The sequence below is a fragment of the Molossus molossus genome, unplaced genomic scaffold, assembly GCF_014108415.1.
Source record: "Molossus molossus isolate mMolMol1 unplaced genomic scaffold, mMolMol1.p scaffold_m16_p_5, whole genome shotgun sequence".
Classification (NCBI taxonomy): Eukaryota; Metazoa; Chordata; class Mammalia; order Chiroptera; family Molossidae; genus Molossus; species Molossus molossus.
In genome coordinates this window covers 962,972-1,033,923 of record NW_023425388.1, presented here as the reverse complement: position 1 = coordinate 1,033,923, position 70,952 = coordinate 962,972, and the positions used below count along the sequence as shown (strand labels likewise).

General features: G+C 51.7%; 4 protein-coding genes across 4 annotated transcripts; 1 reads left to right on the top strand and 3 right to left on the bottom strand.

Annotated features, from left to right (window-relative positions):
- Positions 1-27,919: 27,919 nt before the first annotated feature.
- LOC118617602 (keratin-associated protein 6-1-like) lies at positions 27,920-28,192 on the bottom strand. Its single transcript, XM_036243574.1, has one exon. The coding sequence runs from the start codon at positions 28,190-28,192 to the stop codon at positions 27,920-27,922; it is 273 nt and encodes a 90-aa protein (XP_036099467.1).
- A 5,631-nt stretch (positions 28,193-33,823) lies between these two features.
- LOC118617601 (keratin-associated protein 6-1-like) lies at positions 33,824-34,096 on the top strand. Its single transcript, XM_036243573.1, has one exon. The coding sequence runs from the start codon at positions 33,824-33,826 to the stop codon at positions 34,094-34,096; it is 273 nt and encodes a 90-aa protein (XP_036099466.1).
- A 12,501-nt stretch (positions 34,097-46,597) lies between these two features.
- Positions 46,598-46,879, bottom strand: LOC118617600 (keratin-associated protein 6-2-like). The gene has a single exon (XM_036243572.1). It carries the CDS (start codon positions 46,877-46,879, stop codon positions 46,598-46,600), a length of 282 nt encoding a protein of 93 aa, XP_036099465.1.
- A 10,240-nt stretch (positions 46,880-57,119) lies between these two features.
- On the bottom strand, positions 57,120-62,426 carry LOC118617598 (keratin-associated protein 6-2-like). The gene is made up of 2 exons (XM_036243571.1): positions 62,221-62,426; positions 57,120-57,303 (listed from the first exon to the last, which is right to left on the bottom strand). Exons 1-2 carry the CDS (start codon positions 62,424-62,426, stop codon positions 57,120-57,122), a joined length of 390 nt encoding a protein of 129 aa, XP_036099464.1.
- Positions 62,427-70,952: the final 8,526 nt, after the last annotated feature.

Genomic DNA, 70,952 nt, shown 5'->3' with positions numbered 1-70,952 from the left:
TCTACATGTTCCATGTGCACAAAGCTAATAGGGAGAAATGTGAATAAAAATGAAATGATGTTGTCAATGAGAACTTATGAAGAAAATGAAGTTAAACTTTTTTGCACATGGGATACATTGAATTAAACCTTACACAAGAGTAAAATGGTAGCACAACATTAAAAGGAAATGTTTCTTATTAACTAGAAGGTTTTCTGTGTGATTTTTGTCAATAAAGAAGACAAGGTTGTATCTGCATTTTTCTAATCTCATACTCAGGAAATTGAGGCCGATTGTCCATTTTGGGAAAGAGGATAGACTTACTGGAAGCAGACTTAAGGAAGTCAGGATTCATCCAATGGGCTGACTTGCTCTGGGAGTTCATTCATAGAGTCGAGGGACCAGGATATACCACAACAAAATGTGGCAGCAGTGTCCCTACCAACCATAGCCACAGCTCGGGCACCACAGTCATGTGTGTGGCACACAGTGTTAAGGCTGAACTGGGACTCCATTTCCACAGACTGTCACCGTAGGTCCCGACCACTCTGTAGTGGAAAACCACAGGCGCTGATGGCCTAATGTGAATGAGGGTTTTTGACCTTCTTGGTTCATGATGTAAAGAAAGATTAACTCGCTACCACACCAGCATTGCCAGAAATGCATCGTGCATGTTTCCAAAGCAATTTCTCTCCTAGTTTCAAAACTTTTCAAGTTCTGTATGTGGCAATAAACACGTCCAGGTTAGAAGAGAGAACATAAATCATAAAAGCCATCTTCCAGATGTGTGTTTTTGCTCACAAAAACTTCATTTTAAGTTAGACCTACACTCTGACAGTTCAGATTGTACATAATGAGTTTGTGGGTACATGAAAGGAGAAGTTATTTGACCTCACACGCCCGATAAATTCGCCGATCCTTTTCCTTAGAGAAAACAGGGCTCTGAGTTTCAGCTTTCGGGGGGTTACAATGACCTAACAAAGTGCTTTTTTACTTTTAAAGTAAACTTGTACTGAAATTCAAAATACAAACAGAAAAGACCATAAACCATCACATAGAAATAGATCAATAGTCACAAAATAACCATACAATGTAATCGGCATTCAGACCAAGACCGACTCGTGTCTTCCCTTGGCCACGTGCTCCCCCAGGCTTTGCTCTCCCTGTTTGAAGTGATACATCTGCTGCACCACCTTTGCCCTTCATGTGAGTGAATTCAGAGCGTATGCTCTCCTTTTACCTGGTTTCATTTCCTCAGCGTTGTGATTTTAGATTCACGCATTTCGTCTGTGTATAAGCTGTTTATTTTCATTGCTGAATTGTGTTCTCTTGCATAATAAGCCTCAATTGATTGATGCATTTCTTGTTGGTGGAGAGTCGGGCTGTTTCCAGTTTTGACCATAATGGATATAACTTCGGGAATATTTCTGTACACATCTCTTGGTAAATTCATGCATGTCTCGGACAGATAGCGCCACAGTAACACTGCATATGAAATGGATCTACAGCACGGTTTTATGCAAGCGTCAACATTACTGGCCCTCGCGGGTCTGCCGGTTGTCTGTGGTTTGGCGGATGCTGGGTTTGAACCCGGCAGGGCTTGATGCTGAGCCTCTGGGCTGATCAGACAGGGAAGGGACCAAGGAGCACAAGGAAGCTCACATTCTACATGGACTGACGTCAAGCTTTTGTCATCCTGGCATCGCTGTCTCCTCAGGATGCGCCCAAGACAAGGCTTTCCTCCTCTTGCTTATTCTTCCCCACCTGTGTTAGTCAGAGTTCTCCAGAGAAACGAGGCCAGCAGGAGACGGACAGATGCAGGTGCCTCTGCTGTGCCTCATGGAGATTTAGTACAGGAGGGGTGCACGTCACTGTGGAGGCAGGGGGGCCCGCCATCGGCCATCGGCAAGATCAGGACCCGGGAGAGCCACGCGTACGCTTCTGTCTGAGTCCAAAGACCTACGGACCAGGAGTGCGGACGTCCAAGGGCAGGAGAAGATAGACAAGCAAAGATAATAAAATGGCCCTGTCTCTTGCTTTTTGTTCCATTCAGGCCTCCATGGATGGATAATGCCCACCTACATAGGCGAGGGCCCTGTTCTGTACTCGGATTACCGATTCAAATGCAAATCTCTTCACAGACACACCCAGAAGTAATGTTGTAGCAGCTCTCTGAGAGTCCCTCAGCCCAGTCAAGCTGACATGAAATGAACCATCAGCCCTGGCCGGCTTAGCTCAGCGGTTAGAGCGTTGGCCTGCGGTCCTGAGAGACCCGAGTTCGGTTCCCGCTGAGGGCATGTACCTCGGTTGCAGTTTGTCCCCGGCCCTGGTTGGTTGTGCGGGTGGCAGCCACTCGATGTGTCCCTTTCACATCGATGTTTCTCTCTCTCTCTCTGTTCCTCTCTCCCCCCCACCACTCTACCTGAACAAAAAATGGAAAAATGTCCTTGGGTGAGGATAAAAAAAAAAAAGAAATGAACCATCATGCCACCCCACTTGCCAGCATAGCAACACACACACACACACACACACATGCACACATGCACACACTCACCCACACATGCACACATACACACACATGCACATTTGCATTCACACGTGCACTCTCATATGCACACATACTCACATGCACACATGCACACACTCACCCACAATGCACACACACATGCACACTCACACGCACACACATGCACACATTCATACACACACGCACACACACAAAGAAAATTCATTTAAATGCAATAAATCAATATCTAACGAGACATTTATTCAAACTAACAAACTTTTCTCAATGAAAGTTATTGATCAAAAATGTAAGAATTTTAAAGTGAATAAAATATCAAAGGAAAAGGTTTTTAAAACGTTGTGAGACATTCAGACGATCTAGTGACTCCAGCTGAAGCCCAGAGTCTGACAGATTTCTCAGAGACGTTAGGATGGTGTTGACCTTTTCAAAGAGAACGTCGAAGTGTCCGTGGGGAGAAGCTGTGGCGGCGGATCCTAGAAGCCTGGGTTGGGTTTCTCTGGAAGTTTTTCAGTAGGACCCATACAAACAGTATGTTCTGCAGTAAGATGGGCGGTTACCACCGTATCCATAGACGCCACAGCCCCAGCCAGAGCCCCAGCCCAGGCCACTGCAGCCCAGGCCTCCACAGCCAGAGCCATAGGCACAGCCCAGCCCGTTGTAGCCGCAGCCAGAGCCCCAGCCCAGGCCGCTGTAGCCGCAGCCAGAGCCCCAGCCCAGGCCGCTGTAGCCGCAGCCAGAGCCCCAGCCCAGGCCGCTGTAGCCGCAGCCAGAGCCCCAGCCCAGGCCGCTGTAGCCGCAGCCCAGGCCGCCGCAGTAGCTGCCGTAGTAGCCCATGGTGTCCGGAGTGAGGGTTGGGTTCAGGAGTAGGGAGTCAGTGTCCTTACTTGGAGCCTCACCCCCGGTCTCTTTATATGCACCTCCGTGTGGGTGGGGCAGGTCACAGGACTGTCAATGACACATTTTCTACTAATTCACATTCGCACACTTCCTGAAGCTTTGTTTTATTGGACAACGCGAGGCCCTCGTAAGAGAGGTGACTTGGCCCTTAAGCCGGCGTTTCTACCACCAGACCAGGTGCCTCTAATGTGTTTGCATGACCCTTCCTCACCCTTCAGCCACCTACCTGGAAATAGTTGACTACGTTTTTTATCGAGTTTAGTCACTGACTAGCTTCCAAGATGCTGAGTTATAAACTCTGTCCTGACATCTGCACGGGTTATGTGAGGATCTCCTACAAAGGGAACCATTATCCCCAGGGCTAATTCAGGGGTCACCTAAGCTGCCCTGCACTTGTGTTTCCTTAATCAGCAAATTCCACGCAGGAGGAACCTACATAGACCTGCTTCACAAGCATGTCTGCAGAAGGTAATAACCGTCAGTTTTCCACATTAGTTCATTTTCTCCCCGTATGCTTTTTATCTTATTGTTATTTTTGCTGAATATTTAGAAACAAATCCAAAGCAAGGTTAAGGTTCTCACTGTGTACCTCTATGTCAAAGTGAGTTTATTTATTTATTTATTTTTGGTATGTGCCCCTAGCAGGAACCGAACCTGGGACTCTCTGGTCCGTAGGCCAATGCTCCAACGGCTGAGCCAAACCGGCCAGGGCAAAGTGAGTGAAAATACAATACCATGATCACACAGAAATTAAGAAAAAGTGTCTTAGAATCCTCTAATAAGTTCATTCGCAGGTATCCTTGATTGGTTCACAAATATATTTTTATAGTTAGTTTTTTTCACATTGGAACTCATACTCCATTTGCGCACAAGGTCAGTTAATTCTTTCTAAAGATCCAATAGTTTTTTTTCAATCCTTTCTTATATGCATTTTATTTTCTTTATTTATTTTTAATATGTTTTTATTGATGTTTTAGAGAGAGGTAGAAACATTGAAGTGAGAAACATCAACCGGCTACCTCCTGCACACCCCTCACTGGGGTCTGAGCCCAAACCCAGGCATGTGCCCTGACTGGGAATCGAACCGGAGACCTCTGGGTGCAGGGATGATGATCAACCCACTGAGCCACACTGGCCAGGCTCATGCATTATATTTTTTGAGGAAACCCTATTATTGTCCTGTAGTATTCTTATCTTTTATATATGGCTCAGGTCTCCCTTGATTTTTTTTATTTCTGTACGTTCCCCTAGGGATCACACCATCAGTGACTCCACAGCAAAGTGTTGAGGGTTGCTGTGACTCTGGCCATTCTTCTTAGTTTTTAGCAAGGAAAATACTTTATAGGTGCTCTGTGTACTTTCTTTTTAAATTTGCATTTATTAATTTTATGATTAAAAATTACTGAATTTATTGGGTTGACATTGGTTAACAGCATTGTATAAGTTTTCAGGTGTACAATTCTGTATATTGTATTGTGTGTTAACCACCCCAAGTCCCAGCTTTTTCCATCACCATGTATCCCCCCTTTACCCTCGCTACCCCCTTCCCCTCTGTGTTGTCTGTGTCTGTGATTTGTCTTTTCGATTTTTTGCTTCAGCCCTTCACTTTTTCCTCCCCGCCCCCCTCGAACCCCCCCCCCCCAGCTGCCCGTCTGTTCTCTGTGTACTTTCTTGTCTATGTGGAGACACAGGTGTCTGGGGTCCCAGACGTCACACCCAGCAGTCTTGGGATTGGTAATGGGGTCCATGTTACACATCTCCCCATCCTTTTGTATCTACTACTTTCTGCACTTGATTAATAGTTCCCTAGCCCCACGACTGCTAGAAGTTTTAAGACGTTGATTTAAAATTTGATCCTCCCCTCCCAGAGCACGTGGCCACAGCCCAGGCCACAGGGTAGCTGCAGCGACACGCCCTGTTAGGGAGGTGCCACTTGGCAGCAGGAACTGTCCCGAGTCTGAATGTCACCATCTTCAAAGGACCTTTCCCACCAAGTTAATAGCAGGTGGACAAACCACAGTGTTGACTTCATGTTTCAGACTCGTGTGCGAAAGAGCTGCTCGTGAATCTCCTTCTCTTTTGATGTGAAGTCAGTTCCTCAGGCCGAGACCACTCAGCTCTGATGCCTGGGTTCTCACGGTGGCTCCATGTCGCAGTGTAAACAGCTCCACAGAACAGACTCACTGTCCGTGCGAGTCCCCGAGCAAGTCCACGGGCACACAGAGCCTCGGGTCTCTTCCCTTTTCCACGGGAAGAGATTCACGTGCACCGTACAGGCAGCGGTGGGTGGGGGGCAAGGACAGTCACGTGAAGCCACGTCTATAAGCTCAATGAATTGTTTTCATTACAGAAGATTTTCATCTTGAGATAATGTGCCTCACTGATGAATGGTGCTGATTAATTGACTAGCTGCAAATCCATGTCTATCCTGCTACAAAGAGGCCTGTTCTTTCGTTATGATGTTACATTCATTTTTTGAACTTAATTTTTATTGTTGACGCTATTACCGATGTCCCCATTTCTCCCCCTCCCCCACTTTGCCCACCTCCACCCAGCCCATAGCCCCCTTTCCTGCTGACTATGCATATAGGTTATGCATATACATTCTTCACCTTCTTTCATCCAGTCCCCCTGCCCCCCACTCCCCTCTGACAGCTGTTAGTCTGTTCCATGTACCTATGCCTCTATTTTGTTTGACAGCTTATTTTATTCTTCAGATTCCACATATAAGTGAGATCATTGGGTATTTGTCTTTCTCTGACTGGCTTATTTCACTTAGCATCATAATCTTCAGGTCCATTTATGCTGTTGCAAATGGGTGAGAGTTTCTTCTTTTATACAGCTGCATAGTATTCCACTGTGTAAATGTACCACCGCTTTTTTATTCCCTCATCTTCTGATGGGCATTTGGGCTGCTCCCAGATCTTGGCTATCGTAAATAAGGCTGCAATGAACATACGGGTGCGTAGATTCTTTCCGTTGGGTGTTTCTGGAATCTTAGGATATATTCCCAGAAGTGGGATTGCTGAGTCATGAGGCAGCTCCATTTTTAATTTTTTGAAGTAACTTCTTACTGCTCCCCGCAGTGGCTGCACCAGTCTGCATTCCCACTAGCAGTGCATGAGGGTTCCCTTCTCTCCACATCCTGGCCGACTCTTGTTATCTGTTGATTGATGATGGTGGCCATTCTGCAAGGTGTGGGGTGCTATCTCATTGCAGTTCTAATCTGCATCTCTCTGATGATTCGTGATGCTGAGCATCTTTTCATATGTCTATTGGCCATCTGTATGTCCTCTTTGGAGAGGTGTCTAGTCAGGTCCTTGGCCACTTTTTAATTACTTTTTTATTTTTGTGTTTGATTACGTTTTTACCCATGCAACTTAACGTTTATTTTATATTCCTTTCCATTCGTGTATGATGGTGCCACGTTCAGAGGGTTTGTTACCTGTTTCCTGGTAGGAAATGTTGGCCTTTTATGCATTCACCTGCCACGGTGAGGTCAGGTCCCACCGGCCTCAGTGTGGGTGGCGAGGAAGGCGTGCTGGTGGTGAGCTCTCTCCCTTCCTCTGTCCTCACCACTCTGGGTTCCCGGGGTTTATTTGGCGGATATGCTGGGCGTTTCTAGGGACGCACTCACGGCTGAAGAGCAGCAGGTGGGCGCCCATGTCGCAGAGCATGTTTTCATGCCCGGGAGTCAGCAGGGTGCAGTTCTAATGTGTATAGACACAAATTCCCCGTCTACAGGAGAATGTGCTCTGGGTTTTAAATGTTCAATTAACATTAAATTTTCATAACTAAGTTGTATTTTTAGAGCTGACACTGGCTGGGTCCAACCATGAGCCGCCAAGGGGTAGCACATGTCTCCAACTGGCCGGCAATACGCAGAAGGGCATGTTCACAGTGGCATGTTTCTGAAGATGTTTCTCCAACTATGTATAAAAAGTAATTTGTCCTGTTTTATTAGACAATGTAAACACACGATTGTTCAGTTCTCCCTGGAGTCCTCTGAGGGCTCAATACTGTGGACTTGCCTCCCGGGGATTTGTGGCCACAGGTGTGTAGGACCGGGGAGGATGAGTACTAACCCTCTGCTCCACCGCTGCCAAACCAAGGTCCCCGACTATGGCCAGGCACTGTCCAAGGTGCTGGAGCCATGTGCATTTTATCGGTGGTACTGGGTTCTTAGTATTGGCTGATTTCTCTGTCCTAACCTAGGCTGTGATTTCTTTAGAGGGCCACTTGAAAAACATCCCATTGCACCATAGGGCTGCATAGATAAAAATACTTTACACCCTGAGAAAGCACGATATTACTTCTAATACTTTACGACAGACCATACACGACCTTCTCTAGTCTCATGTTCCTGGTAGGCTCCTGGAGCTGGGTGTTGGATGAGTGAATGAAGGAAAGAATGAATGAGCAGTGAATAAATGTATGCAATGGTCAAGCAGCCCAGCCGGTGTGGCTCCATGATTGGGCGTTGACCCACGCACCCAGAGGTTGCTGGTTTGATTCCCGGTCAGGGCACATGCCCAGGTGGTGGGCTAAATTCCCAGTGGGGGGCATGCAGGAGGCGGCCAGTCGATTTTCTCTCTCATTGATGTTTCTCTCTCTCTCCCTCTCCCTTCCCCTCTCTCTCAAATCAATAAAGAAAAAATATTTTTTAAAAAAGGTCAATCACAAAGAGGATTACTGAAGGGACAGCAAGCCTCTGAGAGTGGGCACGACATCCCCTCTGCCCCCTTTTAGCCTGGACAGGAGTCTGTATCAGTGACATCAGGCAAAGCTTCCAGAGAGGTCAGAGGGCTGACACCTGCAACTCTACAGGAATGTGACTTGAAATGGGGGTGCAGTCCCCTGTGTTCTGGGGAAACAAGGCGGACAGTCAGCCCTGTGTAGCCACCAGGCTTCAGCTGTGTTCTGAGCTGTTTTGTTTGTGAATTAAAGAGAAAGCCAAATTCAGGTGAAGAGGAACCAGTCGACTGTGTCACGTGGAAGCTTAGCTTTAAAGGGTGTGAGAAATATGTAGGGGACAAAAGAGAAGTAAAAGGGTGGATAAAAGTGGTGTCCACCCCTTGAGGCAGTAACAGGTGCCGGTCTCATCTTATGAGCATCCCAGGCAGAGGACCGTGAAAATGAATAAACGTGAAATGAATACACGCGAAAGCATGCTGTCTGCAGAGAGGCCGCATCACTGAAAGGACACGCGGAGATCAGGGGAAAGCCACCCACTCTGAGCAGAGGGAGGTAACCCAGAGCTTCTTCCATGACAGCCTAGATGGCGATTTTTGTCATTTAGAAGAGACAGGACGGGATGAGCAAGGCCAGCAGCAGACTCTGCCTTTCACAGGGGACACATATGGGGGGTTCAGTGGCTGTAGAATATTTCAGTAGGATCCGTATGACCCTTATCTTCCACAGCAAGATGGGTGACAGCAGCCATATCTGTAGCCAGAACCAGGCCAGAGCCACGGCCAGAACCACAGCCAGAACCAGGCCGGAACCAGGCCAGAACCACAGCCAGAACCAGGCCAGAACCACAGCCAGAACCATGGCCAGAACCACAGCCAGAACCAGGCTGGAACCAGGCCAGAACCACAGCCAGAACCAGGCCAGAACAAGGCCAGAACCACAGCCAGAACCAAGCCAGAACGACAGCCAGAACCACAGCCAGAACCAAGCCAGAGTCACAGCCAGAACCAAAGCCAGAACCAGGCCAGAACCAGGCCAGAACCACAGCCAGAACCAAGCCAGAGTCACAGCCAGAACCAAAGCCAGAACCAGGCCGGAACCAGGCCAGAACCACAGCCAGAACCAGGCCAGAACCAGGCCAGAACCACAGCCAGAACCAGGCCAGAACAAGGCCAGAACCACAGCCAGAACCAAGCCAGAACGACAGCCAGAACCACAGCCAGAACCAAGGCAGAGTCACAGCCAGAACCACAGCCAGAACCAAGCCAGAACGACAGCCAGAACCACAGCCAGAACCAAGCCAGAGTCACAGCCAGAACCAAAGCCAGAACCAGGCCGGAACCAGGCCAGAACCACAGCCAGAACCAGGCCAGAACAAGGCCAGAACCACAGCCAGAACCAGGCCAGAACAAGGCCAGAACCACAGCCAGAACCAAGCCAGAGTCACAGCCAGAACCAAAGCCAGAACCAGGCCAGAACCAGGCCAGAGCCACAGCCAGAACCAGGCCAGAACCACAGCCAGAACCAAGCCAGAGCCACAGCCAGAACCACAGCCAGAACCAAGCCAGAGTCACAGCCAGAACCAAAGCCAGAACCAGGCCAGAACCAGGCCAGAACCACAGCCAGAACCAAGCCAGAGCCACGACCAGAACCACAGCCAGAACCAGGCCGGAACCAGGCCAGAACCACAGCCAGAACCAGGCCAGAACCGCAGCCAGATCCACAGCCGGAACCACGGCCAGAACCAGGCTAGAGCCACAGCCAGAACCAAGCCAGAACCAGGCTAGAACCACAGCCAGAACCAGGCCAGAACCACAGCCAGAACCAGGCCAGAACCACGGCCAGAACCACAGCCAGAACCAAGCCAGAGCCACAGCCAGAGCCACAGCCAGAACCAGGCCAGAGCCACAGCCAGAACCACAGCCACAACCAGGCCGGAACCAGGCCAGAACCACAGCCAGAACCAGGCCAGAACCACAGCCAGAACCAAGCCAGAGCCACAGCCAGAACCACAGCCAGAACCAAGCCAGAGTCACAGCCAGAACCAAAGCCAGAACCAGGCCAGAACCAGGCCAGAACCACAGCCAGAACCAAGCCAGAGCCACGACCAGAACCACAGCCAGAACCAGGCCAGAACCACGGCCAGAACCACAGCCAGAACCAGGCCGGAACCACAGCCGGAACCACGGCCAGAACCAGGCTAGAGCCACAGCCAGAACCAAGCCAGAACCAGGCTAGAACCACAGCCAGAACCAGGCCAGAACCAGGCCAGAACCACAGCCAGAACCAGGCCAGAACCACGGCCAGAACCACAGCCAGAACCAAGCCAGAGCCACAGCCAGAACCAGGCCAGAGCCACAGCCAGAACCACAACCACAACCAGGCCGGAACCAGGCCAGAACCACAGCCAGAACCAGGGCAGAACCGCAGCCAGAACCACGGCCAGAGCCACAGCCAGATGCACAGTCGGAACCATGGCCAGAACCATGGCCAGAACCATGGCCAGAATCAGGCCAGAACCACAGCCAGAACCAGGCCAGAACCACAGCCAGAGCCAGGTCAGAACCACAGCCAGAACCATGGCCAGAACCAGGCCAAAATCAGGCCAGAACCACAGCCAAACCAGGCCAGAGCCACAACCAGATCTATAGCCAGAACCATGGCCAGAACCAGGCCAGAACCACAGCCAGAACCAGGCCAGAGCCACAACCAGATCCACAGCCAGAACCACAGCCAGAACAAGGCCAGAACCAGGCCAGAACCACAGCCAGAACCAAGCCAGAACAACAGCCAGAACCAGGCTAGAGCCACAGCCAGAACCAAGCCAGAACCACAGCCAGAACCAAGCCAGAACCACAGCCAGAACCAGGCTAGAGCCACAGCCAGAACCAGGCCAGAGCCACAGCCAGAACCAAGCCAGAACCAGGCCAGAGCCACAGCCAGAACCAGGCCAGAACGACAGCCAGAACCAGGCCAGAGCCACAGCCAGAACCAGGCCAGAACCACAGCCAGAACCAGGCCAGAACCAGGCCAGAACCACAGCCAGAACCAAGCCAGAGCCACGACCAGAACCACAGCCAGAACCAGGCCAGAACCAAGCCAGAGCCACAGCCAGAACCACAGCCAGAGCCACAGCCAGAACCAGGCCAGAGTCACAGCCAGAACCAAAGCCAGAACCAGGCCAGAACCAGGCCAGAACCACAGCCAGAACCAAGCCAGAGCCACGACCAGAACCACAGCCAGAACCAGGCCAGAACCAGACCAGAGCCACAGCCAGAACCACAGCCAGAACCAGGCTAGAGCCACAGCCAGAACCAGGCCAGAACCAAGCCAGAGCCACAGCCAGAACCACAGCCAGAGCCACAGCCAGAACCACAGCCAGAACCAGGCCAGAACCAGGCCAGAACCACAGCCAGAACCAGGCTAGAGCCACAGCCAGAACCAGGCCAGAGCCACAGCCAGAACCAAGCCAGAACGACAGCCAGAACCAGGCCAGAGCCACAGCCAGAACCAGGCCAGAGCCACAGCCAGAACCAGGCCAGAACCACAGCCAGAACCAAGCCAGAGCCACAGCCAGAACCACAGCCAGAACCAAGCCAGAGTCACAGCCAGAACCAGGCCAGAACCACAGCCAGAACCAGGCCAGAACCAGGCCAGAACCACAGCCAGAACCAAGCCAGAGCCACGACCAGAACCACAGCCAGAACCAGGCCAGAACCAGGCCAGAACCACAGCCAGAACCAGGCCAGAACCACGGCCAGAACCACAGCCAGAACCAGGCCAGAACCACAGCCAGAACCAGGCCAGAACCAGGCCAGAACCACAGCCAGAACCAAGCCAGAGCCACGACCAGAACCACAGCCAGAACCAGGCCAGAACCACGGCCAGAATCACAGCCAGAACCAAGCCAGAGCCACAGCCAGAACCACAGCCAGAACCAGGCCAGAACCAGGCCAGAGCCACAGCCAGAACCACAGCCAGAACCAGGCTAGAGCCACAGCCAGAACCAGGCCAGAACCAGGCTAGGACCACAGCCAGAACCAGGCCAGAACCAGGCCAGAACCACAGCCAGAACCAGGCCAGAACCACGGCCAGAACCACAGCCAGAACCAAGCCAGAGCCACAGCCAGAGCCACAGCCAGAGCCACAGCCAGAACCACAGCCAGAACCAGGCCAGAACCACGGCCAGAACCAAGCCAGAGCCACAGCCAGAACCACAGCCAGAACCAGGCCAGAACCAGGCCAGGACCACAGCCAGAACCAAGCCAGAGCCACAGCCAGAACCACAGCCAGAGCCACAGCCAGAACCACAGCCAGAACCAGGCCAGAACCAGGCCAGAACCACAGCCAGAACCAAGCCAGAGCCACAGCCAGAGCCAAAGCCAGAACCACAGCCAGAACCAGGCCAGAACCACGGCCAGAACCAAGCCAGAGCCACAGCCAGAACCACAGCCAGAACCAGGCCAGAACCAGGCCAGGACCACAGCCAGAACCAAGCCAGAGCCACAGCCAGAACCACAGCCAGAGCCACAGCCAGAACCACAGCCAGTACCAGGCCAGAACCAGGCCAGAACCACAGCCAGAACCAAGCCAGAGCCACAGCCAGAACCACAGGCAGAACCAGGCCAGAGACACAGCAGACCACCAGGAACCAGGCCAGAGCCACAGCCAGAACCACAGCAAGAACCAGGCCAGAACCACAGCCAGAACCTCAGCCAGAACCAGACCAGAGCCATAGCCAAACCACAGCCAGAGCCAGGCCAGAACCACAGTTGTGGCCTCGGCCCCACAGCAGCTGTCGCATCAGCAGTGGATGGTCAGGTGTGGAGGAGAAGGGTGTTTCCTGAGCTGGAAGGTCACCACCTTCACAAGGTCTTTCAACCCCCAGGAGTAGGAGCAGCAAGTCACAGAGTGTTGCTCTTGTGACACGTTACTTTGCTTGAGCCACAGACGTCAGTCAGCAAAGCTCCCCTAACCTCCCCTTTCACTGGCCTGGCGAGGTCCTGCACAGGATCCTCTGGGGCTGAGACTTGCACGGTCACAGGCTCTGAATGACAGCTTTCCGACGTGACTTCACAGCCCTTTCAGCAAGGCTCGCGTTTAAATTCCGCAATGAGATTTGATAAAGTAACAAACCGCAACTGCAGGGAGTTTTGAGTCCCAGTGCCCCCAGCTCCTCTGCCCGCCGTGGCTGCGGCCATCACTGCTGAGCGTTGGGGACATGGGAATCCCTGGGGGTTTTCTGAAAGCAGGCCATGCAGTCTTTCAGAGACAAAACAATTCCACTTAAATGTGCGGTTCAGGGAACATTTTACAAGACACTTCACAGGTGCATAAAAATACTTTAATTTTTTATATTTACCTAATGCTTTCTTGAGTCGCCATGCCCCCCAGTTGGACAAACATGTATTGTTGTTCCTTCCAGGTCAACTCAACATGATTCATTTAATTTTAAACACAATAGAATTTAATCCTGGAACTGGCTTGTTGGATTAAAACTGAGTTGGGTGGAAGGATTCGCACTCCTCCTGCTTGTCCTGAGGTAGCCGGCAAGGTGCAGTGAGTGCTGCCTGGGGGCACCTGCTCTGTCGGCACTGGCGTGTGGCTGGGATGGTGCAGATTGCCACTCTCCATTACCTGGTCAACCCATTACCTGGTCAACCCATTACCTGGTCAACCCATTATCTGCTCAACCCTTTACCTGGCCAACTCATTACCTGGTCAACCCATTACCTGGTCAATCCATTACCTGGTCAACTCATTACCTGGTCAATCCATTACCTGGTCAACCCATTACCTGGTCAACCCATTACCTGGTCAACTCATTACCTGGTCAACTCATTACCTGGTCAATCCATTACCTGGTCAACCCATTATCTGCTCAACCCTTTACCTGGTCAACTCATTACCTGGTCAACCCATTACCTGGTCAACTCATTACCTGGTCAACCCATTACCTGGTCAACCCATTACCTGGTCAACTCATTACCTGGTCAACCCATTACCTGGTCAACTCATTACCTGGTCAATCCATTATCTGGTCAACCCATTACCTGCTCAACCCATTACCTGGTCAACTCATTACCTGGTCAGCTCATTACCTGGTCAATCCATTACCTGGTCAACCCATTACCTGATCAATCCATTACCTGATCAATCCATTACCTGGTCAATCCATTACCTGGTCAACTCATTATCTGGTCAATCCATTACCTGGTGCTTGGCTGCACCCTGTGGCTCTCCAGCCAGAAGAGCCTTTGGCTGTGCTGGGAAATCAATGACTCTGCACTCAGGTCCATCGAGGTGGGAACCTACTGCTTCCTCAATCTGTTTGTGTGATGTTTGCAGTTAACTGACGCGACTTGCTCCTTCTCAGGAAAACCAGAGGTGCCTTTCTCTACTTTTGGATGCACAGCCTTAATGTAGGGCTTGATCCAAGGCCCCTCAATGAGGACTTAGCCATGCCTGAGTTCTGTTGTTCAACTTACCAACCCTCCACTACCGCTTGTATCTGCGGAAACGGTGATGAGATGAAACAAACACTATAACAAACATTGTTCTAGCACCTACTATGTGCCAAGTGCTTGACACCTATTAACACATTTGACTCTGAAAATTGTCCTGTGGGGTAGGCATTACTATTATCCCCTCATTTACAGGTGAGGCAACCGAGGCTCCCCGATACAGTGGCCGCACGCTGTAAGTGATAGAGGTCAGATTTGGACCCAGAGAGCCGATTCTAGACCTCTCCTCATGTCTACCATGCTCTTCTGGGACCCACGATGTCCTCTAAGCTGTGAGTTTAGAGGGCTCCTTGACTTGATCATTGAATTCAGCTCTGAGCTTCATAGCAACAACAGAACGGTCCCTGCCGACGGTCTTTGTCGTCTGAGATGGCTCTCCAAGCACTCCTGGCTGCTGGTGAAAACCCTCTCCTGCCCTGAAGGCGTCTTTTCCAACGGTGTCATGGTTTCTATGTACCTTGGAGCCAGAACACAAATATTACAAATGTATTGAAATGTAAAGAAAACTCTTTCGTGAAAATGCAAATTTTTTAAATAAAACCTCAGCATTTCTATTTTCTGGCTACAGATTCAGGATATATATTTGAAACCATGGGAAATAGATTGGGTGTTTTAAAAATTGAGTCATAGGAGGAGATATAAATGTGAGAGAAATTCCATTTTATCAGGACCGCTGTTCTAGAATTGCAAACTCTGGGCTTCCTGTCAAAAGTCTCGGAAAGCTAAGTAATAACTTTTGGCTTTTCATATCAACCATCTCTCATGTAAAAAGAAGGAGAAGTCCTGAAGGGAAATCAGGTTTGGAGCAGCAGGGAAGAGCTGGAGAACCTGCAGGTTCAGGGAGATTATCATGACCAGCTGAGTGTCGGCCAAAAGAAGGCCAATTTCTTGGTTGTCTGGAATAGGTCAGAGTGTCTACTGCAAACGCTGATCCTCCCATAAAGGGGGGTTACAATGGGTAATTGGATGAGCTTGGGAGAGCAGGTTTCTAAAAATGAGACATTTGATTCTTATCAATGACTCACAGATGACTCAGATGTGACTGAGCAATACTGGACATTGTAATGTGCCCTGAGGCCAGGCCTTGAACCGAGTCTACAGATTACTCAAACGGCAAATTAGCACGGCTTGTGCTCTGGCGTCCACCCCACTGAGGGCTATAAAAGGGCCCCACAGGGAGAGGTGACCAGACAGAAGTCACCCTCACACCTTCTCCACCCGAGACACCCTCCTCACCCGCACCATGTGTGGCTACTACGGAAACTACTACGGGGGCCTCGGCTCCGGGTGCTGTGGCTACGGCGGCCTGGGCTACGGCTGGGGCTCCTACTACGGCCGTGGCTACGGCTGTGGCTGTGGCTGTGGCTACGGCCGTGGCTACGGCTGTGGCTGTGGCTACGGATGTGGGTACGGCTGTGGCTGTGGCTATGGCTGTGGCCGAGGCTATGGCTCTGGCTTCGGCTACTACTATTGAAGATGCCACGGGGACCCACCCTGCACACCTGCTCGGGACACACGGGCCTGAAAGCCACAGGCTCTGAGCCTGCTGACGCCCAGCCCTCCGGGGCCCTCCGGGTCGCACACACCACCTGGTCCTGTCCTGTCTGACTCGGGAGCGGGTCCTGTGAAGTTCGCCCTGCAGACGCCCGTGGGTGTTTCGCGGGGACGATGCTGTCACAGATCCTGCCCTGGACGCCCTGCAGGAGTCATCTCTCTGTCCTAATAAACCTGTCCCACCGAGACACCGAGCCCGCTGTGCTTATTTCAAGTCCAGGACTGTCCTCGTGGCTGTTCCCTCATGGAGCTGAGGGAGCAGTAGCCTGACTTAGGGAACCACTTCCTGTGATGTTTCTACCTGGTGGCTCTGCCGAGCCCCTGCTTTGTGACCGAGGAGGCACCAGCGGGGCCCTCACCTCCCTCCCGGAGTGGGGCGGAGCCGACCTGCAGGGCGGGGTTCAGGGTGAAGCAGGTGGCCTTCCCCATTCCCCTAACACCCCCTGGAAACATGACACACCGGAGAGCTGTGCCCCGAAACCCTGCCCTGTGGGCACCCCTCAGGAGACACGCACGTGGACAGGCACCCCTGACTAACCTTCAGGGCACGCTGGGACAAGGAGATTCCCGGTGCGCACCCCACATGAGCGGTAGAGCCCGCAGCCCGACAGCGCCCCCTCCTGGTGTCCCGGCGGGAACTACGGGGCTACGCAGCGGCCGCCCCCCGTCGCTCACAGCTCCTTGCGTCCGGAGCCATCAGGGGCTCCTGACTCTTGTCTTTCCCGTGCTCGGTGCGTGTCCACGGCGGCAGCTGTCAGTCACTTGCTTGTCCACTCACTTTCCGTGACTCGTGTGTCCGTAGCTGGGCGATGGTCATCCCTGGATGCGGGATTCCTGGGGGTGGGGTTGGCCGGGAAGGAGGTGAGGAGGGGTTTAGAGAAAGAGAAGCCTGGACCCCAATTCATGCAGCCCAGGAAGGGAACTGAGACCCCAGAAGGATCACAACCCAGAAGACAGAACTTCTTTTCATTCTTTTTTAAAAATATAAACAACAAAGCTGGAGACAGGGTGGGAGGGAGGGGGAGGGAGAATCAGTGTGTGGGGGGGGAGGAGAAACATCTGTAACAAAAATAAATTAATAAAAAAATATAAAATTAATATTTTTAGAGAAAATATGTTTTTGATTTTTTTAGAGAGACAGGAAGGGAGAGAGATAGAAACATCGACGAGAGAGAAACATCTATGGGCCGCCTCCTGCACACCCCCTATGGGGATCGAACCCGCCACCCGGCCTGTGCCCTGAGCAGGAATCGAACCCGGACCTCTCGGTCCCTGGGACGGCGCTCAGTCCACTGAGCCACACCGGCCGGGCAGAGCCTCTGTTCTTTACAGTCAATCTTTTGTGAAGACTTGTCGTTCCTACTTCCTTGAGTCATGAAGTTTATAATTTCCCATCTGAGACTGAGGAAACCGAATGGTCTTTGTCTAGCTCAGGAAACAGATTCCAAAACGATCTGAACTTCTCCGTAGGTCGTAACAGCTGGACACAGTAAATTCGGTATTGAATGAAAGAGATGATAGCCTTGATTATAAACCCAAAGGAAACGTGTGGAGATGACGGTTTTCTCAGACCGGCTCCTTACACACGTGTGAACGGAGAGACCCCGGCTGACCTCTAGCCCCTCGTGGGCTGCCTGGCTCTTCACGGCCACCACTCAGCCCAGCAGACGTCTTCCTCGCGGTCCTCACATTGGCTCCGTCGCTTCTGCGAAGGCTCAGACCACGAGTCGCTCCCTGAACCTGAACAAGGAGAGGTTCGCCCTCGACCCGCTGCACAGTGTCTCTCCTCGCACTGAAGACTTGGGCCCAACTCCTCATGTGTTGACTCTGGTCGGTCTGTCAAACAGGGAGCACCGACATCGAGGCTCAGAGAAGCGACTCCGTGCCGAGGTCACTACGCCACACGCATGTGTCCACACACACATTCATTTCTCCCAGAATTTAGTTTTGAAAAGTGTCAAACCCACAATGTGGTGGAGACAGCAGTGCAGTGAGCCCCGGACACCTTCACCTGCTCTCGGCGGGGGCGGGTTCTGCCACGTAGTTTTCTCTCTCACCCCAACACACACTCACATGCACACACACACTCACATTCACACACACATGCACGCGTGCACACATACACACACTTGCACACACAGAGACACACTCACATACATAGACACTCTCTAACACACACTCACACTCGCACTCAAACATGACTGCTGACCCATGGACACTAAGTGGCTTCATGACACTAGGAGGAGAGGAGGGACGTTCTCTGAGACACCACCACCCCATGGTCACCAGAAGAGATCGGTTTGGATACAACACTGCTGTCTAATTCCTAGTCCATCTTCTGTTTTTCTCAAGGGCCTTTTTTTATTACTTTTTTTTTTTTTTAATCCTCACCCGAGGATATTTTTCCATTTTTTTGTACAGACAGAGTGGGAGGGAGAGAGAGGAAGAGAGAGAGAGAGAAACATCGATGTGAAGGGACACATCGAGTGGCTGCCACCCGCACGACCAACCAGGGCCGGGGACAAACTGCAAACCGAGGTACATGCCCTTAGCGGGAACCGAACCCGGGTCTCTCCGGACCGCAGGCCGACGCTCTAACCGCTGAGCCAAACTGGCCAGGGCTTTTATTACTTTTGATACAGATCTGTTGGTGGGAATGATCCTACTTTGCAGTTCATTGTCAGTTGTAACCCAGCGTCTCATGAAACCCGGAGCGTTTCCCAGCCTCCTGTTGGGCCACGATGCAGCACACGGATACATTTGTATCGTGCACAGACAATTATTCACTAGAAAATGCCACCATCTGTTTTTATTGCATCAATTATAATGATTACCTGTTTTATAAATTAATACTTTAAAGACAAAGATTAAGTTAAATATGCCCCCAAATTAGGGAAATTTAAAGCTTCATCGAGCATGGAGTGGATGTGTGTTCTAGAACGAAATCGAACACCGAACAAACACACACGAAGTGTGGAACCGACTCGGTGAGGGAGCTGTCCAGGTGAGGACGGAGGGGCAGAGGCCAGACCGTGGGGACAGAGGACTCGGGGACAGAGGACTCGGGACAGAGGACTCGGGACAGAGGACTCGGGGACAGAGGACTCGGGACAGAGGACTCGGGGGCAGAGGACTCGGGGACAGAGGACTCGGGGGCAGAGGACTCGGGCACAGAGGACTCGGGACAGAGGACGCGTCACGCCAGACACACGTCGGCCTGTTGAAGGGCTGTGCTTCCCCGGGTCCCCTCGTCGGGAACTGCTCTGTACAGTGGGTCCCCGTTGACCAGCTGCTGCCCACCGGGTTCGCTCCAGCAGCAAGGACACGGCCCCAGGGCTGGGGGTGCAGGCGGAGGCCCCGCCTGGGAGCGGCCCCGGAACCCCTCAGCTGACGCCCCTCCCACAGGGTCTGCCCGCTCCGGGCACCACCTCCCGTGCTTGGCTGTGTGGGCCTCAGACCCACCTCCCGGCCCAGCCCCCACCGCGTGGGGGACGTCCCACCCAGGTCCCCCACGTGCTGTCCCAAAGCCCCACTGACCTGCACCCACGCGACCTCCTCTTCCTTCACACTGTCCAGGGCAGCATGCTGATGCCCAGTAAAGCCCTTCCTGACGGACAGTGGGGTCCGGGCAGCCATGGCCCCGCCCTGCAGCCTGCGCTCCCGGGACGGCAGTACTGTGCGGACGGCAGGGGCTTCGTGCAGACGTTCCTCCATGGGGTCTGCCTGCCGGTCCTCAGGGCGAGACAGGCTCCCATGTCCTCAGGGAACGGAGGACGGCTCATGTTTGCTGCTTTGTGCCCCCTGGCGGGGACTCGAGGGTGACATGTCCCATCACGGAGGGTGATACCCTGGACCACTTAGTTAAAAGGGTGAGCACCAGATTCCTCCCATCAAATCTTACTGTTTGGATTCTTTGAACAATTAAGAAGTATTTTGCTGGAGGTATTTTTCACTATATAAATATTCCACGCATATCCCAACCCTTACCCCTAGTCTTAACATTTATTTTCCTCCTTGCCTACATTATTTGTGACGATAATGGATTGTGAATGCTGGGTTTTTTTATTCTCATCATTGAAAAAATATAGTAGCTGGTATTCTACTGCACAGAACTTTTCCATTCCACTTGATTGTTCATTTATTTAATTCTGTGTAAATGTATGGATGTTTTCAATCATCCATCACCATTATCATGGGGCTAGCCACTCCCACGATCTCTCGAGAGCCAGAGAGTAAATAGGAAAATATTGGTTCAGGTTCTGTCCCTTACAGCCTGTGACATTAGCAAATCACTTTACTCCTTTGGGCTTGGCTCGCGTACCTACAAATTAGCACCCATTTCCGAGGTTTGTAACAGAAGAAACCATGTTAAAATATGTAAAGTACTTCGAACCTGCATAGACTCTGGTGCCTCCTTTGTGTGTCATCCCTTACTGTTACATACATCGTTTATTTTCTGCGTCTTTTGTGTAAGAACACGCTCTGTTTACCTGGCAACGTGTCCCTCATGAAATGCTTGTGTCTGAGCGCTAACAATAGTCATAATTAAATAGCATTTGTTAGTTGTTGACCATGAAGCAATTACTGGGCGAAGTTCCTTGGTGCATTTTCTCATGTGCTCTTCAGAAGAACCTTAAGATGTGGTGAATTGTCCCCACTTCATAATGACAATCATGTGCCGAGATGATGAAACACGTGGACTGTCGGGTCCCACAGCTCCCGAGCGCTGTCTCTCTGCATCAACCGTGGGCACAGTGTTTCCTAGCCCGCCCGTGTTCCCAGGAAGGCAAAGGATCTCCCAGGGTAATTCAGACACTTGCATCCTTCAGTTCTTGACGCCGGAGACGGCACTGAATGTGTGTGAGGTCTCGTCTGTGGTCAGGACTCCCCCTTGAAATTGCCTTTCACTCAATCTCCTCCTGCTCTCTTCTGTGCTGACCCCTCTCCTGGTGCCTCGGATCTACAACCTGTGGTGACAGCCCATGTGTTTTGTGTAACTTTCCGACGACACTATTACTACAAACTCCAGAGGACTCTGAAATCACCCCCGTCTCACCTCATGTCAATGTTTTCCTGCCTCAGGGAATGTTCTCCACTGAAATCAGCTCTTTCCTGACATGTGTGTGTCCTCCATCCCGTGTGGGTCATGTTCACGCCTCCGACACTTCTCACCAATCACTTGGCTCTGGGACGTCTGTGAACCTCAACCTGTTATCAAAGGTGTAAACTGATGAGCCTCCCCTGCAATAGCTCCGCTTGGAGAGCCGGGCTCATCCTGAGCCCCAGACTCACCTGGTTGGAACAGTCAGGTGCTTTTCCCGGTTGTCCCTGAGGGAGGAATGACGGTCACGCACCCGGGCTGAGACTACAGATTTGTTCTATCAGGACTCAGGGGTGTTCAGGTGGAAATCTCTCCTGCGCAGACAACTTTCATGTATTTAGATTTCTCACTTTAGTTTGCAGAATTTGAGCTACCCATTGTTCTCAGGGGAGACAAAGCGTGTGGCAGGCACAGCTGGTCATTCCTAGCACACGCCACCTGGCAGGTTGTGTTCCCGGATCCGATGTTCTACGTCGGATTCCCCGTGTCCTCCCCCGACGTGAGATTCTGTCTTACACCCAGCATCCCAGGATCAGTGCATCTTTCTCAGACCCTGCCTTTGTGTAGAGACATCAGAAAACAAGACCCCAGATTCGTGTAGGACAGCGATTCAGCACTGTGCCCCAAGCTGTAGGGCAGGCCCCACCTGGCACGTCAGGGGCACTGTCCTCTGCTCCCTCAGGTTGTCAGAGAAAAGGTGACAGCAGCCGACACAATAGCCGTCGGTGTGAATGAGCCACATCCTACCTGCTTTTCTCACATTGTCCGTAGATACAGTGCATTTTCCTTGTGCCACAGAACTCAGCGATTATTCCATGAGATGCAAAGATTAAACATCGCGGATGTGGGAGCTACTTGTCGCTGTCTCGGCCGTTGTCACCTGTGTGAGTCCTCGCAACCATGTCGGTGGCCCCTCCGCAGCCTGGAGACGTCACCCCAGGGCGTCCTACTGAAGCAGCAAGGTCCCCATGTCCTGAGGTCCCCTCACTCCCCTAGAGGAGCAGCTGTGCGCACACACACACACACACACACCCGAGAACACAACCCACAGACACCCTGATGCTGCATTAACACAGGACGTGGTGGTGACAGTGAATATACACTTGAAATATGCTCCAAAGGAGTGTCATGAAGGGAGAGAAGAGCCGGGGTCTCCTCCTGAGAACACGGGGTGAAGCTGTGCAGACAGAGGGACATGGGCTGTTCTCACTGCAGGGGGCAGAGGGGGGGCACAGTGGCTCCTTGAGATGAGCCTCGTGAACACATGCACACGGGAGGAGCTGTGTCCCCACATCACACCAACTGCTCCCACACCTCCCGATGGGCACTGACCCAGGACCGACCGTGTCTACGGACTTGGACTCGTCCTCTTCCCTCACCTGTGGGCATCCTTGAGGGGACATTATGGTCCTTCCGGGATGTCCCACACGTGGGCACTTTACAAAACACTGATCTCAGGGGAACATCGGGCAGGTTCCGGGGAGCGGAATCTCTGTCAGCCACAGAGCTTAAGTCAATACCATGTTCTTCAACTCCTTCCCCCAGGACACTGTTCTTCATGTATCTTCAGGGAGAGAGAGGGGGGCGTGGACTGGCTGCCTCCCGCATGACCCGACCAGGGCCGGGGACAAACTGCAGGCAAGGGACGTGCCCTTGACCAGCTTCGGTCCACGGGCCGACGCTCTAACCAATAAGCAAACCAGGCAGGGCTATGAATCATAGTTTAAACATTATATTTTCAATCAAAGGAGATCTCCTCATCACGCTTCTTCTTTCTGATGGTGGATTCAGGACAGAACAAGGAGGCCATGGGAAAGTCTCCTCCATTGTAAAAATAACGTGTGAAAGTTTAGGAAATATTCACGCGAATGAAAGAACAATCCAGGTGTCTGGGCCTGAATTCACACCGTTGGCTTCTCACCAAGCTCGTGGGGCTGAGGGGTACCCTGGGGGCAGAACCAGCCTGGAGGGACAGGAGAGGCCCCCGAGGAAGGTGACCCTTCAACGCAGGAGGCAGAGGAGGGAGCAGCCAGGGTGAGGGCAGAGCGGTCTGACCTCGGAGCTGTCCCCAGTGTGTTGAGAGTGCGTGTGTGCAGCAGGTCGGGTTTGTCCGTGAAAATTAAATGAAAAGTAAATAAGTAAATAAATAAATACATAAATAAATAAATAAAGAGAAAATGCCAGTTCTCACCACAAAGACGAGGTGGGAGGTCAGGGGAGATCTCACGAGCTGGGCCGTCAGGCTGAGACCGTGTCATCATCAAGAGCCCACCTGGGCCCCACGTGGTGAAGGGAGCGGATGTCCTCACCACCCCGAAACCCACGGGACCCAGGCGTCCACAGTGACTCACGCTGGTCCCACAAATCAGCCAAACACCTGAGCACGTGGGTGGGGCCCGCCCACACTGAGGGCGTATAAAAGGCTCCCCGCAGGGAGAGGCCACCAGACAGAAGTCACCCTCACACCTTCTCCACCCGAGACACCCTCCTCACCCGCACCATGTGTGGCTACTACGGAAACTACTACGGGGGCCTCGGCTCCGGGTGCTGTGGCTACGGCGGCCTGGGCTACGGCTGGGGCTCCTACTACGGCCGTGGCTACGGCTGTGGCTGTGGCTGTGGCTCCTACTATGGCCGTGGCTACGGCTGTGGCTGTGGCTACGGCTGTGGTCGTGGTTTTGGCTACTACTATTGAGGACGCCATGGGACCCACCCTCTGACTCCCCAGTTACTGATTCCCGGGACCTGAACCCCTGATTCGATACCTCACTCCCAGCTGAGTTCATTCCACCCAGCACTGCCCACCGCTGACACGGTCCGTCAAGGGCCCGATGCCCCATGACACCTGGAAGATGCAAATTCGTCTTGTGAAGTGATCCTCTCAATACCAGTGTGACACGGAGTGGCTCCTATTTCTGAAATCTCTGCTCAATTTGCTTTCTGTGTTTCTAATAAATTTTGAATTTCCTAATAAATCTGAAAGAGAAAACTTACGTCATCTCCTTTCACTTATTATGCGGCCTTTGCCCTTGCTGCTCGCTTGAGCTGTGGAAAGAGGCTTCCTCAGACCACTGTTCTCTTTGCTGCTCTGATGCCCCGATTTGTGACCTCAGAAAACCGGGGTCCCCGGTGACTCTCAGTCCTTGGTCTGGGGATGAAAGGGGACTTTTCCTTCATCATGATTTTAGCTCTTTATATTTTTTGCTCTACAGCCTTCTGTAGCCTTTCACTTGGGAATGAGGCCATATCAAAATTAAACAACATGTAAATATCTAAACACACAAGTAAAGACAGAGATGATCAAATTGCCTAAAACCAGACTCATCTATATATTTTTTATGAGAACATCACTTTAAATGTAAGAGTGTGTGTGTGTGTGTGTGTGTGTGTGAAGCAGAATTTCTAGGGATAGGAAACACTCTGAACTGAATGTCAAACTTTGTGAAACACCAATGAAGCAATGATTAAAGGGACACGTAAGACAGGCCAGGCCATGATGTATAGAAATACAGAAAAGTTTCCAAATCAGTAATACAAGCTTCCTCCTTAATGTTCAGGAAAGAAACACCAAAAAAATAAAGGAATGAAAAAATACAGATAACAGCTCAAGGTCACAGTAGTTTAAAAGGAAAAGAGAGACATAAATGAAACAGAAAGCTGATTCCATGAAAAGTTTCCAGTTGATAAACCTCTAGCCGACTAGGCAAGGAAATAGGAGAGCAGACACGTTGTATCGAGAGTAGGGATACGATGGAGGCATCACTACAGACCCTGCAGCACCACTAGACCAGCAGGGATCAGGGCTGTTCTCCCTTCTCCCCAGTGACAAGGTGCTGGTGCCCTTGGCTGGACCCTGCCAACAAGGTGGTCTTTGCTCACGCTTTTCCCTCTGGGGGTCTGGAAGGTTCCTGGTGTCTTTCTGATCTCAGGCATTGGGTCTACTCTAGGGGTTCCTGGGGCACAAATAATATCACACCCAGAATGTCCATTTCCATTGCTGGGAATAGTGAGCTCTGCACGCCCCCCGCCCCGGAGGGAGAAAGTACCAAAGTTCTGCACACAGACCCTCCTCTGAGGGGGGGGGGGTCTTTCCCTCCTGACCCAGCCACGTCTTTGACTATTTGTGTGATCAATCTCAGCCAGAGCACTGGTCTGTGCTGAGTCCCGCGAGTCCTTCTATCAAACTCCACACAGAAGGAGTGATCATGGGGACCCCACCCAACATCACCCCCTGGAAGAGCAGAACCATGTCAGCACAGAACAGCAGCCATTTGCAGGGATTCGGGGTTCGGAAGGTCGAGTCTGGAAAGGGGTTTGAAAGAGGCCTGAGGAATTTGGAGGGAGGGGAGCCACCCTTGTGTGAGTGATCAGGGTGATTGTACCACGACACTGTGAGCTTTTCCCATCACAGAGCTGCAGGTTGGAAGAGTGGAGTTTTCTGTCCATAAGTGAAAGGAATTAACAATGAAAGACGTGCCCTGGCCGGTTTGGCTCAGCGGTTAGAGCGTTGGTCTGCGGTCCGGAGAGACCCGGGTTCGGTTCCCGCTAAGGGCACGTACCTCGGTTGCAGTTTGTCCCCGGCCCTGGTTGGTCGTGCGGGTGGCAGCCACTCGATGTGTCCCTTTCACGTCGATGTTTCTCTCTCTCTCTCCGTTCCTCTCTCTCCCTCCCACTCTATCTGAACAAAAAATGGAAAAATATCCTCGGGTGAGGATTAAAAAATAAATAAATAAATAATGAAAGACGTGGGGAAATGCAGACTTCACCAAACGATGACAGTTTGTGGAGAAAAGTAGGAAGAGCAGTTCTCATGGGCTGCACAGCAGTTGAACTAAGTGGCAAACGGGATCTCACTCAGCCTGAGAACTCCCAAACACAGACGTCGTCCTCCCTTTAACAGAGGAGAAAATCGATGAACTTTAACTGCTTTTCTTTGTTTTCCTCCAATTGTTCTTTATTTTATTTCCTTCCATCAATATTTATCCCGCGTACAATCCTCCACCTCCACCCATCCCTGCCCCCTGCACTCAGCACCCTGTGGTTCTGGTCCCTGAGTGCTTTTCCTTTTTTTTTTTTTTTTTTTTCCTATTTTGCTCAATCACTCCAACCCCTAACCCCCCTTCCCCGGTCACAGGCCACCCCCTGAATGGCCAGCCTGCTGTCTATCCATGAGTCTGTCTCTATTTTGCTGGTTAGTTCAGTTTATTCATTAGACTCTACCTATGAGTGAAATCATGTGGTACTTGTCTTTCTCTGACTGGCTTATTTCACTTTGCATGACGCTCTCCAGGCCCCTCCATGCTGGCAGGAAGGGTGAGATCTCCTTTTTAGGGCTGAGTACTACTCCATTGTGTAAATGTACCACAGCTCGTTGATCCACTGTTGTAAATACCACTGCAATGAACATACGGGTTCAAGTATTCTTTTGAAGTACTGTTTTGTTCTTTTTCAGATAAATTCCCAGAAGCGGAATCCCTGGGTCATGAGGCAGTCCAGTTTTCCATTGTTGGGGTAACTCTGCACTGTTTGCACAGTGACTGAAGCAGTCTGCATTCCCACCAACCGTGCACGAGGCCCCCTTTTCTCCACACCCTCGCTGACACCTGTCCTGTGCTGATGTGTTGATGGCGGCCGTTCTGACAGGTGTGAGGGGAGATCTCAGTGGTTCTGTTTGCCTCCCTCTGATGATGACTGACATTGAGCATCTCCACATCTGTCCTCTGGCAGAAGTGTCTGTTCAGGACCTCTGCACATTCTTTAACCGAATTGTTTGTTTTGTTGGTATTGACTTCTATGAGTTCTTTCTAAACTCTGGAGAGCAACCTTCCATCAGATAAGCGGGTGAATGTGTCCTGCCATTCGGTGGGCTGTCTTTCCATCGTGGTGATGGTCTCCTTTGTCTGCAAGAACTTTTAGTTTGATGCCTCCCATTGTTCATTGTTTCTTCTGGTTGCCTGTCCCTAGGGGATGTGTCAGGAAATACTGCTATGAGAAATGTTCAAGATTTACTGCCTATGTTTTCTTCTGGGATTTGTATGGTTTTGAGCCTTCCATTTAGGTCTTTAATTCATTTGAAGTGTGTTCTTGTGTGTGGTGTAAGAAGGGGGTGTAGGTCCATTTTTTGCATGTATCTGTCCAATGTTACAGCCTTAAATGCGCTCCCCAAGTCCCACCCTGGAACTAGAACGGCTGGAGCAGGAACATCAGGAGGGTACAGCTCATGGACACACGACACCTGCCTGGAATCCAGCAGGTTAAAAAGCCCTAAAACTTACCCAAAATTCTATAATAGACAAGGAACAGAGAGAAACCACGTTTGCTTTCAGGTTGACCGAGTTTATTGAGACCATGGGAAACAGCTCGGAGCATTACAGATGCCGGTGGGACCAGGAGCTGCTGCGCCGGTGAAGGAGATGGGGAGTCTCAGGGAGAGGTCACATGTGCTCCCCAGGAGGCCAAGGGCAGGGATAAGGGTCGAGAGGGTTAGGCCCGGGGAGGGGACACCGGATGGCAGGGAATCGCAGATCACACCCAGGTCTGTGGTGGGAGGACCAGCCCAGCCTCGCCTGCTGACCCAGGGCATAGGACTCAGGGCTGGTGGGTTAGGAGGTTACGTGGGTGAGAGATAAAAGTCTCCAGGCGTCCTCAATAGTAGTAGCCACAGCCAGAGCCGTAGCCACGGCCACAGCCATAGCCACAGCCACAGAGAGAGCCGTAGCCATAGCCACGGCCGTAGCCACAGCCACAGCCGTATCCACAGCCATAGCCACAGCCACAGCCATAGCCACGGCCGTAGCCACAGCCACAGCCACAGCCGTAGCCACGGCCGTAGCAGGAGCCCCAGCCGTAGCCCAGGCCGCCGTAGCCACAGCACCCGGAGCCGAGGCCCCCGTAGTAGTTTCCGTAGTAGCCACACATGGTGCGGGTGAGGAGGGTGTCTCGGGTGGAGAAGGTGTGAGGGTGACTTCTGTCTGGTGGCCTCTCCCTGCGGGGCCCTTTTATAGCCCTCAGTGGGGTGGGACCCACCCCGTGTCTCGTGCCATTGGCTGATCTTATGACTAAGCTAATGAGTTTGTTGTTTCTCAACCAGAAGACCAAGCCCTCCAGCTACAAAGAAGCTTGTTTGTTTGACCACAGGCTCTGCCCTGAAGCAGCGCGGGGCCAGGAGGAGCGGAGACGTCCCGGGCCCCGGCACCCGGCCTCCCCGTCGTCCCTCCCACAAACACGCATCCATAACAGGTGTCATGTGCAGCCAATTTCGACTTGCTCGTGGCCCAGGATGACATCTAGACTCTCCTCCTTGTCTTCCCAGAACCTGCACCCTCGTTTCCAACCCGCAGCCTGTGCTTTGCCAGGTTTCAGAACCACATGTCTCCTCCGCGGTCCGCTGGCTCCCTGCTGGGAGGACGTGGCGGAGGATCCGGCTCTTGCCCGTCTCTCCCCCTCAATCAGGGAGCCAGCTCGTTAGGTTCCTGGAAGAACCAGCCTGAGCCTGTAGCAGGGTTGTCGTCCTGGTACCGTTGCTCTACTTCCTCTGCCTAGTGTGTCCTGGACACTCACAGGGCTGCTCCGTGGGCCCCTCTCCAGCGCCACCACCGGAGCGTGGGGATGGTGCATGCTGTTCTATTGATGTTTTTGTCAATTGCCATATTCAATAAATGCAATTTTTTACCTTCTTAGAATCTACCGATCTTTGATAATCGGGTAATTATGAAATGTACCTGTGATGTCCACTCCCCAGACGCTTGTTTTTGATCCCTCACAGTAAACAGGGCGGTCGATGCACGTGGAGATACACAAGGATCCGCTGACGGCAGACTCACCGGTGTCTTTCAGTCAGATTTCACACGTCCTCAAGGCTGAACTGCTTTGTAAAGACAGTATGTTAAGCGGGCAATCTATCGTGAATCAGGCCCATGGTCGAACGGTTACTGATTTTTTACTGTACTGTTTGCACTATGATGCTTCGAGGTATTAGGACGCATTGGAAAGCCAGGAGGAAATTGTTACTGTCCGCGAGCTACTGGCTTCGGGGTGGGGGAGGGTTCGGGAAGCTGCGTGGTCACACACATGTCCGTCATCGCGGACCCGGGTGTGCACATGTCCTCACGGTCCCAGTGGGGGGCTGAGTTGTGTGGCAGAGGGTGGGGCGGGAGGGGGACCCCGCGTCCACTGTTCTCTGGAATTCCGGACACAGAGCTCGATGCCTGGACTCCTCTGCTCTGGTAAGCGACTGATTCGTCAGGAGCGAAAGGGCAGGTGGGACAGGAGCTGTATTCCCCACCGGGCACCGGGTCAGACACCGACGTGCATCCGACAGCAGGCACCCTACCGCGCATTTTCCATTTTTATTGAGAAGTATATTTCTGCAAGCCAGACACGTTGTCATGGTTACATATTACCTTAGCCCCTCTTTCACTGAGACGATAACTGAGCCCAACCCGTGTGGCTCAGTGGTTGAGCCTCGACCCTGCACCAAGAGGTCCCTGTTCAGTTCCCGGTCAGGGCACATGTCCAGGTTGGGGGCCCCCTCCCCAGTGGGGGGCGTGCAGGAGGCTGCCCATCGATGTTCTCTCTCATCGATGTTTCTATCTCTCCCTCTTACTTCCACTCTTTCTAAAATCAATAAACAAAGGAAAAAGAAAAAGATGAGAGCTGGAAGGAAATCTTTGCTATATCAGGCACTTAAAAATTTTTCCTACAGAAAATGTCAGCTGCTTCAAATGATCATACTTGAGACTCCTTCAATCAGTATCATTCAACTGATTTTTTATCATTCAACTGATTCAATTATTTTTAATTTTTTGTTCTTTATTGATTTTAGAGAGGGAGGAAAGGAGAGGGAGAGGGAAAGACAGAAACATCGATGAGAAAGAACATCAGTTGCCTGCCTCCTGCACACCCCCACTGGGGATGGGCCCACAACCTGGGCATGTGCCCTGACTGGGGATCGAACCGGCGACCTCCTGGTGCAGGGTCGATGCTCAACCCCTGAGCCACACTGGCCAGGCAAGAATTAGTTTTTATGACCATCTGTTGAAATAATGCGATAGCTATTTACATGTTTAGACTTAAGTCTTATACATTGTATACATTCATGGACCAGAACAGGTATGACTATGTCATACTATTTAATGAAATGATTCTTCAGCAGATAGTTTAAAACTAGCTACAAAATGACTGTGGAGTCCTGGCCAGTTCATTGGCCTGCAGTCCAGGGAGACCCGGGTTCGGTTCCCGCTAAGGGCACGTACTTTGGTTACAGTTTGTCCCTGGCCCTGGTTGGGTCGTGCGGATGACAGCCACTCCATGTGTCCCTTTCACATCGATGTTTCTCTCTCTCTCTTTCTCCCCCTCTCACTCTATCTGAACAAAAAATGGGCCCTGGCCAGTTTGGCTCAGCGGTTAGAGCATCGGCCTACGGTCTGGAGAGACCTGGGTTCGGTTCCCGCTAAGGGCACGTACTTCGGGGCACGTACTTCGGTTGCAGTTTGTCCCCGGCCCTGGTTGGTCGTGCGGGTGGCAACCACTCGATGTGTCCCTTTCACGTCGATGTTTCTCTCTCTCTCTCCCTTCCTCTCTCTCCCTCCCACTCTATCTGTACAAAAAAATGGAAAAATATCCTCAGGTGAGGCTAAAAAAAAAAAAAAAAGGAAAAATGTCCTCAAGTGAGGATAAAAAAAACAAATGGCTGTGGAAGGTACTAGCTGTCAACGTCCCAACACAAACACTGGTCAGGCCAACTCTCTGAGAGCTTGTTCTAGGAACTGCCCGCTTCCTATGAAGAGCTGAGGCTTATCCGTCGCACAGCGCGTGCTGGTGCGCTCGGCACTGTGTTCAGAGCAGCGAGCACGCCTTCCCAAGCCGTGAGGGTCACAGCAACACTGAGCAGAAACCCGGTCTCTTCACACACGACCCCCCAAAGGGGACCTCTGAGCCAGGGTGGTGCAGGCGCCACCGGTGAGGAGCCCCCAGAGGGACTGTCACCGACATGCCGACAGTCCACGGACAGGCTCACCCTCAGTGCCGTGTCTCCAGTGGGTGTGACAGATGCAGAACCAGTGTGTCCACGGTCACTGCTCCTACCACACGCTCACTCCCTACCTCTGCCAGTTCCTGGCCATGGCCATCTTACACACACGCACACGCACACGCACACACACGCATACGCGTGCACACGCACACACACACACGCACACATTGTTGCTCTAGCGCTCTGAAATATAATTAATGCTTCATGATGTCCATGAAAAACAAATCGAACAAATCTTTCCCCAAGAAAACTCCCGTGAGTGTCCAAGGTGCTATCTGAATTCACGTTTCCTTTTATAGAACATTTCAAAACTGTAGTTTCTAAGACGGCTTCCCGGTCTCCTTTCTTTCCCCAACCTTCGCCCCGCTGGCCGGCCCTCTGCCGACAGCTCCCCGTCGGTCCAGCCACCGGAAAACCTGGCTTGTTTCTCTGTCCTGGAAATTCAGATCAGGGGAAGGTTTCTTTCTTGATCTCACTTGGAATCCGGCTCCCATTTCGCCCTTTCAGGATATTTGTTCTTATCCTTCTCCACAACTTGACCTCAACCTCAGAGCTATGTCTGGGCCGCCCTCTGCTCCTTACCATGACTCTTTATGGATGTATCTTCAACTGTCTGCTTGATAATTCAGTTTTTATCTTCAAGCTCTCTATCATCCAGTCATCTGAAATTTTTTGACTTTTTAAAAATTATTTTACAGAGAGAGGAAGTGAGAAGGAGAGAGAGATAGAAACATCGATGAGAGAGAACATCAACTGGCCGCCTTCTGCACGCCCCCCACTGGGGATCAGGCCCACAACCTGGGCATGTGTCCTGACCGGGAATCGAACAGGCAACCTCTTGGTGCAGGGTCCATGCTCAACCACTGAGCCACACAGGCCAGACCATCTGAAATTTAACATCATCAAGACAGAGCCTGAGTCTCTCATGAAAACCAATGCCTTCTCTTCCAACATCTTGGTCTCATGGCTCCACAAAGCTCAAGGGACAGCCTTCCCCTGGATTACGCAGACAAGGACTTCAGGTGGCATTGAGACAGAACGGCCGGCAATCACCTATCACGTCCCTGCCCCAGACACAGCTGTTCTACCAGATCCCTGATTCATGACAACAAGAAGGTAACAGTTATTGTAGCCGTGGGTTCTGTCCTCTGCTTATGGGTAACCACATGCTTCATGTTGGGCTGTTGTTGAGATGAACAAGGTAACATTTGTCAGCTTAGGGAAGCATTGCACGGAAACAATGTATCCCAAGTGCTTTTCATCAGAAATTCCTTAGGATATGTGAAGGTTGACATATGATTCCAGGTTCAAGTCTTTGGTTCGGGTGTATTGAAACAAGATAAGTCTTTCTTGTGCTTGCCCAGATTAAGAGGTAGAGAAGTTCAAAACTGCCTGTCTCCATCTAACTTTTACGAGCCTAACTATGATTTAAACATTTGTTTTTAAAAGACGTCATCTCTGAACCCCACTAAGTGTTTGCGTAGAGACTCGCCTGGCGTTCCACTGTCTCTTTGTTGGGAGATTTCTGTGATTCCACAGTTGTGGGGCAGGCACATACCTTTCCACAAAGTCTCTGTGACTCACGTATTTGTAAACGTGGCAATTATCTTTCTTGGAATGGGATTTCCAGATGTTGGACATGAGAGTGTCAGTGCTGTGTTTAGTTAAAGGTAATGGATGTGCCATAGCTGTGTGGAAAGGTACCCAGTTTAACATTGTTCACCTTAAAGAAGGGATTAAGAACCAAGAAAAGCTAAAACCCCCCAGAACAGCACCTAATGAAAATGGCAATTGACAGAAATCTCAATAAAACAGCATGCACCATCCCCACGCTCCGGGTGGTGGCGCTGGAGAGGGGCCCACGGAGCAGCCCTTGAGTGTCCAGGAAACACTAGGCAGAGGAAGTAGAGCAACGGTGCCAGGACGACGCCCCTGCCGCTGGCTCAGGCTGGTTCTTCCAGGAACCTAACGAGCTGGTTCCCTGATTGAGGGGGAGAGACGGGCAAGAGCCGGATCCTCCGCCACGTCCTCCCAGCAGGGAGCCAGCGGACCGCGGAGGAGACACGTGGTTCTGAAACCTGGCAAAGTACGGGCGGCGGGTTGGAAACGAGGGTGCGGGTTCTGGGAAGACAAGGAGGAGAGTCTAGATGTCATCCTGGGCCACGAGCAAGTCGAAATTGGCTGCACATGACACCTGTTAAGGATGCGTGTTTGTGGGAGGGACGACGGGGAGGCCGGGTGCCGGGGCCCGGGACGTCTCCGCTCCTCCTGGCCCCGCGCTGCTTCAGGGCAGAGCCTGTGGTCAAACAAACAAGCTTCCTTTGTAGCTGGAGGACTTGGTCTTCTGGTTGAGAAAGAACAAACTCATTAGCTTAGTCATAAGATCAGCCAATGGCACGAGACACGGGGTGGGTCCCACCCCACTGAGGGCTATAAAAGGGCCCCGCAGGGAGAGGCGACCAGACAGAAGTCACCCTCACACCTTCTCCACCCGAGACACCCTCCTCACCCGCACCATGTGTGGCTACTACGGAAACTACTACGGGGGCCTCGGCTCCGGATGCTGTGGCTACGGCGGCCTGGGCTACGGCTGGGGCTCCTACTACGGCCGTGGCTACGGCTGTGGCTGTGGCTGTGGCTACGGCCGTGGCTATGGCTGTGGCTGTGGGTATGGCTGTGGATACGGCTGTGGCTGTGGCTACGGCCGTGGCTATGGCTACGGCTCTCTCTGTGGCTGTGGCTATGGCTGTGGCCGTGGCTACGGCTCTGGCTGTGGCTACTACTATTGAGGACGCCTGGAGACTTTTATCTCTCACCCACGTAACCTCCTAACCCACCAGCCCTGAGCCCTATGCCCTGGGTCAGCAGGCGAGGCTGGGCTGGTCCTCCCACCACAGACCTGGGTGTGATCTGCGATTCCCTGCCATCCGGTGTCCCCTCCCCGGGCCTAACCCTCTCGACCCTTATCCCTGCCCTTGGCCTCCTGGGGAGCACATGTGACCTCTCCCTGAGTCTCCCCATCTCCTTCACCGGCGCAGCAGCTCCTGGTCCCACCGGCATCTGTAATGCTCCGAGCTGTTTCCCATGGTCTCAATAAACCCGGTCAACCTGAAAGCAAACGTGGTTTCTCTCTGTTCTTTGTCTATTATAGAATTTTGGGTAAGTGTTAGGGCTCTTTAACCTGCTGGATTCCAGGCAGGTGTCGTGTGACCGTGAGCTGTACCCTCCTGATGTTCCTGCTCCAGCCGCTCTAGTTCCAGGGTGGGACTTGGGGAGCGCATTTAAGGCTGTAACATTGGACAGATACATGCAAAAATGGACCTACACCCCCTTCCTACACCACACACAAGAACACACTTCAAATGAGTTAAAGACCTAAATGGAAGGCTCAAAACCATACAAATCCCAGAAGAAAACAGGCAGTACATCTTGAACATTTCTCATAGCAGTATTTCCTGACACATCCCCTAGGGACAGGCAACCAGAAGAAACAATGAACAATGGGAGGCATCAAACTAAAATGTTCTTGCAGACAAAGGAGACCATCACCACGATGGAAAGACAGCCGACCGAATGGCAGGACACATTCACCCGCTTATCTGATGGAAGGTTGCTCTCCAGAGTTTAGAAAGAACTCATAGAAGTCAATACCAGCAAAACAAACAATTTGGTTAAAAAATGTGCAGAGGTCCTGCACAGACACTTCTGCCAGAGGACAGATGTGGAGATGCTCAATGTCAGTCATCATCAGAGGGAGGCAAACAGAACCACTGAGATCTCCCCTCACACCTGTCAGAACGGCCGCCATCAACACATCAGCACAGGACAGGTGTCAGCGAGGGTGTGGAGAAAAGGGGGCCTCGTGCACGGTTGGTGGGAATGCAGACTGCTTCAGTCACTGTGCAAACAGTGCAGAGTTACCCCAACAATGGAAAACTGGACTGCCTCCTGACCCAGGGATTCCGCTTCTGGGAATTTATCTGAAAAAGAACAAAACAGTACTTCAAAAGAGTACTTGACCCCGTATGTTCATTGCAGTGGTATTTACCACAGTGGATCAACCAGCTGTGGTACATTTACACAATGGAGTATTACTCAGCCCTAAAAAGGAGATCTCACCCTTCCTGCCAGCATGGAGGGGCCTGGAGAGCGTCATGCAAAGTGAAATAAGCCAGTCAGAGAAAGACAAGTACCACATGATTTCACTCATAGGTAGAGTCTAATGAATAAAGTGAACTAACCAGCAAAATAGAGACAGACTCATGGATAGAGAGCAGGCTGGCCCTTCAGGGGGTGGCCTGTGACCTGGGAAGTGGGGTGGGTCATGGAGGGATTATGCAAAATAAGAAAAAGAAAAGAAAAGGAAAAGCACTCGGGGACCAGAACCACAGGGTGCTGAGTGCGGGGGGCAGGGTGGAGGTGGAGGATTGTACGCGGGATAAATATTGATGGAAGGAAATAAAATAAAGAACAATTGGAGGAAAACAAAGAAAAGCAGTTAAAGTTCGTCGATTTCCTCCTCTGTTAAAGGGAGGACGAGGTCTGTGTTTGGGAGTTCTCAGACCGAGTGAGATCCCATTGGCCACTTAGTTCAACTGCTGTGCAGCCCATGAGAACTACTCTTCATACTTTTCTCCACAAACTGTCATCATTTGGTGAAGTTTTCATTTCCCCACGTCTTTCATTATTTTTATTATTATTTTTTTAATCCTCACCCGAGGATATTTTTCCATTTTTTGTACAGATAGAACAGGAGGGAGAGAGAGGAAGGGAGAGAGAGAGAGAAACATCGATGTGAAAGGGACACATCAAGTGGCTGCCACCTGCACGACCAACCAGGGCCGGGGACAAACTGCAACCGAAGTATGTGGCCTTAGCGGGAACCGAACCCGGGTCTCTCTGGACCGCAGGCCAACGCTCTAACCGCTGAGCCAAACTGGCCAGTGCACGTCTTTCATTATTAATTCCTTTCACTTATGGACAGAAAATTCCACTCTTCCAACTTGCAGCTCTGTGATTGGAAAAGCACTCAGTGTCGTGGTACGATCACCCTGATCACTCACACAACGGTGGCTCCCCTCCCTCCAAATTCCCTAGGCCTCGTTCAAACCCCTTTCCAGACTCGACCTTCCGAACCCTGAATCCTTGCAAATGGCTGCTGTTCTGTGCTGACATGGTTCTGCTCTTCCAGGGGGTGGTGTTGGGGGGCCCCCATGATCACCCCTTCTGTGTGGAGTTTGATAGAAGGACTCGCGGGACTCAACACAGACCAGTGCTCTGGCTGAGACTGATCACACAAATAGTCAAAGACGTGGCTGGGTCAGGAGGGAAAGACCCCAGCCCCCTGGGGGGGGGGTCTGTGTGCAGAACTTTGGTACTTTCTCCCTCGGGGGCGGGGGGCGTGCAGAGCTCACTATTCCCAGCAATGGAAATGAACATTCTGGGTGTGATATTATTTGTGCCCCATGAACCCCTAGAGTAGATCCAATGCCTGAGATCAGAAAGACACCAGGAACCTTCCAGACCCCCAGAGGGAAAAGCGTGAGCAAAGACCACCTTGTTGGCAGGGTCCAGCCAAGGGCACCAGCACCTTGTCACTGGGGAGAAGGGAGAACAGCCCTGATCCCTGCTGGTCTAGTGGTGCTGCAGGGTCTGTAGTGATGCCTCCTTTGTATCCCTCCTCTCGATACAATGTGTCTGCTCTCCTATTTCCTTGCTTCGGCTAGAGGTTTATCAACTGGAAAACTTTTCATGGAATCAGCTATCGGTTTCATTTATGTCTCTCTTTTCCTTTTAAAATGATGAGACCTTGAGCTGTTATCTGTATTTTTTTCCTTCCTTTATTTTATTTTATTTTTTTGGTGTTTCTTTCCTGAATATTAAGGAGGTAGCTTGTATTACTGATTTGGAAACTTTTCTGTATTTCTATATATCATGGCCTGGCCTGTCTTACGTGTCCCTTTAATCATTGCTTCATTGGTGTTTCACAAAGTTTGACATTCAGTTCAAAGTGTTTCCTATCCCTAGAAATTCTGCTTCACACACACACACACACACACACACACACACACACACACTTACATTTAAAGTGATGCTCTCATAAAAAATATATAGATGAGTCTGGTTTTAGTCAATTCGATCCTCTCTGTCTTTACTTGTGTGTTTAGATATTTACATGTTGTTTAATTTTGATATGGCCTCATTCCCACGTGAAAGGCTATAGAACGCTGTAGAGCAAAAAGTACAAAGAGCTAAAATCATGATGAAGGAAAAGTCCCCTTTCATCCCCAGACCAAGGACTGAGAGTCACAGGGGACCCCGGTTTTCTGAGGTCACAAGTCGGGGCATCAGAGCAGCAAAGAGAACAGTGGTCTGAGGAAGCCTCTTTCCACAGCTCAAGCGAGCAGCAAGGGCAAAGGCCGCATAATAAGTGAAAGGAGATGACGTAAGTTTTCTCTTTCAGATTTATTAGGAAATTCAAAATTTATTAGAAACACAGAAAAGCAAATTGAGCAGAGATTTCAGAATTCGGAGCCATTCCAGTGTCACGCTGGTATTGAGAGGATCACTTCACAGGACGAATTTTGCATCTTCCAGGTGTCATGGGGCATCGGGCCCTTGACAGACCGTGTCAGCGGTGGGCAGTGCTGGGTGGAATGAACTCATCTGGGGCTGAGGCATCGAATCAGGGGTTCAGGTCCCGGGAATCAGTAACTGGGGAGTCAGAGGGTGGGTCCCATGGCGTCCTCAATAGTAGTAGCCAAAACCACGACCACAGCCGTAGCCACAGCCACAGCCGTAGCCACAGCCACAGCCGTAGCCACGGCCATAGTAGGAGCCGTAGCCACAGCCACAGCCACAGCCGTAGCCACGGCCGTAGTAGGAGCCCCAGCCGTAGCCCAGGCCGCCGTAGCCACAGCACCCGGAGCCGAGGCCCCCGTAGTAGTTTCCGTAGTAGCCACACATGGTGCGGGTGAGGAGGGTGTCTCGGGTGGAGAAGGTGTGAGGGTGACTTCTGTCTGGTGGCCTCTCCCTGTGGGGAGCCTTTTATAGTCCTCAGTGTGGGCGGGCCCCACCCACGTGCTCCGGTGTTTGGCTGATTTGTGGGACCAGCGTGAGTCACTGCGGACGCCTGGGTCCCATGGCTTCGGGGTGGTGAGGACATCCGCTCCCTTCACCACGTGTGGCCCAGGTGGGCTCTTGATGATGACACGGTCTCAGCCTGACGGCCCAGCTCGTGAGATCTCCCCTGACCTCCCACCTCGTCTTTGTGGCGAGAATTGGCATTTTCTCTTTATTTATTTATTTATGTATTTATTTATTTACTTATTTACTTTTCATTTAATTTTCACGGACAAACCCGACCTGCTGCACACACGCACTCTCAGCACACTGGGGACAGCTCAGAGGTCAGACCGCTCTGCCCTCACCCTGGCTGCTCCCTCCTCTGCCTCCTGCGTTGAAGGGTCACCTTCCTCGGGGGCCTCTCCTGTCCCTCCAGGCTGGTTCTGCCCCCAGGGTACCCTCAGCCCCACGAGCTTGGTGAGAAGCAAACGGTGTGAATTCAGGCCCAGACACCTGGATTGTTCTTTCATTCGCGTGAATATTTCCTAAACTTTCACACGTTATTTTTACAATGTAAGAGACTTTCCCATGGCTTCCATGTTCTGTCCTGAATCCACCATCAGAAAGAAGAAGGGTGATGAGGAGATTTCCTTTGACTTAAATATAATGTTTAAAATATGATTCATAGCCCTGCCTGGTTTGCTTATTGGTTAGAGCGTCGGCCCGTGGACCGAAGCTGGTCAAGGGCACGTCCCTTGCCTGCAGTTTGTCCCCGGCCCTGGTCGGGTCATGCGGGAGGCAGCCAGTCCACGCCCCTCTCTCTCCCTGAAGATACATGAAGAACAGTGTCCTGGGGGAAGGAGTTGAAGAACATGGTATTGACTTAAGCGCTGTGGCTGACAGAGATTCCGCTCCCTGGAACCTGCCCGATGTTCCCCTGAGATCAGTGTTTTGTAAAGTGCCCACGTGTGGGACATCCCGGAAGGACCGTAATGTCCCCTCAAGGATGCCCACAGGTGAGGGAAGAGGACGAGTCCAAGTCCGTAGATGCAGTGGGTCCTGGGTCAGTGCCCATCAGGAGGTGTGGGAGCAGTTGGTGTGATGTGGGGACACAGCTCCTCCCGTGTGGGCATGTGTTCACGAGGCTCATCTCAAGGAGCCACTGTGCCCCCCCTCTGCCCCCTGCAGTGAGAACAGCCCGTGTCCCTCGTCTGCACAGCTTCACCCCGTGTTCTCAGGAGGAGACCCCGGCTCTTCTCTCCCTTCATGGACGCTCCTTTGGAGCATAATTCAAGTGTATGTTCAGTGTCACCACCACGTCCTGTGTTAATGCAGCATCAGGGTGTCTGTGGGTTGTGTTCCCGTGTGTGTGTGTGTGTGTGTGTGTGTGCACAGCTGCTCCTCTCGGGGAGCGAGGGGACCTCAGGACATGGGGACCTTGCTGCTTCAGCAGGACGCCCTGGGGTGACGTCTCCAAGCTGCGGAGGGGCCACCGACATGGCTGCGAGGACTCACACAGGTGACAACGGCCGAGACAGCGACAAGTAGCTCCCACAACCGCGATGTCCAATCTCTGCATCTCATGAATAATCGCTGAGTTCTGTGGCACAAGGAAAATGCACTGTATCTGCGGACAGTTGAGAAAAGCAGGTAGGATGTGGCTCATGCACACCGACGGCTATTGTGTCGGCTGCTGTCATCTTTTCTCTGACAACCTGAGGGAGCAGAGGACAGTGCCCCGGCTGATGGGGGTGGGGCCTGCCCTACAGCTTGGGGCACAGTGCTGAATCGCTGTCCTACACGAATCTGGGGTCTTGTTTTCTGATGTCCCTACACAAAGGCAGGGTCTGAGAAAAATGCAATGATCCTGGGATGCTGGGTGTAAGACAGAGACTCACGTCGGGGGAGGACACGGGGAATCCGACGTAGAACATCGGATCCGGGAACACAACCTGCCAGGTGGCGTGTGCTAGGAATGACCAGCTGTGCCTGCCACACTCTGTCTCCCCGAGAACAATGTGTACCTCAAATTCTGCAAACTAAAGTGAGAAATCTAAATGCATGAAAGTTGTCTGCGCAGGAGAGGTTTCCACCTGAACACCCCTGAGTCCTGATAGAACAAATCTGTAGTCTCAGCCCGGGTGCGTGACCGTCATTCCTCCCTCAGGGACAACCGGGAAAAGCACCTGACTGTTCCAACCAGGTGAGTCTGGGGCTCAGGATGAGCCCGGCTCCCCAAGGGGAGCTATTGCAGGGGAGCTCATCAGTTTACACCTTTGATAACAGGTTGAGGTTCACAGATGCCCCAGAGCCAAGTGATTGATGAGAAGTGTCGGAGGCATGAACATGACCCACACGGGATGGAGGACACACACGTGTCAGGAAAGAGCTGATTTCAGTGGAGAACATTCCCTGAGGCAGGTAAACATTAGCATGAGGTGGGACGGGGGCAGATTTCAGAGTTCTCTGGAGTTTGACATAATAGTGTCATTAGAAAGTTACACAAAACATATGGGCTGTCACCACAGGTTGTAGATCCGAGGCACCAGGAGAGGGGTCAGCACAGAAGAGAGCAGGAGGAGACTGAGTGAAAGGCAATTTCAAGGGGGAGTCCTGACCACAGACGAGACCTCACACACATTCAGTGACGCATCCGGCGTCAAGAACTGAAGGATGCAAGTGTCTGAATTACCCTGGGAGATCCCTTGCCTTCCTGGGAACACGGGCGGGCTAGGAAACACTGTGCCCACGGTTGATGCAGAGACAGCGCTCGGGAGCTGTGGGACCCGACAGTCCACGTGTTTCATCATCTCGGCACATGATTGTCATTATGAAGTGGGGACAATTCACCACATCTTAAGGTTCTTCTGAAGAGCACATGAGAAGATGCACCAAGGAACTTCGCCCAGTAATTGCTTCATGGTCAACAACTAACAAATGCTATTTAATTATGACTATTGTTAGCGCTCGGACACAAGCATTTCATGAGGGACACGTTGCCAGGTAAACAGAGCGTGTTCTTACTGCAAAGACGCAGAAAATAAACGATGTATGTAACAGTCAGTGATGACACACAAAGGAGGCACCAGAGTCTATGCAGGTTCGAAGTACTTTACATATTTTAACATGGTTTCTTCTGTTACAAACCTAGGAAATGGGTGCTAATTTGTAGGTACGCGAGCCAAGCCCAAAGGAGTTAAGTGATTTGCTAATGTCACAGGCTGTAAGGGACAGAACCTGAACCAATATTTTCCTATTTACTCTCTGGCTCTCGAGAGAGCGTGGGAGTGGCTAGCCCATGATAATGGTGATGGATGATTGAAAACATCCATACATTTACACAGAATTAAATAAATGTATTAAATCAAGTGGAATGGAAAAGTTCTGTGCAGTAGAATACCAGCTACTATATTTTTTCAATGATGAGAATTAAATAACCCAGCATTCACAATCCATTATCGTCACAAATAATGTAGGCAAGGAGGAAAATAAATGTTAAGACTCGGGGTAAGGGTTGGGGTATGCGTGGAATATTTATATAGTGAAAAATACCTCCAGCAAAATACTTCCTAATTGTTCAAAGAATCCAAACAGTAAGATTTGATGGGAGGAATCTGGTGCTCACCCTTTTAACTAAGTGGTCCAGGGTATCACCCTCCGTGATGGGACATGTCACCCTCGAGTCCCCGCCAGTGGGCACAAAGCAGCAAACGTGAGCCGTCCTCCGTTCCCTGAGGACATGGGAGCCTGTCTCGCCCTGAGGACCGGCAGACAGACCCCATGGAGGAACGTCTGCAGAAAGCCCCTGCCGTCGGCACAGTACTGACGTCCCGGGAGCACGCGGGCTGCAGGGCGGGGCCCATGGCTGCCCCGGACCCCACTGTCCGTCAGGAAGGGCTTTACTGGGCCGTCAGCTGCTGCCCTGGACAGTGTGAAGGAAGAGGAGGTCACGTGGGTGCAGGTCAGTGGGGCTTTGGGACAGCACGTGGGGGACCTGGGTGGGACATCCCGCAGCGCGGTTGGGGCTGGGCAGGGAGGTGGGTCTTGACGCCCACACAGCCAAGCAGGGAGGTGGTTCCCGGAGTGGGCCGACCCTGTGGGAGGGGCGTCAGCTGAGGGGTTCCGGGGCCGCTCCCAGGCGGGGCCTCCGCCAGCACCCCCAGCCCTGGGGCCGTGTCCTCGCTGCTGGAGCGAACCCGGTGGGCAGCAGCTGGTCAACGGGGACCCACTGTACAGAGCAGTTCCCGACGAGGGGACCCGGGGAAGCACAGCCTTTCAACAGGCCGACGTGTGTCTGGCGTGACGAGTCCTCTGTCCCGAGTCCTCTGTCCCGAGTCCTCTGTCCCCACGGCCTGGCCTCTGCCCCGAGTCCTCTGTCCCCGAGTCCTCTGTGCCCACGGTCTGGCCTCTGCCCCCGAGTCCTCTGTCCCCGAGTCCTCTGTCCCCGAGTCCTCTGTCCCGAGTCCTCTGTCCCCGAGTCCTCTGTGCCCACGGTCTGGCCTCTGTCCCCGAGTCCTCTGTCCCCACGGCCTGGCCTCTGCCCCCGAGTCCTCTGTCCCCGAGTCCTCTGTCCCCGAGTCCTCTGTCCCGAGTCCTCTGTCCCCACGGCCTGGCCTCTGCCCCCGAGTCCTCGGTCCCCGAGTCCTCCGTCCCCGAGTCCTCTGTCCCGAGTCCTCTGCCCCCGAGTCCTCTGTCCCCGAGTCCTCTGTCCCGAGTCCTCTGTCCCCACGGCCTGGCCTCTGCCCCCGAGTCCTCTGTCCCCGAGTCCTCTGTCCCCGAGTCCTCTGTCCCGAGTCCTCTGCCCCCGAGTCCTCTGTCCCCGAGTCCTCTGTCCCCGAGTCCTCTGTCCCGAGTCCTCTGCCCCCGAGTCCTCTGTCCCCGAGTCCTCTGTCCCCGAGTCCTCTGTCCCGAGTCCTCTGCCCCCGAGTCCTCTGTCCCCGAGTCCTCTGTCCCCGAGTCCTCTGTCCCGAGTCCTCTGTCCCCACGGCCTGGCCTCTGCCCCCGAGTCCTCTGTCCCCACGGCCTGGCCTCTGCCCCCGAGTCCTCTGTCCCCGAGTCCTCTGTCCCCACGGCCTGGCCTCTGCCCCCGAGTCCTCTGTCCCCACGGCCTGGCCTCTGCCCCCGAGTCCTCTGTCCCCGAGTCCTCTGTCCCCGAGTCCTCTGTCCCCGAGTCCTCTGTCCCGAGTCCTCTGTCCCGAGTCCTCTGCCCCCGAGTCCTCTGTCCCCGAGTCCTCTGTCCCCGAGTCCTCTGTCCCCACGGCCTGGCCTCTGCCCCCGAGTCCTCTGTCCCCGAGTCCTCTGTCCCCGAGTCCTCTGTCCCGAGTCCTCTGTCCCGAGTCCTCTGCCCCCGAGTCCTCTGTCCCCGAGTCCTCTGTCCCGAGTCCTCTGTCCCCGAGTCCTCTGTCCCGAGTCCTCTGTCCCTGAGTCTTCTGTCCCCGAGTCCTCTGTCCCCACAGTCTGGCCTCTGCCCTCCGTCCTCTCCTGGCACAGCTCCCTCACCGAGTCGGTTCCGCACTCCGTGTGTGTTCGTTCGGTGTTCGAGTTCGTTCTAGAACACACATCCACTCCATGCTCGATGAAGCTTTGAATTTCCCTAATTTGGGGGCATATTTAACTTAATCTTTGTTTTAAAAGTATTAATTTATAAAACAGGTAATCATAATTGATGCAATAAAAACAGATGGTGGCATTTTCTAGTGAATAATTGTCTGTGCACAATACAAATGTATCCGTGTGCTGCATCATGGCCCAACAGGAGGCTGGGAAACGCTCCGGGTTTCATGAGACACTGGGTTACAACTGACAATGAACTGCAAAGTAGGATCGTTCCCACCAACAGATCTGCATCAAAAGTAATAAAAAAAGGCCCTTGAGAAAAACAGAAGATGGACTAGGAATTAGACAGTAGTGTTGTATCCAAAACGATTTCTTCTGGTGACCATGGGGTGGTGGTGTCTCAGAGAACGTCCCTCCTCTCCTCATAGTGTCATGAAGCCACTTAGTGTCCATGGGTCAGCAGTCATGTTTGAGTGAGAGTGTGAGTGTGTGTTAGAGAGTGTCTATGTATGTGAGTGTGTCTCTGTGTGTTCACGTGTGTGTATGTGTGCGGGCGTGTGTGTGAGTGTGTGTTGGGGTGACAGAGAGAAAACTACGTGGCAGAACCCGCCCCCGCCGAGTGCAGGTGAAGGTGTCCGGGGCTCACTGCACTGCTGTCTCCACCACATTGTGGGTTTGACACTTTTCAAAACTAAATTCTGGGAGAAATGAATGTGTGTGTGGACACATGCGTGTGGCGTAGTGACATCGGCACGGAGTCGCTTCTCTGAGCCTCGATGTCAGTGCTCCCTGTTTGACAGACCGACCAGAGTCAACACATGAGGAGTTGGGCCCAAGTCTTCAGTGCGAGGAGAGACACGGTGCAGCGGGTCCAGGCGAACCTCTCCTTGCTCAGGTTCAGGGAGCGACTCGTGGTCTGAGCCTTCGCAGAAGCGAAGGGGCCAATGCGAGGACCGCGAGGAAGACGTCTGCTGGGCTGAGTGGTGGCCGTGAAGAGCCAGGCAGCCCACGAGGGGCTGGAGGTCAGCCGGGGTCTCTCCGTTCACACGTGTGTAAGGAGCCGGTCTGAGAAAACCGTCATCTCCAACATGTTTCCTTTGGGTTTATAATCAAGGCTATCGTCTCTTTCATTCAGTACCGAATTTACTGTATCCAATGTTACGACCTACGGAGAAGTTCAGATCGTTTTGGAATCTGTTTCCTGAGCTAGACAAGGACCATTCGGTTTCCTCACAGTCTCAGATGGGAAATTATAAACTTCATGACTCAAGGAAGTAGGAACGACAAGTCTTCACAAAAGATTGACTGTGAAGAACAGAGGCTCTGCCCGGCCGGTGTGGCTCAGTGGACTGAGCGCCGTCCCAGGGACCGAGAGGTCCGGGTTCGATTCCTGCTCAGGGCACAGGCCGGGTTGCGGGCTCGATCCCCATACGGGGTGTGCAGGAGGCGGCCGATCGTTGTTCCTCTCTCGTCGATGTTTCTATCTCTCTCTAAAAAAATCAAAAACATGTTTTTTTATTATTTTTTATTTTTTTATTAATTTATTTTTGTTACAGATGTTTCTGCTCCCCCCCTCGCACCCTGTCTCCAGCTTTGTTTATATTTTTAAAAAAGAATGAAAAAAAGTTCTTTATTCTGGGTTGTGATCCTTCTGGGGTCTCAGTTCCCTTCCTGGGCTGTATGAATTGGGGTCCAGGCTTCTCTTTCTCTAAACCCCTCCTCACCTCCTTCCCGGCTACCCGCACCCCCAGAATGCTGCATCCAGGGATGACCATCGCCCAGCTACGGACACACGAGTCACGGAAAGTGAGTGGACAAGCAAGTGACTGACAGCTGCCACCGTGGACATGCGCCGAGCGCGGGAAAGACAAGAGTCAGGAGCCCCTGATGGCTCTGGACACAACGAGCCGTGAACGACAGGGGGGGGGGGGGCCCACTGCGTAGCCCCGTAGTTCCCGCCGGGACAGCAGGTGGGGGCGCTGTCGGGCTGAGGGCTCTGCCGCTCATGTGGGGTGCGCACCGGGAACTCTCCTTGTCCCAGCGTGCCCCGAAGGTTAGTCAGGGGTGCCTGTCCACGTGCGTGTCTCCTGAGGGGTGCCCACGGGGCAGGGTTTCGGGGCACAGCTCTCCGGTGTGTCGCTTTTCCAGGGGGTGTTAGGGGAATGGGGAAGGCCACCTGCTTCACCCTGAACCCTGCCCCGCAGGTCGGCTCCGCCCCGTTCCAGGAGGGAGGTGAGGGCCCCGGCGGTGCCTCCTCGGTCAAAGCAGGGGCTCGGCAGAGCCACCAGGTAGAAACATCACAGGAAGTGGTTCCCTAAGTCAGGCTACTGCTCCCTCAGCTCCGTGAGGGAACAGCCACGATGATAGTCCTGGGCTTGAAATAAGCACAGTGGGCTCGGTGTCTCGGTGGGACAGGTTTATTAGGACAGAGAGATGACTCCTGCAGGGCGTCCAGGGCGGGATCTGTGACAGCATCGTCCCCGCGAGACACCCACGGGCATCTGCAGGGCAAACTTCACAGGACCCGCTCCCGAGTCAGACAGGACAGGACCAGGTGGTGTGTGCGACCCGGAGGGCCCCGGAGGGCTGGGCGTCAGCAGGCTCAGAGCCTGTGGCTCTCAGGCCCGTGTGTCCCGAGCAGGTGTGCAGGGTGGGTCCCCGTGGCATCCTCAATAGTAGTAGCCGAAGCCAGAGCCATAGCCTCGGCCACAGCCATAGCCACAGCCACAGCCGTACCCACATCCGTAACCACAGCCACAGCCGTAGCCACGGCCGTAGCCACAGCCATAGCCACAGCCGTAGCCCAGGCCGCCGTAGCCACAGCCGTAGCCACAGCCACAGCCGTAGCCACGGCCGTAGCCACAGCCACAGCCACAGCCGTAGCCCAGGCCGCCGTAGCCACAGCACCCGGAGCCGAGGCCCCCGTAGTAGTTTCCGTAGTAGCCACACATGGTGCGGGTGAGGAGGGTGTCTCAGGTGGAGAAGGTGTGAGGGTGACTTCTGTCTGGTCACCTCTCCCTGCAGGGCCCTTTTATAGCCCTCAGTGGGGTGGGACCCACCACGTGTCTCATGTCACTGGATAATCTTATGACTAAGCTAATGGGTTTGTTGTTCCCCAACCAGAAGACAGAGCCTGCGGGCTATTAGCTGTTTGGGGTGATTGCCCCAAGCAGAGTCTCAGTGCAGACTCTGCTTACCCATCGAGGGCTCGGAGGACAGGGGACACTCTCTCACAGGGGCACGCCCATGGGACTTGCGTTTTGGTCTGCAAGGCCACCTCTCTACCAAGGACAAAGACTCCGTTAATCTCAGTCGTATCTTTCTTGGCCCCTTTATTTTTACTATTTTTTTTTTTTAACATTTTATAAGACCGACACTTTTTTTGACTCATGACTTTTTCTTCTCTTGATCAAAATTAATTATTCTCTCCAGGGATCCTGTTCCCTTTCTGTGCTGATACCATCATGTGTCTCTCATTCCCATGAGGCTGATAAAACCCAACTAATTACAGTTTCCAGAAAACCAAGTCTGAGCAAAATGCCTTATATTTTCCTGCCCATACTCATGTCTCTAATTCTCTGTTATGTGTTATTTCTACGGAAGGCCTGAAAGACACAAGTTATTCCTGGGATTACATGTCTCTGCTGTTTTTCCTATAGGTTGGATACACAGTTATACAAATTAGCTAGTATTCTCATCAGCATTACAATTCTATTCTAAGTAACTATCCATTCGGCTTGACATCATACACTTATGTCTATCAATCTAGTAGGTCTTTTCCTTTATCAAGATTCCCAATCTTTATACTTTGTAACCCTGCCCGGTGCCGGAATTATCATGGTGTTTATTACAGTTATTGTAATGATCCCTCCCTCTGGGAGGTACTGGAAAGGCGAGAATCACTTCAAATGAAAGATGAAAACATGTACTTCTGTTCCTTCAAGATAATGAATGTGGGGAGGTAGCATTCTTCAACATTCAAGTAGAATCTATCAGTAGATTTCTGTTATTCTGAGTCCAAATCTTTTTTTATGTATTCACTCACAACCTTAAGCAAACAGAGAGTTCAAAGTGTTGACACAGCCTATATTTTAGCCAACTCTCCTCTGAAGGTCATGAGAATAAAGACACGAACTTTAGAGAAATTTCACAGTTCACCTGTCTTCCTAAGTACATCTCATAAGTGAAAACAATCTCTTAAGTCCGGCTGGTGTGCCTCAGGGGTTGAGCATCGACCCCTGCACCAAGAGGTCACCAGTTCAATTCCCAGTCAGGGCACAAGCCCAGGTTGTGGGCCCGATCCCCAGTGGGGGGCATGCAGGAGGCCGCTAATCAATGTTTTCTCTCATTGATGTTTCTATCTCTCTCTCTCCCTTCCTCTCTCTCTAAAATCAATAAAAACAAAACAAAGCAAAACAAAACAAGAACCAATCTCTTAATAAGATAGAATGTTTCACTATGAAAGATCCAATCAAATACACTCAACTATTCATCCATGTGTGTTTTTGAATGTTCATTCCATTTGTGTCCTTAAATAGGTTCATTTTTGTAAAGTAGACACCCATTGTGCTGTTTAACCCACCATTTACTGGATTGATATTAAAATTAAGAGGACATCTGACTGCATTTTTCTCACATTTCCCATACAGAAATTAAAAGTAGCCCCAGCCAAGAAAGTAATAACATCAAATAAGGTTCCAGTAACAATTTAATTAACTTAAATGACATGATGACAGTCTTCTTCCAGCCTAAGTTCCTAGAACGTCCCCGCAGACTGAGATGACTAAATTCCACAGGCCAATTAAAAAGAAAATTATAGTTGATGTGGATTCTTCCTGGTATTTGGTTAAAGGAGCCATGAGAGACATTGTTAATTTGTGAAGTAGATGTGCCTCGTTGTGCCGCTTACCATTCTGTATCTCCAGGGATCTCCTTCCTTGAGTTAATTTGATTCTTCTTAAAAATTGAGTCACACCCTGGCTGGTTTTTCTCAGTGGTTAGAGCATCAGCCCATGGACCGAAGAGTCTCAGGTTCGATTCTGGTCCAGGGCACGCACCTGAGTTGCAGTTTGTCCCCGGCCCTGGTCAGGGTCATGAGGGTGCAACCAGTCGATGTGTCTCTCTCATGTGGATGTCTCCCTCCCTCCCTCCCTCCCACTCTGTCTGAAGATAAATAGAAAAAAAAAAAAAAAAAAAACACATCTGCATGTGAGGATTAAAAAAATAATAATAATAATTGAGTTTCTCTTTCTAATCATAACAGCAAGAGCATTGCAGCAATGAGATTCCTCAGAATCGGTTTTCTCCTGTGCTTTTCTGAACTATATTTAGTTCTTAGGAACATTCCATCGTCAAACACAGAGCAAAGTGACCCCGCTGCCCCCTCGACGGTCTCCAGCTAACGTGCCGTTTTCTCCCTCCGGCCGCACAGGCTCGGGGTGTTTCCACAGTGGCTTCCAGCCCCCGTCCCCCTTTTGGTGTTTGGTCCCCAGGACCCCACTAAAACTGCTCAGCAGGGATTGCCGGGACTGATCTCGCCAATTCCAGGGGCTCCGTCCTCTGTCCTCTTATTTCCCGAGGGCTCCGAGCGGCATTCAGATCCGCCGTGTCCTCCGCCCGGAGCCTCCCTGCCCTTCGCCCCGCCCCGTGCTCGCTCCTGCTCTGCCGGCCAGGCCGGGGGCTTTCGGGGCCCTTCCCCTTCTCCCTTCTCCAGACTCCGCTCCCCACGGGCTTTCGGGGCCCTTCCCCTCCTCCCTTCTCCAGACTCCGCTCCCCACGGGCTTTCGGGGCCCTTCCCCTCCTCCCTTCTCCAGTCTCCGCTCCCCACGGGCTTTCGGGGCCCTTCCCCTCCTCCCTTCTCCAGACTCCGCTCCCCACGGGCTTTCGGGGCCCTTCCCCTTCTCCTTTCTCCAGTCTCCGCTCCCCACGGGCAGGGCGCCGGCCAGGTGTCTGCCGCCGCCCTGGTTTCCACCTCCGCTCTCCTCAGGGGACACTCTGCTCCAGCCAGTTCACCTCAATTCACCCTTCAGTGTCGCTCTCCAGGGTCCAGCTGGCTTCCTGCCCCCACTCAGTCCAGAATCCCACGCCGTGGTCACAGGGATCCTGTGCAGGACGGTGTCCGACAGACGGCAGGGGCCTGGAAGTTTCAGGGACCGAAAACCTGATAAATGACCAAATCGATACAACTGAGCAGCATTTTTATTACTATGTATTCACTAGTTTTTAAATTATTTTTTTAAATTAAATTGACATTGGTTAACAGGATCATATAGGTTCGAAGTGTCTATTTCTACGTTATAAGTAGCATTTAAATTCTCTTTCCTACCTTTTTATTTTGAAATGATTTTAGTTACCAAATGTTACCAAAATACTGAGAACTTATACTCATAGATGCACAACCAATCGACACGGACACCAGGGAGGGAGGCAAGAGGAGGGTGGGGGCGGGAAGGAGGGGGTCAATGGAAAAAAGGGGGACATCTGTAATACTTTCAACAACAACAAAAATATTCGGAATGTGAGCATGTCCCCTTCACCCAGTCACACCTTTCACAACCAAGCACAGTGACCAAAACTGAGAGGTTGACCTTGTACACTATCCTCACCTAATCTGCCCTCGTATTTGTCGTTCACGAGTGTCCTTTGTTTTTTCTAAGATCCGATCCAGATGCCACCTGGCATTTGCTGGCCTCATCTCTTCGGTCGTCTTCAGCTGGGGACCGTTTTCCATTTTTCGTTAACTCCCACAGTGTTGACAGTCTCAAACGCCGGGTGTTTCGCCGTCTGTTCCCCCGTCGGGGCTGCCTGTGTTCTCAAAGCGAAGCTGAGGTTGTACATGTTGGACCAGAATCCCCCAGACGTGAGCCTATGTTGCTGGTCACAGCGGGAGGACCTTGATGTCAGGAAACCCTAGGTAGTTTCTAGAGCAGAGTTTAAAGCTGGAACCGCTGACAGGAGGCCTCCTTCCATTTCTGTGTCATCGTGGCCCGTGGATGTCATGTCCGCGACTCCACCGTGGCTTCTGATCATATACAGAAGGTGGGTGTGTATACATGTGAAGCATAAATCAAAGTGGCTAAAACTGCTCCACAAAATACAACACACCACCCTCATCATTCCCGGACCGACCGCCGGAGCTGCGTGTCTTCACGGTGTCTTCTTTTGTGTCGTCTCTCCTGTTCAAGAGGTGACACCCGAAGGCGTTGTAGGACCTCACGGTAGCGAGTGATATGGTTTAGACCTCACGTGAAGAGTAAACGAGCCACCAAACTAGAAGAATCTTTCAGTAGAGGCACACGCGATCCCTGGTGGCTCCCTGACACACAGGAAGGTTGTCCTGGACATGCTGGTTTATGAGGCATTCCTGAGGTGGTGACGATGCCAATGAGTTTGGAACGTGAACCCAGCAGTGCCTGAGGTCAGCCCCACCCCCGCTCGGGTGGTACACGAGGCTCCGTGTCCATCAGAACCTCAGGGCTCTGGAAGCTGCCTCTGTTCTTCTCCTGAGCCTTCTCCTCACACCATGAGCTTCTACAACAATTACTACGGTGGCCCAGGACGTGGTCACAGTGGCCTGGGATGTGGCTATGGTGGCCTGGGACGTGGCCACGGTGGCCTGGGGTGTGGCTTCAGTGGCCCGGGCTGTGGCCACGGTGGCCTGGGACACAGCCACAGTGGCCTGGGGTGTGGCTATGGTGGCCCAGGCTGTGGCCACAGTGGCCTGGGGTGTGGCTATGGTGGCCTGGAGTGTGACTACGGTGGCCCGGGCTGTGGCCACAGTGGCCTGGGGCGTGGCTATGGTGGCCTGGGATATGTCTGTTACTGACCATGCTGCTATGGAGGATACTGGTCTTCTGGATTTTTCTAAGAAGTTCTAGGTTACCCATCTGTTCAAGACATTCTCTTACGAAGGCCTCGGCGAACCGCCTGCATTATTCACAACGACCACAGTTGTCTGCTCAACAGCAGCCGTGGAGCCTCAGGCCCTTCTTGACGGAAATGACCTGAGTTAACAGTAACTCACAACATAGTCATCGGATCTCGTGCTATTATTATCTGACTATTCGTTTCTCATTAAAGGGAAACTGTTCTGCACACTGACAATGTTTTCACGTTTACTTGCTTGTGCAGATGCGTGTGGTTGTGCGCGTGTCGAGCCCTTGGTTACTTCTCGCTGGTCGCTGAGATGGGGCGGAAGAGTCATGTTCAGCCAGCACCTCCGTCACCTGTTTTCCTGAGCAGGTCCGAGGGCCACCACCATCTGCACTGATCCCATCACCGGTCGTCTGCGGTGTGTCCCGACTGTGACCAAAGTCGTCGGCAAAGTGGTTCCCCTCACCACGCCATTCTCCTTCTCTAGTATTTCATTCTCTCTTTATGCTAGGGGTTGAAATGTGCCTCTGGGCGGAGGTGAGTTTTTCTTCCTAATTCGACGTGATGCTATTTCTTTTCGCTCATGAGAACACGCCTCGCCCTCCTGGGCGTCGGGGCTGCGTGGACGGCCGCGGGGCTGCGTGGACGGCCGCCCTCTCCGGCACTCGCACGTTGTCGCAGGAAGACGGACAGCGCGAGGTCTGTCTCAGTGGCGCCTTCGCGGGGTCCCCCCCCCCCGCCTGCCTCTGGACAGAGACCTGTTCTCCTTCATGACCAGATGGTGGCCGAGGGGACTGTCACCAGGCACACACATTCGCTCCGAGGTGCAGGCTGCCAAGCACCCCTGGTCCCGGAGGCCGGGCCAATGTTCCGAAAGCTGCCTATAATAAATTCCCTTAGCTCACGCCCTTTGCTAAGTATTAAAAGGATATCAACAATGATCAAATGTAAATCAATTATATCTATTTATATTTGAGTAACTTGTTTTGGAATCGGGGTACCTAAGACTGACGATGGGTTCACACAGAACTACTTTCCGAACAGGGATGCAAGTGGAGGCAGGGCAAACCCTCAGCCGGCGCCTGGCCCGTGTGGAGGGGAGAGTCAGACAGCCAAGCCCTCCTCCCTCCGTTGAAGACACACGGCACCTGGCGCTGTGCATGGTTTCGATTTTTATTTTATTTTTTATTTAAAAAATTTTGTTTTCTTAATTGATTTTAGAGAGAGAGGAAGGGAGAGGGAGAGAGAGGTAGAAACATCGATGGGAGAAAGAAACTTGAATCAGCCGCCTCCTGCACGCCCCCCACTGGGGATGAGCCCACAACCCGGGCGTGTGCCCTGACCGGGAATCGAACCGGGACCTCTCAGTCCACGCGACATACTCAATCCACTGAGCCACATGGATCAGGCAAAAATTCTTCATTTTAAAGACTATTTAGTTTGATATTATTATATCCATTCCAGCTTTCTAGTAGTTTCTGTTTGCCGTATATATGAATATAAACACACACACACACACAATACTAAATATATATATTTAAAGTAGAAACGTATATAATTCTTTTTCTTTCAACCTACTTGTTTCAGGAGACTTGGGTTGGTGGACAGTTCTCTGGTGGCGACCTTAAAATCTGGCCCAGACCCTTAGAGCGTCCGGTCACTCAGCGTCAGGGTGGTTAGCTCTCTCTTCTCGCTCAGCGCGTGGCCCTGCGTCCCGGTGTGGTGGTGGGACGGTGGCCCAGGGCAGCCTGGTCTCAGCTGCCGCGGAGGGAGGCAGCCGTCCTGCTCAGGGCAGGGTCTGGGTCTTGTGGGCGGGACTCCTACCTGTCCGTGTCCCTCAGGTCGGTGGTGGCTGTCTCCGCCGTCCCTCGCCCAGTCCACCAGTCTCCCCGCCGTGCCTGTCGGTGTGGCCTCAGTGGTACAGGAGAGCCCACTGCCCCCCACGGCCTCGGCTCCCCTGGAGGGCGGGGGAGTCCTGGGCACGGGGGACAGGGCTCCCTAGACCGGGAAAGAGCTCTCCTGAGTCACGTGTGGTCAGAAACAAGTCTCCCGGGAGGTTAGAAAGCATGTTGCTGGTTAATACGGAAACACGGAACCGAATGATGGTTCCCCCGAGGAAGGGTTAGGAGGGAACTTACAGCTCTACGAGTCTGTGTTAGGAAGACAATGACGTTTTGTTTTATGTTTCTATTGATTACTTTGGAAGTGGCGCCTACCTCTTTATTTTGTTTTATTGTTGTTCTCCATCAGGTTTGTCCTTACACCCCCTTCACTACCCCTGCCATCAAGTGATATTCAAAAGTCAATGTTCTCAGCTTCTTTACAAAGGAAAGGAAGAGAGAATTAAATATAAAAATAAGAAAAGGGTAGAAACCAAATAAAGACAAGAGTGGTATCAGTTCAGTAGAAAATGGACCAACTATAAGGAAAATCAGTGACACACAAATATGGTTCTTTGATCAGATCAACCAAGTTGATAAATTCTAGACAGATTAACCAAGAATATAAGAGAGAAAATGTAATTCTGTCTGGTTTGGCTCAGTGGTTAGGGCGTCAGCCCATGGACTGAAGGGTTGTGGGTTCGATTCTGAAAGTCAAGGGCACGCACCTGGGTTGCAGGTTTGATCCCCGGCCCCGGTTGGGGTCGTACAGGAGGCAACCAATCGATGTCTCTCTCCCCCTCCCTTCCACTCTCTCTAACATTCAATGGAAAACTATCCTCAGGTGAAGATTATCCAAAAAAGAGAGAAAGATAATACAAATGACCAATATGAAGAATACAAAAAAAAAGAAAGATTTTTTTTTAAGATCATACAGGCACCAAAAAGAAGAAGTGGGCGTCATGAAGAATACTACGCCAGTAAATCCCGCAACGTAGATAAAAAAGGAGATTTCTTTTATTTTTATCTTCTTTTCATGTTTCCAAATTAAAGTATTAGCTAAAGTCTTTGTAACTTTACTGAGATAATTTTTACAAATCTCATGCATATAAATTGTTTTTCTCACTTTTTTAATTTTTATTTTATTCTTATCCTCACCCGAGGACATTTTTTCGTTTTCTTTTTTTGTTGTTCAGATAGAGCGTGAGGGAGAGAGAGAGAGAGAGAGAGAGAGAGAGAGAAACATTGATGTGAAAGGGACACATTGAGTGGTCGCCACCTGCATGACCCAACCAGGGCCGGGGACAAACTGCAACCGAGGTACATGCCCTTAGCGGGAACCGAACCCGGGTCTCTCTGGACCGCAGGCCAATGCTCTAACCTCTAAGCCAAACCAGTTAGGGAGGAATTTTTTTTTAAATGTGCATATTACCAAGACTGACTCAAGTACCACGTATCTAATAAAGAAAATAAGTTTATAATTAAAAATACTTTTCCAACCCAGCTGGTGGGGCTCAGTGGTTCAGCATCGACCCTGCACCAAGGTCACCGGTTCGATTCCCGGTCAGGGCACATGCCCAGGCTGTGGGCCCGATCCCCAGTGGGGGGCGTGTAGGAGGCGGCTGGTTGATGTTCTCCCTCATCAATGCTTCTGTCTCTCTCTGCCTCTTCCATCCTCTCTCTCTCAAATCAATAAAGAAAAAACATTTCTTTCAATGATATGAATCTACATTGCAGATCTCTATGGACATACATCTGAAAACCTATATGCAATGCATAACTTCCTGGGGGAACACAGATGACCAACATGGACACTGCTACATTCAGAAATATAAAGAGACCGACTTCATTAGAACAAACAGAACATTATTAAGGGAACACCCCACAAAATTCCCCCGATGCAGATCACTTCCCAGGGAAATTCTCCCAAAGCTTCAGGCAAGGTGGCCGGGTGTCCTGTGGACTGTCCCAGGCACTGTGCACGGAGCCGAGCTTCCTCGTTCCTGTTGGGAGGTGTGCACGGTGCTGGGTCAGCAGTGGGCAGAACATTAGGAGCTTCTGTGAGCTCAGCCTCTGCAAGTCTCCTGTGTGACCTCCTCCCGCGTGTGGCCAAGACCTGTGCGTTATTCTAACAAACAACAAGCAAAGGGAGTGAAATGTATGAATATACATGTGATCGTGTGTAGATGATGATGCTACGTCTGTATGGGGTTCAGAGTCCGTCTCGCTGGAGTCTCTCTCCTTCCCTTCCTGGCTTTGCAGAAACAAGCAAGCGTGTTTGGGAGCCCCCACGGCCGGGACTGTCAGAGACAGCCTCTGGGAGCTGAGCCTGTAGCACGAGGGTGCGGAGCCCCTCGGGGTGCGCAGCCCCTCGGTTATACACCGACTTCTGCCAAGTGCTGGTCGCGGAGGCACATCCTTCCTCAGCTGAGCTTCACAGGAGACCCCACACCCGGCCAACACCTGGGTCGCTGCACTGCGAGACCTGGGCTCTGTGAACACCCGAATGCTGCTTTTGTTCCGTGGCCCACCGTGCAGGCCGCTGGTCTTACAATCTGCCCCGACCACCTCAGGAAGGCAGGGGTCCGGGAAGAGTTCTTAGGTTCTTTCTTTCATAAAATATATGTTTTAAAATTTTTCTTATTGATTGATTGACTTTAGAGAGAGAGAGGGGAAGGGAGAGGGAGAGAGAGAGAGAAACATTGATAAGAGAGGACATTGATTGGCCGCCTCTGGGGATGGGCCCACAACCTGGGCAAGTGCCCTGACCGGGAACCGAACCAGCGACCTCTTGGTGCAGGGTCGATGCTCCACCACTGAGCCACACTGGCGGGTCTCATAACATATTTTTAAGGAAGGACTAGAAGTAGAGACTATTACAACATTCTTTTATTTGAAGAGAGACCTGAACATGCAGATTGGGGAAGGTATTTTCTTTATTCTCATGAACCACACAATGCTTAATTGATAACTAATATTGCCTTTAAAGTTGAGAATCGCCCAGAATAACAATTATGACCCCCTCAGGAGCAGAGGCGGGAACTGTCATTTACAAAATATAAGTTAGTTTCTTGTGAACGTAACAGAATTGTCAGTAGGAATCTTGAGACATCCGACCCCTGAAATAAACACCAGGGGCGCTGTTTGGATGAAACACGATTATTAGGTCGACAGAGAAACCAGCTCCAGAGTGGACATCGTCAAGGCAGTTACTGTGACATCATGATCCTGAGGACATCAGAATCGTGGGATCAGGGGTGAATTTCTCCTTACCCCACTTCAGTGAGGCAGATGCTGGGAACTTGTAGGCTAGATGGACTAGACTGGATGCTCAGAAAGCAGGATGACCATCCCCCGCTGAAAAGTCACAGGACACGTGTGACTCCGAATTGGTGAGTCCTGAGGTCCCCATGCAGAGATTTAGTCTCCCATGGTGTCCTCAATAGTAGTAGCCGAAGCCACAGCCATAGCCACGGCCACAGCCACAGCCACAGCCATAGCCACGGCCGTACCCACAGCCACAGCCGTAGCCACGGCCGTATCCACAGCCACAGCCGTAGCCACGGCCATAGTAGGAGCCGAAGCCACAGCCATAGCCACGGCCGTACCCACAGCCACAGCCACAGCCGTAGCCCAGGCCGCCGTAGCCACAGCATCCGGAGCCAAAGCCCCCGTAGTAGTTTCCGTAGTAGCCACACATGGTGCGGGTGAGGAGGGTGTCTCGGGTGGAGAAGGTGTGAGGGTGACTTCTGTCTGGTCGCCTCTCCCTACGGGGGCCTTTTATACGCCCTCAGTGGGGTGGGACCCACCACGTGTCTCATATTATTGCCTAATTTATGATGATGTAATTGGTTTGTTGTTTCAAGACTAGAGCATCACCCGTGGGCATTGCAGAAGGCTGGCTCCGCCCCACTGAGAACCTTTAACAAGGTGATACAGTCACACCTCCGAAACTCTCTCTCCAGAAATGCTCACGGCCATGTTCTGTGACCAGGCGGTGCCCCGCAGAGGGCATGTCAGCAGTTTCAAGTGGCCTGCTCTTGACCTCCAATAATTTCTTTGTCTCCTTGAGCTCCCCAACTTATACTCCCTTCCATAAGATCGTGTCTTTGCAGGTATATCTTTGTAAGCAGATAAGTAAAGGCATCATCTTCTTTCTGTCCTCTGCACTTGAAGCGACATATTACTTTGCAATCATTGCTGACATGCGATGCCACAAATCCTGGTACTTTTAAAATTTGTCATTGTCATGTTTTACACATTGCATTTTAACGTCCCTTGTGCTTTGTAATCGATCAATGGGATGGTTTGGGGGAATTTTCCAGTGTGTTCTTTATGTCTCATTTAATGCCAGTAGAATATATTCCTTTTAATACACTGAATTTAATTTATTAGAACTTATTTTATGGCTTCATAAAAGACGATACGACTGTCTGCCCCAGTGGCGGCGTTGGCTTGTTTCTGCCAGTGATGGACGAGAGTCGTGTTGTTCCGTCCGGTCTCAGCAGGTGTCAGTTGGGCCGTTCTCACATGCGTGCCGCGGCGTCTAAGTGTTCCACCAGTTGGCATGTCCCTGGTGTCAGGTCACGTGAGCTGTCTTTTCATGTGCTCATGTGACATCTTCTTTGGTGAGGTGCCTGCTAAGGAATCTGCCCTAGTTAATGAGGTCACTTGTTTCTTATTGCCGAGTCCCTGCATCCTTTGTCTATTGGGGTCACATTCTCGGAGGTGCTCTGCACACATGTCTTCGTCCAGTCTGCGACGGGAGTGCCTCTCTTGTTGACATTGTCCTTCGCAGAGCAGAAGTCACATTTTAATGACGTCTGGCTTATCGCTTCTTTCTGCAATGGACTGTGCCTTTGGTTCTGTAACTACGTCATAGTGATACCCAAGGTCGTCTAGGTTTTCTCCTATGGAATCTTCTGGAAGTTTTACAGCTTTTCATTTTGCATTTATGTCTGTGATCCATTCATTTTCATGAAGGGTGCAAGGTCTATTTCCAGATTTTTTTGTGGGGGGAGGGGGGGTGGGTTTGTGGATGGCCAGTTGGTCCAGCACCGTTGGTGGAAAAAACATCTTTTCTGCATTCCCAAAGGTCAGCTGACAGCTCTCCGTGTGAGTGCATTTCGGGTCTCTGCTGCTCGGGGGTCTCCTGTCTGTTTCACCAATGCCACCCTGCCCCGTGACTGTGCTTCCCAGCGAGACTCGCGGTCGGTTGTCCCTTCCCCAGCTCGTTGGCCTCCTTCAGGGCTGTGTTGGCTGCTCTGGTGTTTGCTCCTCTCTGTGCACCGACACTCACCTTGTTGGATTCCACGAAACAGCATGAGGCACGTCGAGTGAGACTGCAGTGAACCTAAGAACTGGCACTCGACAACATTAACACATAAACACCTACCCGTAAACACAGAATGTCTGTTTATTTAGTCACTCCTTTTTTTAAAGGTATAAAGTACTTTATTTATTTTTATTAATTTGTTTTTGTGACAGATGTTTCTCATTTTTCCCCCATTGACACCCTCCTCCCCTTCCCCTGTCCCATCCCCAGCTTTGTTGTCTATGTTCATTGGTCACGCGTACATACATGTAAGTTCTGTGGTTTATCTCTTCCCCTCAACCCCCCCTCTGAGGCTTGTCAGTCTATACTCCACCTCTATGTCTCTGGGTTAATTTTGTTCATCAGTTTGTTCAGTTCATTATATTCCACAAATAAGTGAGATCATGTGATATTTGTCTTTCTCTGCTTGGCTTGTTTCACTTAGGATAATACTCCCCAGGTCCCTCCATGTGTCTCAAAGGATGAGAGATCTTTCTTTCTTACAGCTGCATAGTACTCCATTGTGTACATGTACCACAGCTTTTTTATCCATTTATCTGCTGATGGACACTTGGGCTGTTTCCAGATCTTAGCTGTTGTAAATAGTGCTGCTATGAACATGGGGGCGCTATACTTTCAGGGATTATTTCTATAGTTTATTTAGTCACTGCTTAATTTCACCAGAGTTTTGGGGTTTTCCTCATATAGAACCTGTGTACATTTCTTTTACATTTATAGCTAAGTACTTTATATTGTGGCTGCTATTGTACATAGGATTGTCATTTCATTTCAAATTTTACTTGTTCATTATTAATATATAGAAAAGCAATTGACTTTTGTATGTTAACATTGTATACTGTATTCTTGCTTTGATCACTTATTAGTTACAATAGCTTTGGTTTCTTTTGTGTTTGGTTGTTTCTTTTGGGTTTTCTATATAGACAATCATGCTTTATGTAGAAAAAGACCGTTTTCTTCTTCCCTCCCTCCCTCCCTCCCTCCCTCCTTTCTTTCTTTCTTTCTTTCTTTCTTTCTTTCTTTCTTTCTTTCTTTCTTTCTTTCTTTCTTTCATTTATTTATTTTTCTTACAGATGTTTCTCTTTTTTACCCATTGACACCCTCCTCCTCCTCCTCCCTCCCAGCCCCGTCCCCAGCTTTGTTGTCCGTGTCCATCGGTTATGCGCACATGCATATAGGTTCTGTGGTTTATCTCTACAGTTTTCTTTCTTTCTTTTTGTCAGTATACAGTTGATCTCTTTTTCTTGCATTATTGCATCATCAAGGTCTTCCAATGATACTGACGAGAAATAGAGAGAGGACATTCATGCCTTGTCCTGATCTCAGCAGGACAGCCTCTAGTTTCTCACGATCGAGTATGTATGACGTCGGTCATAGGTTTTCTGTATACATTCTTCATCTGGTTGAGGGTTTTCCTTTATGATTGATTCCTGAAACTTTTATCATGAATGGTGTTGGATTTTGTCAAAGGCTTCTTCTTTTTCTTTTTTTAATCCTCACCTGAAGATATTTTTCTATTTATCATCAGATAGAGAGGGAGAGCAGGAGGGAGAGAGAGAGAAATATCGATGTGAGAGAGACACATCGACTGGTTGCCCCCTGCACAACCCGACCAGGGCAGGGGACAAACCACAGCCGAGGCACATGCCCCTGACTGGAATCAAACCTGTAACTCTTTGGTCCATGGGCTAGTGCTCTAACCACTGAGCAAACTGGCCCAGGCCAAATGCTTTTTCTGCATCTATTGAAATGATTGTGTGATTTTTCTGCATCAGGCTGTTGATGTAATAAATCACATTAATTCATTTTTGAACATTGAACCAGCCTCGTATAATGGGGATAAATTCCACTTGGTTCAAGTGTGTAATTCATTGTATACAATGCTGGAATCAAATTGCTAATATTTAATGGAGAATTTTTGTCTTTCTGTCCATTTAGATATTTGTCTGTTGCTTTTGTTTTTGACGTGTCTTTGTCTGCTATTGGTATTAAGGTAACATTGAGTGAGTTAGTAAGTATGCTCTCTGCTTTTTAATTCTGGAAGTGATATTAGAGAATTGATATAACTTATTTCTTAAAAGTTTTGTAGAATTTTCTAGTAAAGCCATCCGGGTCTGATGCTTTCTGTTTGGGAGTGTTACGGTTGATTCAATTTATTTAACAGTCATAGGCCTATTAAGATCGTCTGTCTCTTCTCCGGTGGGTTTGACAGGCTGTATGATATTTCATAGCCAGCCACTGTTTATTTTATTAATCTTTATACTTTCCATACTTCTGTGAATTTATTATTTCTATTTTCTTGAATAGATGTCTCATGGGTTTGTAGGCTTTGGCGTATCTTCCTCACCCGAATATGCCCGAATGTGACTGCAGAGCCCAGTGTTCTTGTTGAATTTTGTATTCGAACCCACCACAAAAGTCAAAGAAGACCTACATATATGCAGAGATATACCATGTTCATGGATGGAAAGACTCAAGAGTGTTAGGAAGTCCATTCTCCCAAAACCGATGTGTAGATTCAATGAAATCAAAATCAAAATCTCAACAGAATATATTTTAGATGTGGACAAGTGATTCTAATGTGAAGGTCGAAAGCGAAGACACTAGAGTAGCCAACATAGTTTTGCAAAGGAGCAAGGTCGGGGTCCTCACATCACTGAGCACCAAGACTTGTACAACCTGCAGCTGCACAAGCACGTGGTGCTGGTCAGGGGACGAGCACACGTAGTGGATGAAGGAATAAATAACCCGAGGACCAGCTGACACAGGGGTTGATCAGCCTTCTGGGAGGGCCACACATACAGTGATGGTTCTGACACAAAACACAGTTACTTACAGGAAAAATAAGACTTGTTTATTGAGAATGAATAATTTTTTTCCAGTACAAAATCATTGAACGGGAAAAGGAAGAATTTACATTTTGGCGACAATCACAATCAAATCTTCTAGCTTCAGGTCACATAGTGGGAACATTTCTAATTCCTTAATGATAAACAAGAATCTGATGGAAATTCAGGTGGTGTCTTTTCCTCATGGAAGCAGAGATGACAAATGGGCATCGTTAGGAGGAAAAGTGTTCATCTTGATATATTATGTTAGAGGCCAAGGATGGTCTAAGCCTTAGACGAAGATGATGTTCTAGCAGCAAGTGGAATAGCATCGTCTGTAGCACAAGGGTCGGAAGGAACAGCAGCCACAGCCGTAGCCAGAGCCGTATCCACAGCCGTAGCCAGAGCCGTATCCACAGCCATAGCCGGAGCCGTATCCACAGCCGTATTTACAGCCATAGCCGGAGCCATATCCACAGCCGTAGCCGGAGCCGTATCCACAGCCGTAGCCGGAGCCATATCCACAGCCGTAGCCGGAGCCGTATCCACAGCCCCCATAGTAGTTCCCGTAGTAGTTCCCGCACATGGTGGCAGAGGGTGAGGTTTCAGTTGAGTTCAGAGGATGCTTCTGAAGTTTGAATGTCACCTGCGACCCTGGAAGCTTTATATACTGATGGGAAGGGCCAGGGAGTGGCATCAGTTTTGTGATTCACGTGGTGAATGTTTATTTACTGCCTGGCATGTGCAAGTCCCTCCTGTCAGTTGATCATGAGAGGACTTGGCATTTTCATAGCTACAGCCTCTGCTGTAAATAAACGCACTATTATCGTCTCTGGTTTTATTGGGAAGACGTTTTTGCTCTGTGTCACCCAAGCATTGTCTCGAGCCAATTACAAATCTCTAAGAGTAGTGTCCACCAGTAAGCTAATCATCTGAACACAGGATTCCAAAGATAAGTCCTAGGTGGGAAGGTTCTGGGAGGGTAGGAGGTTGTGTTTGAGATGCGTCTATGAAGATGAGCTGCACTAAATTCTCTGACTAGCTAAGTAATTGCTGATCAGTCTACAGTGAAGTTCCCTGGAACCCAGCACGGTGCCCAGTGAGACTCCTCAGCACCCCGTGTTACCAATTCCTATAAGTCCGATTCCTCATCGATGTACTGTCGTCAAGGTGTCCTCCACCCCTACGGCCATTCCTTGATGCATTTTATCAGTTCTCGGTGGTCATTCAGTTCAAATCAAAACACCAACATGAAAAGAATGTGTGTTTTTTTACAATAACATTGCTGAAAATGTTGTGGATCACAGGTTTCCTCAGACATTTCATTTATTTGATGCCCATGAAAATGCAAAATGTTAGGTGACAAATAGTACAGAAATTGAGGTCCAAAAGGGTTAGGGAACGTAGTAGAATTCACACAGCTGACCCGTCACCGAGGTCAAGGGTGTTCCTCTTCGTTGTGCTACATGAAGTCTCCCTTTCTAGTCACTGGCGGCTGGAACACTTGCTGTGACGAGGGGCTTATTGCTTCTAATGGCGACCCTATTCCTTGTGAAATTATTCTGTGATAAAGTCCCTACATGCCTCAAAGTCTCTCGTCATTCCCATTGGCATTTTGGGTCCTAGATACACTTTATTTCGGCATTTTGTTCACAAACCAGTTGCATCAAGAGTGGCTGACAGTACCTCTGCCCCTCTCCCTGTCTCTCCAGGGGTCTATTCTTGACATCCACCCCGATGACTGGTCTCCTAGTCTCTGCTGATAGGACATCCAGGCCATCTGTGTCACCCACACCACTGTCCAGATAATTTGGAGGATGGGAGAGGAAGCTGTTGTAAATCACCACATTGGAGCAGCTAAGAACAACACCCATTTGTTAAATCACAGTCTTAGGGGATGAGGGGTCTAAGCTCAGCCTAACTGGGGTCTCTGCTCAGAATCTCGCAATATCACAACCAAGGCGTCAGTCGGGACCGGTGAAAGACTCTTTGGTGTACAATGTAACTGGAGTTGCCAGATTTCTGAGTATGTCCCTAATATCTTAGGAAACATGTTTATACTAAGAAGTTGATTTTTAATTGGAATTCAAATTTATTCATCTTGAGTTGTATATACCAACCCCAAGCATAACGTAATCACAAAAGTAACTCCCCCCAAGTGTTGGAGGCGAGTTGCAGGTCCTTCCCACGGTGAAGGTGACGTACGTACACTTGACAGTGTGTCATCGGGGACCTTCTAGAATCTCACCTTCCCACACTGGTAAATTGATTCCTTCAGCCAAACTAGTAATTTTCTTCTGGGACAGACGCAAGCAATTGCAATGAGGCTTCAGCACACAGGCATGTCCGGTATGGATGTCTCCGCCCTGCCAAGAATGACATTTCCCTTCTTTTATGACGGACCGACTCTTATTCCTCCCCTTCACGTTTAAGCTAGAAGTTTGTCTCTTTTCAGAAAGATTCCTGACCTTTCTCTCTGCTCACTCGCAGCCGCGGCCTCTCCCCGGCTGTCCCCCGCTGTCCCCTCACCCCGGTGTCATTAGACACAGCAGGACCCGATGTCCGTAGCCTGCGCATGTGTGGTCTTCCCCACACTTCTAGGAAGCGGAGATTAAACATCTTAGTTCTCTGTCCACAGCGCGTAACGACAGGGCCTCAGTGTAACAAACGTTTGGTGACGGCTCACGTATCCATTTCATGAAATTGCTCTGTGTGCCCAGGAACAGTGCTCAGCCCAGCATCCGCCTCCTTTGTCTTCCTCTTCCTAAGATTAAAATTTCTTTTGAGGCTCAAAGGTGTCTGGGAACAATGAGTTCATTCAGCCACGGGTGGTTGGATCTTGAGCTCAATTTGGGCAGGTCCTTCTAAATCCCACGGAGATTAAATTTCTAAAAGCAAAACGCGTGACAGAGACCGGCCTCCCCTCCCAGATGCCGTGACGCGAGCGTCCAGTTCCGCACTGTCCTGGGACCAGCGTCTCCGTGGGCGCAGAGCTCACCTTCACTCCCCGCCTGGGCGTCCTGGACAGGGCAGCCCCCCGCCCCCGAGTTTGTCATTTCCCCCTAAAATAACCCTGCCTGGGGCCCTGCCTGGTGGACACACCCAGGGAGAAAGCACCAATGAGGACGTCGGCCTTGTTTCAGCCGGTGTCACCGACTAGAGAGCCGTGCGTCCCGGTCACCCTCACCCACCTGCTCGGCATCCAGACGGGCACAGGGCGGACCTGCGCGCGGTCTCACTCACTGAACCGCCGCCTGTCAGCCTGTGACCGTACAGACCACCCGGACCCCCACTCGAAGGGCTGAGAAGAACAGACACACCTTAGGGTTCCTCCGTTTCCCACGTGGGGGCTACCATTCAGTGACATCACTTCCTCCCGGCCGGTGGACTCGGGCGTCTCCCAGCCCTGCGTGGTCTCCGGGAGTCACGCGGCTCCCAGAGCTGCAGGTGGCCCTCCCCGGGACCGCGACACGTTCGAGCGTCTTCGTGTTCCACGAGGCAGGTGCAAGGGGACCACTGTGCGCGCACCCAGAGTCCTTTCTCCGAACCGCTCTCGTCACTTTTTATTCTCACCAGAACGGCGCCATCCCTCTGCGGATTCAGTCTTTCCCAGTCCGCCCGATGAGAACCTCGCGCCCTCCTTGGGCTTGAGGACCTCGCGGTCGGACAGCGAGCGGCAGGGCAGGGCTCAGGGCTGGTTCCCTGGTGTGAGGCCACGTGGCCCTGGGCTCCTGGTGCACAGCCGCTGACCACGGCCTCGCACACTTTGTCAAGTTTGATATGATGGGAGGGGAAGTCAGGACCTCTGCAGAGCCCAGCGGGATCTTCTCTCTAAGCACACGTTACAAGAACAAAGCAACTTTCTATTATTTTAAATGAAGAGTCACATTGCATTGTAAGTGGAAAAAGAAGTTGAGTAATAAGATGTAGGACGATCATATTTTTAGTAAAAAGTAGGTCATATTTATTAAGACATTCTTCTGTATAATTGAGTTCTCCCATGGTAATGAGATGTAATTCTTAGAACAAGAGGAGGGAAGTCTGAAATAGTTTTCTTTTTTTTTTATCCTCACCCGAGGACATTTTTCCATTCTTTGTTCAGGTAGAGTGGGAGGGAGAGAGAGGAACAGAGAGAGAGAGAGAAACATCGATGTGAAAGGGACACATCGAGTGGCTGCCACCCGCACGACCAACCAGGGCCAGGGACAAACTGCAACCGGGGTACGTGCCCTTAGCGGGAACCGAACCCGCGTCTCTCGGGACCGCAGGCCGACGCTCTAACTGCTGAGCCAAACCGGCCAGGGCCTGAAATAGTCTTTGATATGCACTTCCTCATGAACACTCTGTCCCTCCTCACACCGGGACGCTGCACCAGCGACGCCGTTCCTGGGTGTGTCGGAGCAGAGCCGGGGGTGCCCTCCAGTGCTCGGGACAGTGGGCAGGCAGACCCCCCGCCGTGCAGCCGAGCCGACAGTGAGGCCTGTGGGCCCTAAGGAGACGTTTGTCAAATCCTCCTCGTCCTCTTCTTGAAGAACAGGTGTCGTGTGCCCCCGGCGACACCCGGCCCCGCGTTCGTTTCGTTTCCTGCTCTAAGGCGCAGCGTTAACGCCGCTGATAGAACAGAAGCTAACATGCAGGTGTTACGCTGTCCTCACTTGCTGCGTTGTCTCTCCTCTGGGGAAACGGGCACATCCTGGAGCAGCTGTGTGTGGACAGCGGGAAGTCGCCCAGATGCCCACGTCTCCGTGGGGCGGGGACGTGGCCGGTCTCCGTCCCCGGCGGATTTCCCCGGGGGCTGAGACGCCACCCGCTCCTCCGGACAGAACCGATGCGAAAGTCACGGAACCGATGGAAAACCCTTGGCGCCATTAAAATGCCCGTTTAGAAAACATTCCCGCCGTCAGAAAACATCACCTGACTGACCCAGCCTCTGGGTGCATACGCTGGTCCCCGGTGCGTTAAGGCGTCAGAAATACCCGAGAAGGAGAGAGTCACACATCGTAGCGTCAACGCTGGTCACTGTCAGGCGTGGGAGTGTGTCCAGGTTTTCCTTCCTTTTCTATTTTTCGTTTTTCTAAAGAAGCCTTTGATATTTTACCCAGGATCCATGTTCTTCATGTAAAACACAGCACGTGTCAATTAGCCTTAAAGGTTTATTTGAATCAAGTTAAGACACAGTCCCTACCGTAGGGAGGAAGCGTGACCTTCCTCACCTCAGTGAAGCCCTTCCGCCGAGTCCCTGTCCCTCGCCAACCCTGCGTCGTCCCCGCGAGCTCAGGGGGCGTCAGCTTTTACCATTTATTTGTCTGTTTTCCAATCGCGTTCTCCGGGAATTTTAAGCTCAGTACTAAAGACACTAAAATGCTCTATCTAGTTTCGTTCCGTCCCTATTTCATGAGAAATAAGAGTGGAGAAAAGGAATTTTATTTGATGAAGTGAAAATGAAGTTGATTAAAGATTTTTTGTTTTGTTCTGTTTTTCTAATTTAATGCGTAGTCACGCCTGACATTTCTGGGAAGTCAGCACATTCACCTCGGACACAGGAAAGCGACGTTGACCCGTCGGAAAAGGGAAACCACCTTCCGGCACGGGGGTGCCTTCTGCCCCCCGACACCTTCGGCTGCAGCCACAGGGCGGTTTTGTTTCCCGCTGACCGCAGTCTCGCTGCAGATCTGCTGTTCTCCACCCCCCCTGACAGCTCCCCCATTTCCCACCACCTGAACCCGGAGCCAAGGCCGCAGAGTCTCCCTGGGGGCTGACACTTCCCGTCCTGGCTCCGCCCGCTCAGGGGAGGCTCCTCCGTCCCAGCAGCTCCCGCTCTGGCCTCTGCATCACGCTTTCCCACCATGGGGCCTACAGGAAGGAGCAGCGCCCTGGGGGACCTTTTGGTCGCCAAGAGGGAAAGCCGACCACTGGCGGGACTTGGGGTGTCTCTGGAAGGGTGTGACAGGTCCATGGAAATCACAGCCACTCGTATTCTTCCACCAAACACGTCGCGTGGCCAGAGAATTCGCGGGGCACCAGGTGGCTCGTCCACAGCTCACCGGTGCCCTTAGGAAGCCGGTCTGATGAGCATCCGTCCAGGTGCCCCGCAGGGGGCGGCCGCCGGGACCAGGCTCTGGGGGCCCCATCTCTCTCTCTCTCGCCTCTTCCCACATGCTGATGTCTGTCGCCGCCTCACGATCTGTCTCAAAAGCCTTGAAGACCGCGACTCCGGCACTGAATCACTCTGCCCCACACTCTGCGCATCGAGTCACCACACGGACACCGGCTGGGCCCACGGTCCCTCCCGCCATGACCTCAGGTGTGCCCCTGTCAGTATCCGCTGCTCCGTTTCAAACAGGAAACCGCTACCCCCACTGTCCCGTGCGTCCAGTCCGTCCCTGCGTCACACCCAGGCCGTGTCGCCTTCAGTCGGCGGAGAGGTTGTCTGTACCGTTCCCTCTCCATGCACCCCCCCCTTGATCCCCCGGATGTGCTCAGTCTCCAGGCAGTGCCTGGGCCTGCCGTCCGGGAGGCTGTGTCCGCTGCTCAGTGTGCTGCTCGGACAGATGCCCGCCTGGCCAGCCTCTCTCCACAGCCCTCCCTGCTTCCGACCGTCCACCTGTCACCTGTGGTCGTGTTTTCATTCACGTCTTCTCTGCTCCGAACTCCGGCTGCTCACACTGCTGGGAAGCCCCGGGCACAGCCCCCCGAGCAGGGCCTCCTGCAGCCCCGGGCACAGCCCCCCCCCCCGCCCTGAGCAGGGCCTCCTGCAGCCTGGGCACAGCCCCCTGAGCAGGGACACCTGCAGCCCCGGGCACAGCCCCCCCCGCCCGAGCAGGGTCACCTGCAGCCCCGGGCACAGCCCCCCCCGCCCGAGCAGGGTCACCTGCAGCCCCGGGCACAGCCCCCCCCGCCCGAGCAGGGTCACCTGCAGCCCTGGGCACAGCCCCCCCCCCCCCGAGCAGGGCCTCCTGCAGCCCTGGGCACAGCCCCCCTCCTCGTCTGTCTCCGCGGACTCTCTCCTCTCTCCTGGCCCCTCCGGTCTTCCTCTTGGCTGCAGACACCACCTCCCCCGACGCCTGGCTTGATGAGTGCCCCCCCGTATCCCAGCCGTGCTTTCCCACGGCCCCCCCCTCCCCCCACCCCCGTGCACTAAAGTCTGCTGATATTTAAAAAGCTGTCTCAGCACCAGGTCGCTGTTGGCTAGCTTTTCTTTTCTCTTTTATCGATTTTTATTAATTTTTTTGGTTACAGATGTTTCTCCTTTCCCCCCAAGACACCCTCCTCCTGCCCCTCCCCCAGCATTGTTGTCTGTGTCCACTGGTCACGCTTACATGCATATAAGTTACTTGGCTCATCTCATCCTCCCCCCTGCCCCCTCCTCTGACGTTTGTCAGTCTGAACCATACTCCTTTCTATGTCTCTGGGTCTGTTTTGTTCATCAACTTGTTTTGTTCATTATATTCCCCAAATAATAAGATCATATGATACTTGTCTTTCTCTGTTTGGCTTGTTTCGCTCAGCACGATGCTCTCCAGGTCCCTCCATGTCGTCTCAAAGGATGAGAGATCTTCCTTTCTTACAGCTGCATAGTACTCCACTGTGTATATGTACCACAGCTTTTTATCCCCTCGTCTACGGATGGACACTGGGCTGTTTCCAGACCTTAGCGACTGTAAATAGTGCTGCTGTGAACATGGGGGACATATATTCTTCCTGATGGTGTGTTAGTGGCTCTTCCTCAATTTCTTCTCCATCCGCAGTTCTCTGATGTCTCCTATTTAGTCTTTGGTCCCTTCCAACCCATCTCCCGTTGTCAGCATGACCCGAGGGGTGTTCTCACTCGTCACCAGCAGCCACGAGACACCCCGGCTCCGAGGCACTGTGTGTGGCGGCGCTGACACAGACGAGCAGCCCTTCCCGGGCTCCCGCTGTCCGCTTGTCCCGACCCCGCTGTCGCTTTGTGGGGCTTCCCGCCAGTCGGCCCAGAAGGCGGCTCTTCCTCTGACCCTGGGGCCCCGCCCCGCCTCTTCGGTTCCATCACCGGATACACAGGCCGCACTCCCGGCAGCCGGACTTACAATCCTCCGTGATACAGCCGCCAGGTCAGTGTCTAAAGCCAGGTCCAGCTCCTCCCCCCAGGCCAGCAGCCCCTTCGTCCTGTTGTCCTGCTCAGTGTGTGCTGATAGCGGCCTCCTCAGACTCGTGTGTCCGGATGGCTTAGGCGCCTGGGCGGACGGCTCCCCCTGTGTGTCTCTGCCTTGGACTCAGCTGTCCCATCTCGACCTGAGCATCCAGCATCCTCTTGTCTGCTCCCACTGTCTACGCAGTCTGTCCGCAGACCTGGACGGTGCCTTCACCCCTCACCCAGAGCCCTGACGGCCGTGTTTCTAGGTCTTACATTGTTTTATAGCCGTTCAGTGCAAGCCCCCTCCACTAGAGTTACTAATTCATGTACATGATGCAAACAGGACCCATCGCAGAGAGAGAGCCTCTGGGAGCTTGAGCCGGGAGCGTGAGGCGGGGGAGTGAGGGAGGATGGGGGAGCCTGCACCCCAAGTATGTGCTCCAAGAGGTGGCAGGTGTCCCAGGAGCTTGAAGGACAGTCAGGGGGCTGGTGAGGCAGACAAAGTCCCAGAGGTAAAATGCACAGATTTTGTTTTCTATGACAAGGTTGGTTTTTCAAGAAATGTGTATCATTAAGAGTTCTTTAATCGCCGTTTCTTGCCTCGTTTATTTTTGTATTCTTGGCACTTAGAATTTTTATAACAGAAGTCTGGCTCCTGCACGAAAAGAAATGAGTTAGCAAATCAACGAGAGAGTTATAGAGAGAAATGATGTGCACCGAATGGGCAAAGGTAGGGTTGCTGTTCGGACGGAGGTAGCGCAGTGACGAGTGGACAGTACCTTGAGGACAAGCTGAGCTTTGCGGACTCAGCTACGACCTGGACTCAGCTGACTCGCCCACCCCGTGTGCACAGTGGCGACGGTGACGTCACCAAACACAGCCACCAGCACCAAGTGGCTTTCCACAGGGCACTGCTGTCACTGGGTTTCTTACCCCCAATCCCAGCAGGCTCTCGGTCACGGCGGAACCAATGCCATTGTCCAGAACAGTGTCCTCACG

Bases quoted from the DNA above. Each gene is read 5' to 3' on its own strand.
- LOC118617602 (XM_036243574.1), bottom strand. From the start codon at position 28,192: ATGTGTGGCTACTACGGAAACTACTACGGGGGCCTCGGCTCCGGGTGC.
- LOC118617601 (XM_036243573.1), top strand. From the start codon at position 33,824: ATGTGTGGCTACTACGGAAACTACTACGGGGGCCTCGGCTCCGGATGC.
- LOC118617600 (XM_036243572.1), bottom strand. From the start codon at position 46,879: ATGTGTGGCTACTACGGAAACTACTACGGGGGCCTCGGCTCCGGGTGC.
- LOC118617598 (XM_036243571.1), bottom strand. From the start codon at position 62,426: ATGTGCGGGAACTACTACGGGAACTACTATGGGGGCTGTGGATACGGC. The intron at 57,304-62,220 runs TGGCTACGGCTG...GGGCTACGGCTG, and splicing joins TACGGCTGTGGATACGGCTC to TGGCTGTGGCTGTGGGTACG.